Source organism: Bidens hawaiensis, unplaced genomic scaffold (genome assembly GCF_021521415.1).
Source record: "Bidens hawaiensis isolate Kalapana, Puna unplaced genomic scaffold, B.hawaiensis_p1.1 tig00009086_1, whole genome shotgun sequence".
Lineage (NCBI taxonomy): Eukaryota > Viridiplantae > Streptophyta > Magnoliopsida > Asterales > Asteraceae > Bidens > Bidens hawaiensis.
Genome location: NW_027491668.1, coordinates 414,174 through 486,262, shown reverse-complemented (window position 1 = coordinate 486,262; position 72,089 = coordinate 414,174). Strand labels below are relative to the sequence as shown.

General features: G+C 35.7%; 4 protein-coding genes and 1 pseudogene across 4 annotated transcripts; 3 read left to right on the top strand and 2 right to left on the bottom strand.

Moving 5' to 3' along the window:
* Positions 1 to 28,123: 28,123 nt before the first annotated feature.
* Positions 28,124 to 29,220, bottom strand: LOC143531172 (G-type lectin S-receptor-like serine/threonine-protein kinase At1g34300 pseudogene; annotated as a pseudogene).
* A 9,418-nt stretch (positions 29,221 to 38,638) lies between these two features.
* LOC143531194 (uncharacterized) lies at positions 38,639 to 42,513 on the top strand. The gene is made up of 10 exons (XM_077026542.1): positions 38,639 to 38,791; positions 38,873 to 39,097; positions 39,175 to 39,257; positions 39,403 to 39,503; positions 39,848 to 39,971; positions 40,093 to 40,384; positions 40,487 to 40,657; positions 41,461 to 41,685; positions 41,777 to 42,010; positions 42,193 to 42,513. Exons 1-10 carry the CDS (start codon positions 38,654 to 38,656, stop codon positions 42,328 to 42,330), a joined length of 1,731 nt encoding a protein of 576 aa, XP_076882657.1. The 5' UTR covers positions 38,639 to 38,653; the 3' UTR covers positions 42,331 to 42,513.
* A 2,297-nt stretch (positions 42,514 to 44,810) lies between these two features.
* Positions 44,811 to 48,351, bottom strand: LOC143531207 (calnexin homolog). The gene is made up of 6 exons (XM_077026553.1): positions 48,230 to 48,351; positions 48,100 to 48,169; positions 46,004 to 47,133; positions 45,839 to 45,910; positions 45,225 to 45,338; positions 44,811 to 45,122 (listed from the first exon to the last, which is right to left on the bottom strand). Exons 1-6 carry the CDS (start codon positions 48,326 to 48,328, stop codon positions 44,976 to 44,978), a joined length of 1,632 nt encoding a protein of 543 aa, XP_076882668.1. The 5' UTR covers positions 48,329 to 48,351; the 3' UTR covers positions 44,811 to 44,975.
* Positions 48,352 to 52,231: 3,880 nt separating this feature from the next.
* On the top strand, positions 52,232 to 54,478 carry LOC143531193 (chromophore lyase CRL, chloroplastic-like). Its single transcript, XM_077026541.1, has 7 exons — positions 52,232 to 52,336; positions 52,429 to 52,464; positions 52,783 to 52,833; positions 52,938 to 53,030; positions 53,345 to 53,449; positions 53,979 to 54,071; positions 54,226 to 54,478. Exons 1-7 carry the CDS (start codon positions 52,301 to 52,303, stop codon positions 54,376 to 54,378), a joined length of 567 nt encoding a protein of 188 aa, XP_076882656.1. The 5' UTR covers positions 52,232 to 52,300; the 3' UTR covers positions 54,379 to 54,478.
* A 7,573-nt stretch (positions 54,479 to 62,051) lies between these two features.
* LOC143531171 (protein BONZAI 1-like) lies at positions 62,052 to 69,029 on the top strand. Its single transcript, XM_077026521.1, has 17 exons — positions 62,052 to 62,136; positions 63,153 to 63,289; positions 65,065 to 65,112; positions 65,217 to 65,365; positions 65,453 to 65,501; positions 65,606 to 65,662; positions 66,078 to 66,266; positions 66,353 to 66,487; positions 66,576 to 66,637; positions 66,728 to 66,830; positions 66,923 to 67,034; positions 67,109 to 67,185; positions 67,250 to 67,390; positions 67,476 to 67,640; positions 67,914 to 68,027; positions 68,149 to 68,245; positions 68,801 to 69,029. The coding sequence occupies exons 1-17, from the start codon at positions 62,052 to 62,054 to the stop codon at positions 68,908 to 68,910; spliced, it is 1,830 nt and encodes a 609-aa protein (XP_076882636.1). The 3' UTR covers positions 68,911 to 69,029.
* Positions 69,030 to 72,089: the final 3,060 nt, after the last annotated feature.

Here is a 72,089-nt window from a genome sequence, read left to right as displayed (position 1 = left end):
TAGGCCTAGGAGAACTCACCCCCACCCGTACACCGTTGTCCTTAGCCGACCATTCGGTAAAGTACCGTAGGGGAATCATACAAACTTGCTCATTAAAGTTGATAATTTAGTTTTCCCCGTAGATTTTATGGTTCTAGATATGGAGGTCGACAAGAGAGTTCCTATTATTTTAGGTCGTCCATTCTTGCGTACTGCTAGGGCATTTCTAGATGTTTTTGAAGGTAAGATCACCCTTAGAGCCAGCGACGATAGTGTCACTTATGTTGCTAAATCCATAAGACATCCGAGTGGTTAAGACGGTCTTATTGATTCATGCCATCCCGTCTACTCGATTGATTCTTTTGTTCCGGGTATGGATCCGTGTCTTGAACAATTCCGTTCCATCAGAGTTTGTATGGAGGATGAGAGAGAGGTCGTGAGTTCTCGAGTGATGATGGAGTGCGATAGAGGGAGAAGTGGCGGCAAGCAGAAGTTTGTGGAGATTGGAGAGGCTGGTGATAAGAGAAACATGATTGGTGAATGGTCGGATCGTGATGCGATATCTTGGAGGGCACTGGAGTTTTACCAAGGTGGAGGAAGCTCCACTCGGACAGTCGAGTAGATCACATAGGAGAGTGGCTTGAGTGAATACTCAAGTGTAGAGTTTGTATATTTATCCAGTTTTTATTTTTGAGTCGTGTCGAGTCACTAACTTAGTTATTGTAGTTTTTCATTGTTATGTGTTTTTGGGTTCTTACATGATCCCCGATGAAGAGTAGAACGAAAAATTCAATTGTGGGGATGAAGCAGCGGAGCAATATACTTTTATGTTTATTAATTTGCAGCTTTTATTCATAATATTTATTGGTTAGGTTGGTTGGTCTGGTAAAATACTTTGAATGCTTAACATCTATCAAATTGATAAGATATATTTTTAGATATTGTTTGTTATGTTTTTGTCGTTTCCGTTCATGTGAGAGAGAAGAAGATGCGGGTTGCTGAGCACATTAGGATTTAGAGGGCATTCATGGAAAAAGACTTTGGTATCATATTTCATGCGCATATTATCAGCTAAATCTTTTCCATTATCTAGCTTATACTTTTTATTTCTTTTTCTTTTTAGGTTTTTAGTTTTTATAGTCCGAATTTATTTTTATTTTTCGTCATCATCCTTTAGACAATGCAAAATTTAAGTGTGTGGATAGGATATTGAGTCATAGTTAAATTTTAATTATACTTAAAATAAAAGTTTTGATAATTGTCCCTTGAAATTGTTTTTTGCATTTAAATGGGAGATGATGATACTTATCGGAAATTGGTTTTTCAAACTTTTAATATATATGAGATAATATAAAAGAAAGCGTACTAAGTTTGGGATGTGTCAGTAGGCTTAACTCGTCTTGAAAGGTTTTCCATTGCATATTCTTAATAAACCTAATTAATCTTAAATTTTGTGGGTTATCATCCTAAGTGGGGATAGTGAAGCTGAAATTCGATAAGGCATAGGGAGTATTACCATAAGATGACTACCCTAAGGTGGTGAGAATTGAATGTACTTTAAATTAGCACACCACTCCATTTTATTAAAATAAATAAAGAGTGGTGGTGCCCCGCCTTGTCCAAATTTTATATGAGCTTTAGAATTTAATTATATAGTTTTAAGTTATAGATGCCTAAGTGCACAATAAAGGAAAAATTAAATAAAAAAATTATATATAAATAAATAAGTATTCCAAAAGTTGATCTGAATAGAAAAAGTGAGAAAAGCTAAATAATGAAAAATGCCAAAGAAGCTTTCTCAAAAATAGGAAAGGAGGCCAAAGTGCACATACTAGACGAGACTGAGAGTTTACGTGTTATCAATGGGAGGACGACTCTGAGGATACACTATTGGGGCTCAAGGTTTTTAGTCGAGAAATATTTTCTTAGGGCAATAATATTTAGGACATGCTCGTACGACCTTACTTGACCTATCATCCATAATTCCATCTAAGTATATTTTCTTCTTACCATTAAGGGGTTCTTATCTTATGGTGATATGTTGAACTAGTTTGCTTTAACTCAATTTTTAATTGTCTTTATAATGCTTGAGATGGGGTAGGTGGATCTTAACTCTAAAGGTGTGAGGCCCATAGGTTTTTGATATCACTTAAACTTAATTGCTAAATATACTTGGAGGCTTGACAGGTTGGTGGCTGGGTTTGAGTGGACAACAATATCAGAAATCGCGGTTTTTGCGTTTATCTAAGCTTAAAAAATAACCTATATGTTTTTAAAACCGTATTTTCCGATTCTGATTCCACTGCAATTAGATTTTTTCATGGACGAAAAAAGATAAGTGTGGGGATATTTGATATAGTGCCAAATATATACAAATCCCTTGTATATTTTATATAATATTTTATTAGTTTTTGTTTGGTTTTTATTAGAATTTGTATATTACTAACATATTTATATATTATAGGTCACGGGTTTGTTCGTGGTTGAAAAGGGCAAAAAACGAGCTAAAGCAAGCCAAATCGGAGAACCGGAGGATCAGAAAATGAACCGGACTGAACCGGGATTGAACCGAACCGGACCAGCTAGCCCCCCCCCCCCCCCACCCTAGCACGCCATGCCGCACGGCCAGGAGGGAGAAAGGCCGCCACGCGGCGCATTTGATGTGTTTTCCAGAAACTTCTACGAATCTTAGGGTTTTGGGACCAGAATGCCTATATAAACACCCCTAAACTTAACCTTAAACATACCTTGCGAACCACAGCTGAATTTGGAGTTTTCCGGAGCTTAGGATTGCATATTTTGGCGGGTTTGAAGGCAAGTAATCGGCCAGTGAAGTGCTCCTCGATCAAGAACGAAGACTAGGGGTTTTATCACCTATTTTCTTCCATTTACATTATTCTTCACCATGATATCTGTCACACCCCAACCTAGGGCGAAAATGCCAGGGCGTGATCCGATTGCTCACAGCTCGAAGATACTATCATAATTATAAATGGCAATATCTAATTAATTATTTTATTCAAATAATACACACAATATTCGAATACAACAAAACCATTCAAATAAATAAGTACAATCATTTAAATTCAAGTTTGTCTTCAATATAACCCTAAGGTCTTTCTAAGTGTCCATCCTTCAACTCAGGCAACCTGCATATGCGTAGAAAATAGAGTTTGTCAACAACACATGTTGAGTGAGTTTATCACCAGTTTTACAATAAAATAAGGTAAATATAATAAATAAGCAAAACGTAATAAATGCGGTAATGAAATCAAATCATAAGAAAATAAGTTGTCGACTAAACCATTGCCAAGCGAATCGGGCGCCGGTAAATCAACCATGAGAAAATAAATGGAATAAGACCGTTGCCAAGCGAATCGGGTGGTGGTCAATAGAATGAGAACCCAATACATGGGGATATGCGGGACCAGTCCGAGCACGAATGCGCACATAAACAAGTAAGCACATAACAAGTAGATTTGATTAATCACACACAAATACACGTTTGCTATTTTTGATATGTATGTATATATAGATATGTATGTATAGTATGATATACGCATATGCCCCAAAAACGTTTTAGAAAACTGAGTAAAGTAGGGGAATAATAAAACTCACCTTTGTTTAAAGGCAAGTGAGTATAATTAAGAATAAACGAGTCAACGGATAAGCGAGTCGTCTGATACGCGTCAAACGAGATAACCGATCAGAACCTGAAACTTTGTGATATGAAACTATAAATAAAAACGAACTTAATGCCGCTAGAATCAATCCAAACGGATGTGTAGAACTCTAGTTATGTTGAATTAAACGTTTAAGCAAGCTGGTACTGACCAGATTCTGAAAAGCGAGTCGGAAGTCGGGTTTTGGAAAGTAGCCTTAAAATCACGTTACGAGAATAAAGGTATTCTAGACCGAACGTTGAATCCGACCAGAAGTATGAGAAAACGTAAAGTCAAACTTGTTGACTGTTTTGCCCTTTAACGGGTTTTAAGCGAATTGACCAGCCAACACCCTTCAATCACCGAAATTGATTGAAGTTTATTGACTAGGGAATGTATATGAATGATTCCTATGTTTACAACTTACCCGGAAAGTGAAATAATCAAGAGATATGATGAGTCAAAGGTCCATATGCATGCAAAGTCAAACGAATAAGCGTTGTATCTTCAACGAATAAGCAAAAACCGAAGGATTTGATGACGATCAGAGGTATGACGGCTGAGAAGGCTCCTCTAGGATTTGTGTAAAGTGTTATGGAAGGAGATTAGGGGTTGTTTATATAGGAATAGCAATAACGAATCATATTTGGAAGATTTACTCGTTTAAGTAACAAAATACGATTTTAATGAGAATATCGATGTAATAAATCAAATATTTTGTGATTTATCAGTAATTTAATAATATGGACTTGTATTTTAGCTATAATCATTTTCTTGGACCTTAATTTACTCGATTTATGCCAAAAACAATCGATTTGGGTGCTAAAAATAAATTAAGAAACAAAATAAGCTATTTAATGAGAAAATCTAGTACAATAACTAACAAAATTTGGCTTAGACACCAAGAAAACGAAATTGGACCAGCTATAACATTTCTTGGAGTTTAAGTTTTATTAATTTAATCAAAAATAGGAAAGAATTGGCAAAACTAGTCCATGTAGTTCCAAAAATGCGATTTTTAGTCGTTTAAAGCGATTTTAAAGGTTTCTAAGGGCTATTTGGCATAATTGAAAGTTATGAAATTATAAAATAAGTTAAATATCAATAAATACAAGTTTTAAATAGTTCAGAAAATCCAAATTACGTTCCCGAATCGGTTTAAACTTAAAACGAATACAAATACGAAAAATCCGAGATGTTACAATATCCTTTAAGTTTGTTTTATTTGATTTTATAATGATAGGCTAAGCATTATGGACTGCCTAGGCACGTGATGAACCTTTGTTGATGTTTGATTTTGACTTGGGATTTATTTATTGTTATGGGTTTACGAACTAGTAAAATGTTTAATTATATTGAGTTGATGCATATGGATACTTAGGGTTGTTTGTTGAGTTTTATTATTCCATAGTTGCCTTGATTATTGTTTGTCATATGATAGGTTGCTATTAGGTAATCTACTTTGTATTTTTGAGTATTTTATAATTGATATGCATTAAGATCATAGGAATAATATCATTTAATCAAATAAAACTAAGTGTGTTGCTAACCTAAATAGCTGTAAGGTGCTAGTTTATTGGTAGGTCTTTGTTGATCAGGATTGCTGATTTAGTTCTTCGTAAAGATTCCATCTAGGCTTGATTGATTAACTTTGTCTATCGGTTCAATTGAATATATTAGACTATCTTTGATTTCCACGCTGAAAGGTAGGATTTCGTATAAAAGAACTAGTTCATAAGTAATTAGGTGACCGTAAGGAAACTTGGTTTCTAAAACTGGTGTGCATTAAAATTTATTAGAAACCATAGGTAACTTTTTGAGAAGGGTCAGGGGTCCTATTCGGGTTTTCTTTTAAGCATCTACTTTACGATCCCAGTTCCATAACTAAATATTTTCCCAGTTAATTGACAACTGAAACTTAGGGGATTCTAGCCTAGGTAGTTTTCCATTATCATATGATTAAAATCAACTAAATTATCTTTCGTTTAAATTACTTGTTTTTATTATTCAGTTTTTAATAATATAAATTTAGTATTTTAACTAAACACCCCTTTTAAACAAACAAATAATAAGTCGTGTCTAGTTGAGTCTACTAGTTAACGTAATTTAAAGAGTCTCGTGGGTTCGATATCCGGACTGACTTAGCTGTACTATAGTCGACCGGTTCACTTGCCGGTTAATAGTTTTATTTAAGTTTAGAGTCTAGAATTTATTACTTAGTGTTTAGATTAGCGTGTTTTATGTAACTACTTTTAGCCTATGCAGTTAACTAGGCCGATATCTCGGTAATATATCACCGATATATCGGTTATCGGACCCATGGCAAGATATCGGTGTAAAATATCGGTCATAATATTGGTGACGATATTATCGGCGATAATGACCGATATATCGCCGATATTTTGCTTCAATGATATTGGTTGTATCACCGATTTTCTCGGCTTGGGCCATTTTTATGTTTTTACTTACATAATTCACGAAAATAGCTTCGATTTACACTACGAGGTGGTAGTTCGTGATAAGATATCTTCTTCTTGGAGATTTCCGACGTCAATTCCGGCGCCGGTGCTGCCAATTCCGCCTGAAAAGATGAACTATGATGTAACATCCCGAAATTTCCAAAATGATATTAATTATATTACTTAATAATAGAGGGAAAGTTGACTCGGGTTCGGGAAATAAATAATAGAGTAGGAGTTGGTATGAGTCGGGCTAGTGTTAGATTAATTGAGATGGGTTAAATGAGAATGGGCCTTAGGTCCATGGGCTTTAAGGGATATAAATATCCCCTAAACCACCATAAAACCCTAAACCTCATCTCTTTCCATTCTAATCTCTACACATTCAAAAACACACACACCATAAACGAGCAGGATCCGAGAGAGAGTAAACGTTAGTTGGTGCTAGATCGTCGTGACGAACCAAAGCAACAAGACCAGCTCGTGTTCGTAAGTTCGACTCGTTCTAGGTACGTTTATGGTTAGAAATCGTTCGTATAGGTTCGGTTTGATTTGAGAAATGGTAGATCTGAGTTTGTATGGTAAAAACGAATCCAACAAAGCTAAACTTACTGAAAATGGTTATGATTTGATGGGTTAATCGATTGATAAAAGGACCCGTAACCTATATGCCTAAATCGCACCCTCTAAACATCGATGTTAGGTCGATTTGATAGTTGGGGTTTGTAGGCGCTGGTCAGACGATTCCATGGGTACCTAAATCGAGTTATTTGGTTAAGGAACGAAGGATTTAAGAGCGAACAGAACCTGCAGACGACAACTTCGCCTGCAAGCTAAGTTCGCCTGATGAACTTCGCCTGCAAGCTAAGTTCGCCTGATGAACTTCGCCTGCAAGCTAAGTTCGCCTGATGAACTTCGCCTAAAGCTAAGTTCGCCTAAGGTTTAACTTCGCCTAAAGCTAAGTTCGCCTAAGGTTTAACTTCGCCTAAAGCTAAGTTCGCCTATGGTTTAACTTCGCCTAAAGCTAAGTTCGCCTAAGGTTTAACTTCGCCTAAAGCTAAGTTCGCTTAAGGTTTAACTTCGCCTAAAGTTAAGTTCGCTTAGAAAATAAATTAAAAACCTAATGGAAAATGTGTTAAGACAGTTAATGTAAATAAAATTTTTCCAAGCTGACCTGGCAGCTCGACCCTAGCCAGGGGCTCTGCCCCTTGGACCCTGCTAGGGGCTGCCGCCCCTAGACCCCGCTACCAGGGGCGCTGCCCCCGGACCCCCGTTCGTTGTGGGTAGTAGTTAAGACTGGAAAGATGATATGAGTAGTGATAGTTGTTTGATACGTGTACTTGTTATACAGTCAGCCGTGCACAGCTGAAGAAAGGGATTACGATTAACGGTGAACGTAACCGTGTTCAGGTGAGTTTCTAGCCCCATTCCTTGTTATGTTTTCGGGGCTGTGTGCATACTCGATGTGTTGTTAATACATTTATCCTAAGTGATAAGTGTATGTCATATGTGATATGTGTGATAGATATGAATGATTGTTTGTCGGTACGCGAACGATCTTCGGATATTACGCGTACTGTCAGGTTAAAAATAAAGGTACGAATATTATATATCGAAGATGTATGAATATTTCAAATGAATACTTGTCGGGGCGTGAACGATCTTCGGATATTGCACGTAACGTCAAGGGGTATGGTTGTTAAATGAATGAGGTAAGGAATGCCTAGAGTGTTCTTATGTTATAATGTAAGTATGTGTATATAGGTACACGAATGGCATGTGAGTTCTACGTTCGACATAGTAAGTTAGGATGGCAAATCCCTCTAGCTTCTGTCGGACATAGACTCGGCTGGTGATGGCGTAGTTAAGGACTGCGAGCCTTATACGTGAAGTAGATGATATATGTAAACGTAGATAAGGGCTGCGAACCTTATACGTAATGTAGATAGGCGTCAGCATAGGAAAGGACTGTGAACCTTATACGTGCTGATTTTGTAGCATAGGGGAGGACTGCGAACCTCGTACGTGCTATGAATTAGGTTGCAACATAGGGAAGGACTGCGAACCTTGTACGTGTTGTGGATGTATTTCAGCATAGGAAAGGACTGTGAACCTTATACGTGCTGATTTTGTAGCATAGGGGAGGACTGCGAACCTCGTACGTGCTATGAATTAGGTTGCAACATAGGGAAGGACTGCGAACCTTGTACGTGTTGTGGATGTATTTCAGCATAGGAAAGGACTGTGAACCTTATACGTGCTGATTTTGTAGCATAGGGGAGGACTGCGAACCTCGTACGTGCTATGAATTAGGTTGCAACATAGGGAAGGACTGCGAACCTTGTACGTGTTGTGGATGTACTATGGTATAGGGAAGGACCGCGATCCTTGTACGTACCATAAATGGTGAACATAGGTAAGGACTGCGAACCTTGTACGTGTTCACGACCTTGAGTACAGGTATAGATGGTGAACTATGAACGTACTCTCGGTAGACTGAGGTTAGTGATTGTAGATATGTATGTATGTATGGTAGCGAGTATGTATGTAGAACAGAAGGGTAACTAGTGAAGTATGGATATGTATCTACAGATATGTATGTATGTGTATGTATTGTATGGCGTTCGATTAACTAGAACTCACTCAGCGTAGCTGACTTTTAGTATGCACGCAGGTGAGCTGATTAAAGAGTTAGCATGAGGATGACACATGGCATGGATTGAACGGCTGGCATCTGAAGAAAGAAGTAAAGATGTTTTAAATATAAAGTTTTGTGTTATGGTATCAAAGAAAATATTTAATGTTTTGTAACAAATGATTGATGTTTTATATTCCGCGAAAAGTTTTAATAAACTCTGATTTGAAGAACTGTGTTTATGAGTAAATCCGACGCTAAAGTAGGGTCACCGGGTTCGGGGCCTTACATATGAAGGCCTAAAGGGAATGGTGCCATAATAAAGGTTGAAGAAGGAACAAGGAAGATACGGCTGTGACTTTTTAGTTTTTTAGGTTTAAACAAGTTAATTTTCACATTTTACTCCTCTTTCTTTCACTAGTTTACATAAAAGGTGTAAAATCAGTTTGTTTGTTATAACAATTAACCACTCTATCTTCACTAATTTACATTTTGGGCTTTAAACTTATTAAATTATGCATAAATGTTATAAAATTAACATTATATGCATATACAATATATGTACATATAAATTTATTCATGATATTGAATAACCGATATCTCACCGCAAAAAACGATATATCATTTATCGTTCCTTTACCGATATCCGATATTTTTCCGTATTAACTCCTTAGCTTTTAGCACATTAGCGTGTGTGATAGCAGTATTATTTTTTTAAGTTTTATTTGATACACTAATTACTTAGCAATTTTTTTGTACAAAAATATGTTTTAGATTGACTCGGTTTGTAAAAAAATTACTTGTTTGACACAATACTCAAGCTGTCCATTGAAGTATCCAAATCTAGCACAAGTGTGTTATCATGTAGTGCATTGAAATTTGTACATCTTTTTGGATTTACCGATCTTGTTGCTACAATGTATTCGTGATCGTGACATAATCGCAAAGAATCATAACCGGTAATTATTACGATTAGTAACATTAACATTAGATTTATCAGCGAACAAACGTAAGTAGTGATAAGTGGTCATGGGCGATAGTTGAGATTAACATTTAACCATAATAATTTTACCATCATGTTTGCTTTTCCATTTGGTGAGCAATTTACAAATTATATGTTTTGATGATGACATAATGAAGTGTATCATAAATATTTAAATTTTTTGCCTTTTCTTTTATTAAAATTTGTTAGTGATTAAAACTTAGTCAAGTATATGCTCACCTTGCAAATTGTCTTTTTAAAAGACACATCATCCTCTGTCTTATTAGCCTTGTTTTTACTCAACCCACACTAGCATATGTTGCATTAACCTACAGCAAAATGTGGTACTGTCACAAACCGTACCGATGCCATTGAATTTCCGTCGCGTCTGCGCCGCGAACCTTACTCATACCAAGCTAATCTTCATTGACTCCCCACCACAACGCACAGACACACATACTAGTAATTATAAAATGGAGGTAGCATAAACAAAAAATGAAGCATTGAAATTATAAATTAATCCACAGGATTGTGATTTGTGATTTATTAAATTTTTTACATAGTAGCTAGGGATGTGCAATGGGTTAAACCGAACCAACCGGAACCGTGAAAGAGCTAAACTCATACACGGAATCAGACCATCAATAAATGGGTCGGTTCGGGGTTTATACCTGGATGGCGACCCGTTTAGCAATTTTGTCACTGCGTAACTTAGTAACACATGGAACACATTTTGAATTGTACAACAGATTGCAAGAGTATTAAAATCATACATTGGTTACTTGATCATTAAAGTCATACATGGATTACAAAAGAAATGTTGTGTTTAATATGATAGGCTCATTTCCTTTCAAATAATTTTTAATGCACTTGAGGTGACTTTTGGCCCGTTTCCTATATAACTAAATATGCGCGACTCGTTTAATTAAGTTCGACCTGTTCAATAGTGAATATATAAATCACTTGATGTCATTTATGAGAACTTGGTTCTTAACAAAACTTTATTAAACGATAGGCCCGCTTCATGGGATACCATACGGGCTAAAGGACATCATCTCGGTTCCTGAAAATAAAACAACTTGGGGTTCGACTACATTCAAAGATTAGGTTCTCGACATCAAGGCTTGGGTTTACAAGAGTTATGAAAACATTTAAAACACTTTTCTAGATACTTCTATGTAAGGCCCCGAACCCCGGGAATCTTACAATTGGTAATCATATCCAAAATTCACAAAAATTTAAAACCAAACTAATTCATCTTATTAAAATCATTTCAGAGTACTAAATAGCGGAAAGTCAAAAACAGTTCATTCCATTAAAATAACCAATTCAGAGTATGATCCAGCGGAAAATCATAATTATTAAGACAAGTTCCCAAAACCCTGGAATTTTGCCCAAAACCAATTCTCAATGTATTTGATAAAACTTTGAAAGAAAAATTTTCATTATTAAAAACTTCCGACTGAGTATACCCTCCACCGTCCGAGTAGCTTCGAGCACGTCCAAGCGGTAAGCATCCTTCTCCCAACCTGAAACTCACACTATCATACACACAAAGTCAGCTTGAGCTGAGTGAGTTCAAGTTTTAATAATTGACATTTAAATAAATCATTCCAAGAGTTTTAAAATAAAACGAGATACAATAGTTAGGCCATCATCAACAATAAGTAGTCATACTTATATATGTATAAACATCCATATAATTATATCCCTATATCATCCAAGTATTAACATCAGGGTCGAGCACACGTACAACTCAAACATGTAATATCCAAGTAATAACATCAGGGTCGAGCACACGTACAACCCAAACACGTAATATCCAAGTAATAACATCAGGGTCGAGCACACGTACAACCCAAACACGTATCATCTCATCCGATGGTGATCATGCCACACGAGCCTCCCCCCTCACAGGCTTTTCAAGGCCCGCCACAGGATTTAAGAACCTGAGTAGTATAGTTTGGCCCGGCTAAGATCACCATCCATCCGTATGCAAACACGAAGTAGGCATACGCAACATCCTTAGTCGAAAACGACTAATTAACATCGCTAATTACTGGCCATACAATAACGCATGCATAAACACGCGTATATATATATATATATACACTTATACATATATAACATTCCAAACATACCATCATGAACGTAAGCCTAGGGTCATAAAGTAACACCCGCATACACATTCATAAATATCATCTCATGACATACTACAATACGAGTACGCCTACATCCTTGAGTCTAGACCATAAGTAATGTCTATAACATTATAAAATATATAACCATCAACCAGCCTTGAATATTTTAAGGCACCGAGTATAACTCACGTATACTTTCATGAATCCCACGAACCCAAGTAAAACCATATAAAACCATCTGATTAGTTTAAACGAGTATAGTCGGATAAAATTGTTAACATGGTGTGCATGCTAGCCCAAAACTTGAAAAGAGTAAAAAGGGGCATCGTGAACTCACCTGACACAAGGAACGAATTCACCCTCTAAAGAGTCCCTAAGTAATCCCAAAACTCAAACACCTGTCGGTTTACATTCAAACATTACTAACGACATCGAAAGAATTCGTTTATCCTACGAGACGTTCTAACATGGTTCGAGTTACTTAAACCCTCGACCTCATCAAACTAAATCATAACAGCCCTCGAGGCCTGACATTCACCAAAACAACCCATAGGTACTCCCGGGAATAAAGAATTCCCAAATTGCCCCCAGAAGCACTAAGTGGCACTAACACGCGCGTTTAAGAGTCGCTTAGGACGTTAACATCCAACTCAGCCCTGTGTGGACCCATTATGATAAAATCACAGCCAACAAGTCCACACGAGTCAAATGGGTCGGTAACCTGCAAGTACAATGCACCAACTATACAAAGAACGCAATTGTACGTTGTACCGACCCGTTGGAGTAACCGACAACCAATTCAGCCCCATAACTTATAAAAATGATTTTTCAACAGCCCGTACATCAAACCAAGTGCCCCCGAGCTGAATTGGTCATTAATCACTTCATCACTCACGTTAAACACATCAAACTACATTTCTAGTCAACCGAACACTAACAATCAAGCTACAACTAGTTGACCAACCTAACGAACACCAATGAACATAATTTTTAAGTATGATATACTAGACATACCTAGGAGGATTTTGGTGCAAAAACCTCACTCAAAACAGTCCCGGAAGTGCTCAATTGGACAGCCACCCGGTAAGCCTAAAAACAACCGTTTTTCGACGAATAAACGCACCATAAGGATGAATTAAGGTGAAAAAGAGTTGTATACATTTAATACCGACCTGGAATTGAACTTTGGATGGTTGGACGGTGGCTGATTGCACGCAAAACGAGGAGGGAAGGGGTGGGGGTGCGCCGATCGGACAAGGGGGTGGGTTAGGGTTTTTTATTATTTTTTTTGTATAATTTAATAACAATAATACATTCTAGTCCCTCTACTTTAACGATGGGTGAACTTGTAAGAAAAGTTAAGTATGACAAACTTACGAGGGTGGAAAGGGGCTCCCGGGAGAATGTCGGGTCAAGCCCGAAAGGAGCCCGCAACACTACAAGGTTAAACATTTTATCGGAAATTAACGAATGTTACAAAACCTCGTCAAATCTATGATTTAATCCAATTAAATATTCGTAATGCGTTTAGACTTAGATATCGACCCTAATCATCAACAAATAACGAGTCAATCACGATCTAAATCAACTCCGTACTCTCCGATACCGCCGGATTTGTTTCAAATCACAATTAAGATCAATAAACGAATAACGCTCCAATTACTAGTATAAATAGGTCCTAAAACATCTTCTCAACTCGCTCATAACCTTAATCTACAATAACAAACTCTCTATATCAAGAAATCAACCCGTCAATATTCGTTTTTTCGGCAACCCTCGTTCTCCGTCAATCTGAAACAGTTAGAGGTAATTTTATTATGCATTATGATCGTCTTTGTCAGCTTATCGAAACCCCTAACATCAAACAATCAAACAGTGAACGGCTTAGACGAATTGAAAACTAGGGTTTGATTGTAGGAGATGAGCATGAGTGTTTGTAAATGTGTTTTCTGTTTCCCATCTTTGACGCAAGCAAGCACTTAGTTCAGCTGGTTAAGGCATTCAGTTGTGGTCATAAAGACCCGGGTTCGAACCCGAGTCACGCCATCTTGTTTTATTTAATGTTTAAACCACTTTGCTTTTGTTTTTACTAACCAAAAGAAATTATTAAAAATTAATATAAATCAAATAAAATTATTTAAAGTTAAATGGAACTGATTATAAATTATTTTTATCACCTTTCACCCAAAAACCAAGTTTTTGTTTCCTTTAAGTTCGTGAAAACCCCGATTAATATTAAATCGTTTTTTTATTTACCTTTATACGCTAGCATAATCATACCCAGAAGTAAATTTATGTTTTAAACTGGTGATTCGTAAACATAATAAAATTTCTTTATTAAATAAAATATTTTTAGTTGAAATAATATTTAAATAATATTTCTTTAAACCAATAAAACTAAATTATATTTCCATTACGTTATTTACTTTAAATCATTAAAATTGAAAGTTATAAATTGTGTTACGTTATATTAATTCGTTAACTTTAAGATTCATTAACCTGTAATTTGTTACATTTCATTTGTTAAATTTTATTTCGTTAGCTTATATTTCGTAAACTTTTACTCACCAATCTTTATTTTGTTAGCTCCAACTCGTTAGCTTTAATTCAAAGGCTTAGTTATAACCTTTCAAGTTAAGTTCCCCATTTAAAATCCGTTCAATGTAAAACCATAACTTTCATATTAGTGTTTAAAATTATGATATTAAAATAATTCAAATCTTTAGATTCCGTTACGGTTAAAATAATATTATAAAATGCGTTTTGTTAATTACCGTTTCGTTAACTCAAAATATTATTATTATATAAAAATGCCATAAAATAATAAAAGCTACATTAAATAATGCTTAATTCCTAAAACCAAATCAATAATTAATTAACTTTAATAATCCCGTTAGTTTGGTCTTTAAATATTCGTATTTATTTTATTTATAGTTCGAGAAGTTCAATCGTTTCGGATTCTTTAAAAGTACTTTCGGTTTCTTCGGTTTCATTATTGTGCTTACGGTTTATATTTCAAGTTATCTTCGATTTCGAGGTGAATTTCTCACACCTCCTTTTTAACGTTTTTATTACTTTTGGGGGTAACATATGTATCCTACAAAACTTCAAGTATTTACGATATTGCTTACAAACTACAATTCATTACATGGACTTGTGTGTTTACTTGATTACTTGCTCAGAATTACTTGCTCAGTGGTTGCCTCAATAGGTATGATCATACGCCCCCCTTTGCACTCAGGTCCATTTGTATCGAGTGGAAAAGGGACCCCATATCCAAGTACGTTGGTAGCCCCAACTGGAAAGGACCTTCGTTTGTTCTTTACACTCAGGTCCATTGCATCGAGTGTAAAGAACCCTTATGTGCTCATTTCACAAGTCTCATGGAATTGTATGATTTTTACGTATTATATCAAACTGTGGGAATCTCACCAGCTATGTTTATAGCGGACTTTATTTTATACATATGTTACAGGTGTAAAGATACGAGGATGAAATTTATAAGAAACATAGCATGTCTATAGGATATACAAAGAACAACTTATTATTTGTTTATTTATTTGTTACAAATTGGATTATTTGATAAACTTGTGTTACATGAAGATTTAAATGAAATAATGTTATTATAGTCACCTAATAGTGTCACGTGTGTTTGAGCAATCTGTACGTCACACTCAGGAGTTTCCTCTTTAGCTGGGGAGTTACAAGGACTTCCACCATTCGTGGGATCCTCTACACGGGTAGACCCGGTTATTTCTAACAATGACATTTTTGCTTTGATGAAACAGGTCAAAACACACATGGAGCAGAAAGAAAAGACCAACTCAAGGCTATTTAAGGAGATTGAAGGGATCAAAAGGAGGCCAGGGCAGGAGGCTACTCCAATCGTGCCCAGGATTCTTGATTTTGGTTTTCCAGGATCATTCATCCTTCAGAATCCCTGATCCTTGGGGACACAATTAACAAGGACTCCGTCTCAGTAGCAATCAGGATACGGAGGAACTTATCTTCAGGTATCCTCGGAATTACCCAGAACAACGAGGCTAGAATCCAGCAACATGCACCCTCGTTCAACCATGCCAGCCGGCATATTCTCGTCAGGATCCCCCATGATGACCTCTGAAGTGCATGTCAGGGATGATATCCCTATGCAGACGTCACCTTATCCTGAGGATAACCTTAACGGAGGAACTGGTCGCCAAGGCTCAGGATACCAAAGGCCCAACCACGATCTCGGTAACAATTCTTTTAATGCAAATTTATACACTAATCGTGGATCTATGTAGGATAAGGGAATATCCCCCGAGATAGCTAGGGAACTGCAGAAAATGAAGGATATTATTTCCAGTATCCCAGAGATAATACGTCCCATAGCTGAAGTGCCCGCAGGTAGCCACAAGTTATCCAGGTTTACTTGGCCTATATGCGACGTAGAAATCCCCAAGAAGTTCCAAACTCCCAGCATGAAGCTATACGACGGCACTACGGATCCTGAGGAACACATAGATCAATATAGAGAGAGGATGGAGATCAACCCCATCCCCATTGACATTAAAGAAGTTGTCCTATGCAAGGGATTCGGTTCAACATTGACAGGGTCGGCCCTCAAATGGTTATTGAGTATTCCTTCCAACACTATTACCTCATTTTCTCATTTGATTAACTTGTTCAATAATCAATTTTCTTGTAGTAGATCTTTTGAGAAAATGACAGGTGACTTATATAGAATTGTTCAGCGTAATAATGAATCCTTGAGGAATTACATAACTAGATTTAGCAGGGAAGCTTTGGAAATCCCCAACCTTGACATGGCAGCTGCTGTTGAAGCTTTCAAAATGAGGTTAAGAAAGGATTCTCCTTTCTATGATGACCTTATCATGACTCCATGCAGGAATCTTGACGAAGTCAGAAACAGGGCTCTAAGATATATTCGGCTAGAATATGACAAGAAGGCTCATGGAAATCTGGTTATCCCGAAGTATGAGTCCACCAACAGAAAGTCAGAATCTCCACAGAAGTTCTCTAGGCCCAAGCCTTATTCCAAGCAGGATAATCCCAGGATAAATGTTGTGGAAGAAGATGAAGATGATGAAGAGTATCCTAAAATCTCTGAATATTGTTTTAATATTGATATTGGTGGTGTGATATGTGCCATGCAGGATTTAGGTGATAAGGCCAGATGGCCTAAGAAAAATGAAAAGCCTGGATCCATCAAAGACAAGTCCAAATGATGTGCATTCCATGAAGACTTTGGCCATCGCACTGAAAATTGCATAGCACTTCGGAAAGAAATAGGATACCTTCTTAGAAAAGGATACCTGAAAGAACTGTTTAGAAGAAACAAGAACAAGAGTCAGGATCCTGTCAAGATACCCGAAAGGGCACCTTCTCCTCCACCTGGAGCTAAGGTTGTATCCTTTATCTCAGGAGGATCAGACATCTGTGGAACCTCATATTCAGCAGCTAAGAGGCGTTCCAAAGAAATGAAGATAGACAATGGAGAAAGACCTCTCCGCACTTCCACTCTGACAACTCAAAGAATCCTATCCTTCGATGAGGAGGATCGATATGATCTTGTGGATCCCAACCATGATGGTTTGGTAATAACTTTATGTATAGCTAACTGTTTTATGCGCAAGATACTCGTTGATGGAGGAAGCTCTGTGAACATTATCCAAATGGATGCCTTGAAGAAGACGGATATCCCGGAAATGGAGATTATCCCAAAATCCTCAGTTCTCGCAGGATTCAGTGGCAAGACCAAGAACACTTTGGGAGAAATCACACTTTCAATATATATTGAGGGAACTAACTCTCTACAAAAATTTTGTGTTATTGACTCATCATCTTGTTGTAATGTGATATTAGGCAGGTCCTGGATCCACAGCATGAAGGCAGTACCCTCAACTTATCATCAATGTGTGAAACTCCCAAGTTCTTGGGGAATCATCAAAATTGAAAGTGATCAGCAAGATGCCAAGGAATGTTATGCTTCAATCAATGAAGTGGACTACAAAGCCTACTCAAGCATAGCAATTACAGAAACAACCAGGGAAGGTCCTGCAAGAAAGAGAGCATGATGTAAAGGAAGTATCTTTGGATCCTCAGGATACTGAGATCAAAGTATTATTAGGATCAAGTATTCCTGAGGATATTGAGGTGGAGTTGATATCCTTCCTAAAGAAAAGAGCTTCTACCTTCGCCTGGAAACATGAAGATATTACAGGTATCTCTAAATCTATAATTACTCATAAACTTGGTATAGATATATCTTTCGGGCCGGTACATCAAAAGCGAAGGAAGTTTGCTCCTGAGAGAAACGTTATCATACAAGAAGAAGTGCAGAAGCTACTCAAAACCAAGATGATAAAAGAGGTCCAATATCCTAGATGGTTGGCCAATCTTGTTGTTGTCTAGAAGAAAAATGGAAAGTGGAGAATGTGTGTGGATTTCACAGACCTGAATAAGGCCTATCCAAAAGATCCATTTCCACTCCCACACATTGACTCAATGGTGGATGCAACTGCTGGTCACGAACTGCTAACCTTCATGGATGCATCCTCAGGATTTCAACAAATTCAAATAGAACCTTCAGATCAAGAAGACACAGCCTTCATGACTCCCACAGGTATATACTATTATACTGCAATGCCTTTTGGACTAAAAAATGCAGGTGCAACATACTAGAGGCTAGTCAACATGATGTTCAAAGACCAACTGGGGGACACGATGGAAGTCTACATAGACGACATGGTGGTAAAGTCAAGAAAGGCTGAGGATCATCTCAAAGACTTGGCAACAGCATTTGACATCCTGGACAAGTATAACATGAAGCTGAATCCAGCCAAGTGTCATTTCGGTGTCAAAGCAGGAAAGTTCCTCGGATACATGGTCACCAAGAGAGGAATAGAGGCAAGCCCTGAACAGATCAAGGCCATCCTGTACATCAAATCACCAAGAAATGTTAAAGATGTCCAAAGATTGACCGGAAGAATAGCAGCTCTCAACAGATTCATCTCAAGATCTTCAGAGAAGTGAAAAGACTTCTATGATATCCTGAGGAAGAATCAGAAATTCGAATGGTGAGAAAAGAAAGAAGGGGCGTTGGTATCCCTGAAGGAATACTTATCCTTTGCACCACTCCTAATGAAGCCAGATGATGGTGAACCATTATCCTTGTACTTAGCCGTTTCGGGGAGTGCTATAAGTGCCGTCTTAGTCAAAGATCATGAAGGTCAACAACATCCAATATATTATGTAAGTAAAAGTCTACTAGATGCTGAATCCAGGTATTCTTATCTTGAAAAGTTGATTTTAGCACTTATAATGGCTTCTACTAAATTAAGACATTATTTTGAAACTCATGTTATTCATATAAAAACTAACTATCCTATTAAAGTTGTTTTAAGAAAACTAGAAATGTCAGGTAGGATAGCAAAGTGGGCTATGAAACTTAGTGCATACGATATCTTGTATGAACCAAGGACAGCCATCAAATCTCAGGCACTTGCCGACTTTGTGGCTGATTTTAGCCAGGATATACTTGAGGAAGTAGAAAAGGAAGTTCAACAATTGGAAATCAAGGAGAGTTGGACTTTGCATACTGATGGGGCCTCCGACATAAGAGGAACAGGTCTATGTATCTTGCTAAAATCGCCACAGGGGGACATAATACCTCTATCTATATCTTGTGAATTTCAGACTACTAATAATGAGGCTGAATACGAAGCCTTAATAGCTGGTTTACAACTAGCTAAGGACATAAAGTGTAAGGCCCCGTTCCCGGTAACCATACTTTCGCGTTGGATTTACTCATAAACACAGTTCTAAAATCAGAGTTAATTAAAACTTTCGCGGAATAATTAAAACTTCATACATTTCATTACAAAACATCAAATCATGTCTTAACATACAAGTTGTCTTTTAATAAACATTAACATAAAATAGTCATGACACTTCTTCATATATGCCAGTCTCTTTATCTCATGCCATGTGTCTCTCCTCAAGCCAGCTGCCTCAATCTATTTGCCTGTGTGCATACTAAAAGTCAGCTACGCTGAGTGAGTTCTAGTTAATCAATTAACATGTATTATACTCATATCCTTACTCATACGTGTCCAAAGATACGTATTCATACCTATTCATACCTTACCTGTTATTACCTCTTTCATACATACTTTATATACATGCATACGTACTTACATACTTTCTTTCATAAACCCTATGGTATACCATAAGCTATTCTATCCTAAACATCACAGATATTATAAGGGTCTGGTCCCTAACATCTCAGATAATGTAAGGGTCTGGTCCCTAACATCTCAGATAATATGAGGGTCTGGTCCATAACATCTCATATATTATAAGGGTCTGGTCCTTTCTGTCTCGAATAACCATACATTTATCATGCGTGCATACTTTACATATCTTCTAGTTATAAATACATACATACTCATTCATACAATTATTATATAATAATACATTCAATACACAACCATACACGTATCATACATTTGCCAATTAAGTAAGTGTATTATCTATCATATAGGAGTATGCACACAGCCCCGAAAACATAACAGATAAAGGGGGCTAGAACTCACCTGGAGTCGGTTTCTCTCGCCATTAATGGTAAGGCCCTTCCTTAGATGTGCACGGCTAACTGTACAATACATTACGCGTGTCAATTATCCATTACTACTACTTCCTATATCGAATTTAATGAAACCCTCCACTAACGGGGGTCGGGGGCAACGCCCCTAGTAGCGGGGTCTAGGGGCGGCAGCCCCTAGCAGGGTCCAAGGGGCAAAGCCCCTGGCTGAGGTTGAGCTGCCAGGTCAGCTCGGAAAAATTTTATTTTCATTAACAGTCATTTAATAAAAGTGCATCAGAAAATGAATGTCATGAAATTTCGCATGGAATTTGGCTTGGAATTTCGCATGGAATTTCGCTTCGCACGGGATTTCGCTTCGCATGGCCATTTCGTTTCGTATGGCCATTTCGCTTCACATGGACATTTCGCTTCGCATGCTTATTTCGCTTCGTATGGCGTGCGATGCGAAATTCTTGGATTTCGCATGGCATGCGATGCGAAGCCCTTTTTCATGCGAAAAACCCCTTTTTACTTTATTTTTACCATTTTAAGGCCATTTTCCTCCGAGACTCTTCCTTAGGACCCGATTCTACTCTTTTTATGGGTTTTGGGTCGTACCAACTTTGTATACCCGTGTTTTACTTAGTCCAAACCTCATCTTTTGTCATATAACGATCCCGTTAACACTCGACCCTACAAGTTTACATTTTTCTAGCCTCTCACAACCCGATCTATCGTTCTATCAGTTTGCATGTCAAACTCAACCACAAAACTTAACCTTTAAAACCCAAAACTCACCTTTTGCTTCGGGTTTGGTTCGGATCTAGGCTAACCCGAAGATTTGGTGGTGATTCTTGTTGCTTGATGGCGTTCACACACTAGGTTCTTCCTTCTTTTAGCTCGAGATTGGATTCGGGTGTTAGAGAGAACGTGTGTGTGTGTGTGTGTGTGTGCTTGAGGGTGTGTGTTGTGAAAGGGAGAAAATAGTGAAAGGGTGGAGGGGTTGGGTTATATATAGGGGGCTATGGGCCCCACAACCCACTCACACTTTCAAATCCAATTATTATCCAATATTTACACACACAATCAAATTAACGAAACATACGTAATAATAAATTTCCTTTTATTTATTACTCTAAAAAATACGGATGTTACATGAAGGTCAGGTATCTTCAAGTTTATGTTGATTCTTTGTTATTAGCTAACCATTTTAATGGCTCTTATGCTGTGAATGCAGAAAAATTAGCGAAATATTTAGAAATAGTTAAGCAATTAGCTATGTAGTTCGAAACATTTGATATAGTACTGGTACCAAGAGAAGAAAACACTGAAGCAGATGCTTTGGCAAATTTAGCATCAACTCTCAAGATACCTGATGACATCAAGATACCCATCATACATATCCTAGCAACAAAGGAGAGCCACGAAATCTTGGAGACTTAAAGCCTAAGGATAATCCAGTATCATGGATCCATCCCATAATGCGGTATCTTCAGGATAATGAGATCCCAGAAGGAGAAAATCCCAGAGCTTTTCGAATGAAGGTAAACCAGTATATTGTCCTAAATAATGTTTTGTATAGAAAATCACTTGCAGGTCCATACTTGAAATGCTTGGAATATCAAGAAGCACAAGAAGTTCTCAAGGACATACATGAAGGTGATTGTGGAAACTACACTGGGGGCAGAGCCTTAATATCCAAGATACTGAGGATAGGATACTTCTGGCCAACAATGAAGAGAGACGCAATGCATTTCTCCAAGAAGTGTGATGCTTGCCAAAGTCACAGCAACATCTTGCATCAACCAGCTGAACCATTATATCCTATCATATCCCTGACGCCATTTATGAAATGGAGAATGGATATTATGGGAAAGCTACCCAAGGCTCCTGGTGGAAAGGTGGCCATGACAGACTACTTCTCCAAGTGGATCGAAGCTGAGGCATTTGTCCAAGTTAAAGAAAAGGATGTGATCTCATTCATCAAACGCAATATCCTGACAAGATTTGGTATCCCGGCCGAAATTGTTTGTGACAATGGATCACAGTTCATCGGTAGTAGAACAACCAATTTTTGTGAAAGTTGGGAGATCAAGATGGTGACTTCAACTCTAATACATCCTCAAGCTAACGGTCAAGAAGAATCTAGTAACAAGATCATCATCAACAATTTGAAGAAGAAATTGGGATCCAAGAAGGGAAAATGGGCTGAAGAACTACCATTTGTTCTTTGGGCTGATAGAACCACTTCAAAAAATGCAACGGGACAAACACCTTTCTCGTTGGTGTTTGGGGCTGAAGCTGTTATCCCCACAGAGATGGTGATCCCCATGGCAAGAACCAGCATCCAAGATATTGAGTCCAACAACCAAAGCCTCACTGAAGACCTTGACACTGTTGATGAACTCAGAGGCCTTGCTAAGATCAGAATGGCAGCATACCAACAAAGAATAGCCAAGTCCTACAACAAGAATATCATAATTCGAAGATTCCAAGTAGGAGATATGGTGTTAAGAAAGGCATTTCAGAATACCACTAAGCCAGCAGATGGAAAGCTAGCTCCAAAGTGGGATGGTCCTTACTTGATTGATTCAGAAGCAAGAAAAGGGGCCTACAGGTTAATCACTATGGAAGGTGTTCCTATACCAAGAACTTGGAATTCTATCCACCTTAAGGCATATTTTTGTTAATATCCTTAACTGGTGTGTTCGTACCCTCAGGATAAAGGTATGTTCCCTCTTCTATTTTTACATTTTTAAACTTTATTATCTTTAAATCAAGTTTACTAACTTAAGCATCGGAGGGGTGTTAGCCAGGCTAACACCCACCCGTCATCAAGAGCTTAGTGTTTTGAAATTATCCCAAGGCTATGATATCTTCACAACAGTCAGAGGCTGATCACCTCACACACGAATATGATATCCCTGATATCCCCTAATGTTTAAAGGTCTTCACCTTTCCAACGAACGCCTGGAGCGCACGAATAAGATATCCTGGATATCTTCTATGGTTTAAAGGTCTTCACCTTTCCAACGAACGCCTGGAGCGCACGATGATTCGGATATAGTTCGAGGCAGGTGGACCAGACTAGCTGATAATCCGTTTGTTGTTGGCTATATACCGAATCCTTAAGATAAGTAGCAGACGTGTCACACATATAGTTTATAACATTTTCATGTAATCTAAGGTTTATAACATTTTCATGTTATCTCAAGTTTTGGCATTTACATGCCCATACGTTTGGGACTTTCCCTAGTGTTATCTCTAGCTTAGACATTTTCATGTCTCCCAAGTAAAGGCCTTGTCGCCGGTAAAAAGGCTTTATCGCCAGCAAAAAAGGCTTTATCGCCAGTAAATGGGCTTTATCGCCAGGATTATCTAACTTTGTTTTGACAGATCGAAGAACAAACAAATCGTTAAATGTAGAGATATTGCAAAGTTGTTTTTAACTTAGCAAAATTCCAGAAAGCATAATACCTAAAAAGATCAACAGTTGGGGACATCATATGTAAGCTAACTAGATTTATAAATGATCTCCATAAAGGTATTCATTACACTTAATTTTATCATACAATTTATATTTCAAGGTATGATCTTTTGGTTTGATTATGATAACTCACACAAGGCATAAGGATATATTATCGTTAAGATATTTTATAAGTCTTTGATTATGTTTTCTAAAAATATATAATCTTTAAAATATTTTATGTTCAAGATATATGATCCTCAGGATATTTTAATGAAAAGTCTTAAAGATATATTTTCTGGAACTTTAAATATTCAAGAAGCATGTTTTCATGATACATTATCCTCGAAATGACTTAATTCAGAAAAATTAAGGACATGTAATATTCCAATTAAAACTTACAAGTTACTGAACACAATATGAAAAGCCAAAAGATTATATTATTACTAATCATAAGTGCAAGAATTAAAAGGGCAACATCCAGGTTTCGTCTTGAAAAGCCAAGATCCCTCCACCCGAATATTGCCAGGTGTTCAAAAGTCAAAATAGCATGGGCTTCGTCTTGGAAAATCAAGATCCCTCCACCCATGTATCCTAAAATCCTAGGCATAATATTGTTCAAGACAGGAAAGTAAAAATTGTTCAACAACCATTACAACCCAACATCAGACCAACAAACAAAAACACATAAAAAATTGGGCTCAAGCTTTTTCTTTACCGCCATCACTGCCCAATTGCACCTCACCACCGACCGCCTTCACTGCGTCCTTGATTGCCTCCTCCGCAGCCTTATCCGCTCCACTCGGACCTGCCTCCTCCATAGTTTCCCCAATAAGCTCAGCCAAGACTCTCTCCCAGCCAGCCACATCCCAGAAAGAAGTGTCAACACCGGCATCTTTGGCCTCCTTAGGCATCTTGAGCCAAGACTAGAAGATGGAAATAGCAGCAGACCTCTTCGCCCCCTCAGTAACCTCTTGGATCTGCACCAAACGATCCGCTTCTTGGTGGACGAGCTCCTTCTTGGCCATCGAGAGTTCCTGCTTCAAATATTCAATTTCCTTAGTCTTCTTGTCAAGTAGATTGGTTTTGGTAGTGGCAATCTTCAGCATCTCGGCTATGCGTGTGTTGGCATCAAGAAGTTCATAATGCAGATCGTTGAAGCAAGAGGATAGCTGTTCCAGTCCCTGTGCAAAATAAACTTTCCTCAGCATATGTTATCTTCAAAATACGAGGATACTATCGGAAGGCATACCTTGTTGAACTCTAGGTTGCTGGTCGGAGAAGCGTCGGATACTTCCTGGGGGTCTTCCTCTTTTTGGAGCCCTTGGCACGACTGCTCTCAGGTTTTGGTAGGGAGGCAGGAGCGGCTTCTTTTTTCTTGGTGCTACGAGTAGAGACCATGCTGTCAATATCGTCCAAAGCAAAGACTGAGGTAGATTTACCTTCGAGTATACAGGTCAGTATCCCTAATCCTTAAAATATTTATACTAGCATTTCAAATATTCCTTACCAGACATAACGGAGCCTGCTGATGGCGATGGTTCTTGGAGGCTTGACTGAAAATGAAACGTCTTTTCATCCTCGTCAATGAGAAAGAAATAGCTAAGCTTGGTCTCAGTCTCTTTGGTGGGAGGGGCAATCTCGAAGAACTTCAAAGCTGCAAAAAACAAAAATATCAGTTACAAAGATGTTAACATGTATCTTCAAGATAAAGTATCCTACTTTTGGAAACCTAGAGATAAGGAAGAGTATCAGGCTGTGGGAGAGAATCTCTCCTAACAAAGAAAAATTGTCTCTTCCACTGGTCGTTATTCTGGGTGTTTCTCAAAACGAGCAGGGTTCAGCCGGATTTGGTTTTAAGAAGATATCTTGAAGATGGATGGCTGTGAAGTTCATATACATAAGCAATCTCTGAAAGGGTAAAATCGAGGGCATGGTCAGCAATTAACCTCTCCAAAACAAACAAGGTCCTCCAAACCATAGGCATGGGTTGGGCAAAACTGAGACCAGTTCTGATAAAGAACTCGGTAGTAAAAGCAGGAAATGGATAAGAAAAGTCGATTTTAAACGGCAAAAACGGAAAACAAACCCAGGTCTTAAAGACAAGGTCAGATAAGACGGCCGGATCGAAGGGCCGGAAAACGGCTCCCGGAGGGAAGCAGCCTCGGGACTGTAAGCTCGCAATATCATTGTTGTTGAACGTGCATATCTCGTTCACGGGGTTGGCAAGAAGGTTTTGGGAAACGAAATCTTCAATACCAGAATCACGGAGCTTCGAACTCATAGTTTCCAAAAGATAAAGGAAAGAAAGTAAGAAGACATTACCTGGATAGAAGAACGAGTGAATGAAAATGTTATTTATCCAAGTAATTATAAGGTCGGCCTAGGGTTTACTCAAAGGGCGGACGACTGACACGTGCATCGAAGATCCACCACGTATGCGAAGATTCAAAATTCAAATTTCAAAAATTTTACAGCTTTAAACCATATCTACAGCTGTTAAATTTCTACAGCTGTTAAATTTGGGGACAATTGTTAGGGCTCGGATTTTCAGTATCCTCAGCAATATTATAATTAGAACAACTTCAGGATACGATATCCTCCAAAGTAACAGGTATCCTAAAAATGTTATATAACTAACAATTTTTTCACAGACTTTCCTTGTTTACCAGGTCAAAGACCGTTGCTATGATCTCCCGAAGACTCGCACTTGCCGTTATTAGAACGTGGCCGATAAGGAAAACGTGTTAGATTGAATGATTAACGGCTAATTGGATTCGGTCTCTTGTTTCCTAATTTATAGGCCATATTGTTATCTTTTTTTTGTATAAATAGAGTTCTATTCGGATCAAACCGCACACACTTTTTAGCACTCGAGACTTACTAGTACTCGCTCTCATTGTAATCACGATCCGATTAAGCTCCACCACTTGTAATCACTTTATTATTAATAAATCAGTGGTGATAGTTTTCACCACCCGGGGTTTTTTTCTTGTTATCCTAAGGATAGTAGGTTTTTTCCTCGCAACAAATCTCTGTGTTCAAACCATATTTACAAGCACCTAGTCTCATTTTACTAATTTAGTTGTAAAATCACACCTGTCAGTTTTTGACCAAAACAATATCCTTACAAGCTTTAAAAATATTATAAATACCCAACCAAAATAAATATATCATATATACCAAATTTTAATGAATTTTTATTTAATGACCATTCTACTCTTATGATATTATGTAATTTATATATATATATATATATATATATATATATATATTATTTTGATCTGAGTAATTAAAAACTTAAAATATGAAATTAACCAGCTAATCTCCTCTCCGTAAGTCCACTCCAACCCCTCCCTCACCACCACTACCGCCTAGGAGGTGGTGGCTGAAAATAATGGCGGTTTCAAATCTGAGAAGTTTTAAAGCTTGATTATTATCAGGCTTGGGCTCGGCTAGGCTCGGTTGCACCCTACTTGCTATACCGAGAATATATCGTGCTCAGATCATGCATAACTTACATTTGAAAGTTTAATCTGATACAACCAATGAGAGTTCCCATTTTGTGATATTTGACACGTGTACCGAACAATTTCGGTCTTTCATCTGACACATACATGTATTTCTTTTACAATTACTTAGTTAAGCGTTCACTTGAGTATGACTTTTGTATGGCATGTTTTAGTTTTTTATTTTATACAAGCAGGCCCGTTTTATGTTAAATTTCGCAATGACGTATTAATTTAGAGCTTTTCTAGTTTGCATTAGTAAAAACAAGTGTTTATTTTTCAAACGGTTTATGAACCACATTATTTTTTAAAGTGGTTTATGAACCACTTTAAATGTATATTTTACAAACTGTCGTAAATTTAAAAAACTAAATTGTTGTAAACAAATTTCTTTTTATTAATGTTGAGATTTTGAGAGTACAAAAGTCAAAAGTTTGTTGTAATTAAACCTTAGGAAACTCTTTTTTTTTCCAAGATTAACAATATTACAATCTGTAAGGCATAAAATATACTAGATCTATGCAGAGGAATCTTCAATCTTTAATGTGAAAAAGTATTACATCATAGTAAAAAAAATTCAAAAAGAAAAAAAACTGAAATTCATGCATAACAGAAGATGTAAATGGAATAGAAGCTCGATCCAAAAATATCATTATGACTTAGCCATAAGTGGCATTTATTTTCAAAATGTTTCTCACGTTTATTCGGATGCCATTGTAATCTCATATTTTCTCATAAGTGGTGCCCCTGTGACTACAACTAATCTTGTTATAACTTCGGACGAAGACCAATCTGAACAACCAACATTCCACGTCATTTGAGCCAAAGAATCATTGGGCTCGTCAGTCCCGGCAAACAAATGTGTGAATGGATTTGAAGGCTCAGGGACCTCTAACACACCCTCCAACATTTTAACAATGAGGCTCATCATTGGCCTAGTCTCGGGCTTATATTGAACACAACAAAGAGCTACTTTTAGCATCCTATCCACCACTTGCTGATCATTCTCTTCAATACCGCAAACTATCATCAAATCTTTTAATTGCTTTCTTTCATATTTGCCCCACGCCCAAATTGGGAACCATTGTTGGCTATCACCGAGAGTCACGTCCATGTTCCTCCTTCTGCCAATGATCTCAAAAAGGAGTATTCCAAAACTATAAACATCACATTTGTGTGTAACTTGAAGAGGCATCCACAGCTCGGGAGCAGCATAACCTGGGGTGCCCCGTCCCCCTGTCATGGTTATATGGGTGTTATCCCTATTGCACAGTTTGGCCAAACCGAAATCGGCTACTTTTGCACAAAATTTGAATCCAGTAATATGTTTCCTGGTTTAATATCATAGTGAACTTTTCTTTGAGCACAATCTTCATGCATGTACGTGATGCCTCTTGCGGTTCCCACAGCAATCTTGTGAAGTTTGTCAAACCCTAGCATATCTCCTTTGTTCACTTTAAACAGATGATTATCCAGCGAGCCATTAACCATGAACTTGTATACAAGAGCTATTAAACTTGATTCAAAGCAAAATCCAAAAGGCCTAACAAGATTAAAGTGATGCGTTCTTGCCATAGTACTCACCTCTGCCATGAATTGTTCCTCTATTCGCTTGTTTGAGGTCCCATTTAGTACTTTCACTGCTACCAGTTTGTTGTTGCTAATGATTCCCTTGTAAACAATCCCGAACCCGCCTGAAACCAACCTAATGCTGAAGTTATCTGTGGCTATTCTTATTTGTTGAGAGGTGAACCGGATAGGCTTTTCCCTTTCTATGTCATCAAGGAATTGGGCCATGGCGATGGTAATAAAACGAGAATCGTCATTCCCTAATGCTTTTATTAGGTTAATCTTGATGGTTCGGGTCGAGTATGGTTCACTGGTCAGTGGGTCTGCAGGTGAACAAGTCATGGTTTAGAGTTGTGGATCAGTTCACATATTAAGCAGACTGTATTCACTAATTCACTTGTTTTGTAAAAGTTATAGTTGGTCAAAAGTCATTGGTTTGTTCATGTGTTTTAGGAAGTTCACATTCAGTAAGTTCCTTCCTTTTCTTTAGGATTAATTTTGTTTATTGGGTAATGCAAAACGAACCTCTCTCCATTTCATTTTTACTAAATGTATCTTCTCTCTCAATTTTTATATTAATATAATTTAGACCTTTTTATTTTTTTTCTCCAGTATTATGTTGTCTTTTAACAATATTATTATTTTTTAAAACAGATTTTTTTCTATTAATAAATCATTTTACTAATTTTCTTTTATACATATTATAAAATGTTGTATTTTTTAAAATAACCAAATAGATTTTTTTTATTAAAAAATCATTTTCTTTTTCTTATTTAAAAAATGCTTTTTTCTATAAATGTTTTAATTTATTTGGAGAGTGTTTTTTTAAAGATAATATATAGTAATAGTTTACATTTTTTATAAACAATCGTATTATTTTTTAATAAATAAAAAATATTATATAACATAGGACTTGATCAACAATTTTATTTTTTCTCAGATGTCATTAATCTTATACGCCTAAATCTAACAAAAAAATTTAGTTTTATCATTTTATAAAGACGTAATATCATTATTCTTTCAAACAACTTTCAAGTTCTATCTTCCTTGGATATTCATATTACATGTTACCTGAGTTTAGTGTGTATTTTGGGCCTGAACCAACAGCCTTTGCTGTTGCCTTCGCCTTCTTGTCACATATTGGTTTTACTAACCAGTTACACATTGCTGTACAAATTGAAAGACGAATCATTGATATATATATATAATCAACTAGAATTTAATTTATAAATGAGTATGGTTCACTCAGGTTACTTTTACTTTATGGTAAAATTGAACTTACCAAGTATAAAACTAATGCCACCACCCACACCAATTACGATACCAAGAATATGGCCAGGTGAGGGAGGAGACGGAGAATTATCAGGGATAAAATCCCCAGCAAAATCAGGATAAGGACCGGGAGAATTAGAATCATCAAGATTAGAATAAGGAGAAGGAAGAATAGCCGGAGAAGGAGGAGAAGAGGATGGGGGAGGCATAATAGTAAGAACTTGGAACATTTTAATATCAAATATAATTACACTAGCTATGGTTTATATAAAGTTTCTAAGATGACATTTAAATCTATGACGAGACTTTTGGTGAAGTTATCACTAAATTGAAAACCATATATTCATTCCTAGTGGGCCAAGAAAGATATACGTATTGGTTTAGTTTATTTTTCATTCATTTATGAAGACACGTTTGATTTGGTCATTGTAGGACATTGGTTTTAGGTCACCATTTAGGTAGAATAATTCAAATGGGGGAGTAATGGGGGCAAGGGACACAATTGCGCAACTTGGTGAGGGTGTTGTGTCCCGCAACTTGAGGAGGGTGCACTGACCCTCCAATCAACGGAATGTATCAGTTTTTAGTTATATGATTAATTTCATATATATCCTTATAAACTTTAAAAATATTATAAATACCCACCCAAAATAAATATATCATATATACCTAATTTTAATGAATTTTAATTTAATGATTCTACTCTTATGATAATATGTAATATATATATATATATTATTTTGATCTGAGTAATTTAAAACTTAAAATGTGAAATTAACCAGCTAATTTCCTCTCTGTAAGTGACAGAAGGTGACAAAGATAAGAGAGAATATTTTGATTGTCAAATTCTTGTTTCATTCCATTCTCGTTTCCATGATGCCCGAGTCTTTTATAACAAAGGTCATGGGATAAAGCAGCAAAGGTGGTTAGATTGGTGAACTTGGTGTCGGTGGAGAAGTTGAGTGGGTAGAGATCGCCAGTACTATTGCTGCGAAGGATAGGAATCCGCGTTTGGTAATCCTTCACAAGAAAACTAAATAGGTCAAATTCAATAGATATTAAATTACCAACAGTAAGACGACAAACATATAACAAGATTTTGATAAGGTTCGGTGCATAGAGTATATTATTGGCATGTATGGGTTTATAAGTGGTGTTGAATTTGGTATGTCCGGTCCCTAGAATGGGAATTTGAAAACCATTGCCAAAAATAATATTATTCGAAATGCGATTATTAAAATAAGACGAAAGAGTACATGAGTTGTTGGCTATGTGATTTGTGGCACCGGTGTCGAGATTCCATTGTAGGTCCGGTTGAGGGTCATCGTGCGTAGGGCTTGCTCGATGTTGGTTGGAACATGCTGGTTAAGGTAGTGTATAATGAGCTTGGGGTGTTGGGGTTGGGCCAAGAATTTCAGCCTGTGGGTGTAGTCCATGGTGGTAGTGGGTTCGGTTTGGTGTAGCAGAAGGATGAGGTGTGGGTGGGGTATGTGGATATGTGTATGGTGTAGTAGGAGGAGGACCCCACTGATTATTGATTGGATATGGTGCACCCCATTGATTAAGTTGGGTTTGTTGAGTAGGGTGTCCATTCTGGTTATTATACCTCCTGCCACAAGTCCTTCTGCGACCTCGACCACGGGATCCATAATTAGTGCCACGATTATCCCCAGAGGAGTGTGACGAGCCATGACCAAATGGTTCATGAGTGTATTGTTCACGACCACTCTGGATTGTGTTGGGGCATGGCGGTGAGCAATGCTGTGCCGGGGATCGTGGTGGAGGCATGACCGGCCCTCCTGGATTCTTCCTGAGTTAAACGAGACCGTGCTTCAAAGAAATCTGGAAGTGGTTTGCTTTGGCTTATTAACATACCCATCGCATTATACTCAGTGTGTGCTAATCCGGTGACAAGTTGTAACACCAAATCTTGATCCGAAAGTGGTGCATTTACGTTTGCCAGTTGATCTGAGATTACCTTTGGTTCTTGGCAGTAGGCTGAGATATTGGGAAATGCCTCCAGTTTGGTGTTAGTAAACCGGTTTTTCAAGGAGACCATGCGAAATGCCTGATTATCTTGAAAAAGATGGGCGATGGCGTTCCAGGATTCTTGTGCGGTGGCTTTCGGCTTGATAATTGTCATCATGAGGTCATTCGATATTGTGTTGTATATCCATTGCTTGACTATAGCGTCAAGTCAATCCCACGATATGGTTTCATGTCTGCTTCTTTGCCTTTCTCTGCAGTTGAAGAGGATGAAGACTGTTGAGGAAAAATATGGTCTAAGACTTCGAAAACGATACAATGGATCGTAAAGAGTTCGATCCATGTTATGTATTGGCCGTTTTCCAGTTCAAGGGTTAGAGGGATGAAGTTTTGGATATTTGTGACGGAAAGGGCAGGATGAACAACCATTGTAAGTGAGGGAGATGAAGATGTGGTGGTTATTGAGAGGGAGGATCGAAAAAAAACTGCCGATAGTGTTGATGTCGGCGGCTAGGGTTTAGCAAAAAAAGCTCTGATACCATGAAAGAAGGTGATTAAGATAAGAGAGAATATTTTGATTGTCAAATTCTTGTTTCATTCCATTCACACAATATGTCAATAAATAATACAGAGGACCGTCATATTCTCCTTATATTAAGGATATAAGTTACGTAAGTATACAATATTGACTCTATACAATATTGACTAATAATATGTATGCTAATAGTAAGTCCACTCCAGCCCCTCCCTCACCACCACTACCGCCTAGGAGGTGGTGACCGAAAATAATGGCAGTTTCAAATCTGATATGTGCCAAAGATGGTAAAACCTCCCTAACACCCCAATCTTTCCGGCCACTCCTTGGTGTTACCCACCACCGTCGTATAAGCCCCAACTTTATCGTCTAAAATAATCATCACCTCCCTTGTTTGATTCGTTTTAGATTTTCTACATGGATTGATGTTGTCTAAATTTTCTACATGGATTGAGTAATTCCCTTGCAATTTACTCAGTTAAGGTCCAAAGTCATACCCAAATTTTCAAAATGAAAGAAATCATGTGATGTTACACATTTTGAAAACAAGAAATAGTTTAACTAGACCTGACAAGCATTTAATTGCAATTCATGCATACCCCTACAAGTCTCAATTTTTTTACTCCACTCGGTTTAATATTTGTGAAACTAATGATGCATCCGTATATATATCTGAGCTCTCATCCAACAATGAAATAAAGTTAAATATGCTTGCAAGTCATTTGTATCTCCACCTATGAATACCCAAACTGTGCACAAGAAGGGTTATAAAGGTTGTACCGTGGCCTGATGTATGGTGTCGGACAGGAATTTTTAAGTGGCGAAGGTGAGTGAATTCTAACATCTTCAACACACGAATGCAAATATAAACGTTTATAGAACATTGCGTTTCAAATATTTATGACGTCTTTAACACATGAATAATTTATAGAACATTGTGTTCTAACGATTTTATTTTTACTTGAGTCCTTTTTTGGTAAACTATATGAGTAACTTTCCACAATTTGATGAAGCGTCATTTAGAGTTTTACACAGCTAAACATGAACTTCCAATAGCAAACTTTTATTTTACTAGAATTCAACTCACGGGTGATCTGACGAGGCTTAAGGGCTTATGGCTTGTAATGTAGGGTGTCTAAATGAAAGTGACTAGGCTCAAACTAGCATCTAAAGGATAATGTAAAGGTAGGAATATTTTAGTAGACGGTTAAAGAGTGGGTTTATCCTAATCCCTTTATTCCCATGCACAGCCCAAGTTTAGATCTCAACACGTATAACAAGCAAGTTTTAAAACAGTGAAACATTATGGAAAACGCACAAGTAATCCTAGAGATGCTCTAATTTTTTGAGTGAAGGTTAACTCTCATGGAAACGGAAGGAAAGGGTATAGAATATAAATCATGCACGAACGTCTATCATTTGCTTGTCACCCCTGGTTAAACCCTTCTACCCATAATTTTGCTAAAGCTATCACACCCCAATCTGCGGCGGAATGCTGGGGTGCGAACCGTTGGTTCACAGCTCACAAGGCATGCAATTTAATATGACAATATCTAATTTATTCATTTATTTCAAAATTCAACCAAGTACACCATGTTCAAACAATTACAAAACAAACCCAAAATAAAACAAATATCCCAAAATAATAAAACCAAACACAATAGTCTTATTATTAAATTAACTTAGGGTCTAACAAAACCGTATTGAATTCTTAATCACTAATTATACAAGAATGGTTTCTATCCATGGATCATCTACTAGAAAGTGACTAATTGAAGGTCGCGATGTTGAGTGTTTGATTGAAGGTGGGATTATTGAAGTAATATAGTAAAGAACAAAAGAAAACAAGAAAGAAAAAAAATAAAATAAAAGCTACTGTGATTCATCAAATAAAGAAGGAAGCAAGCAAGCTGTTTGAAGAATTAATTGTGGGTCTATTGAAAGAAACAAAAGCAAGCTAAAAGGCATCTCAACCTAATGTATTAGTTGAAGCAAGTTGTCGTGATAAATAATAAAGACCTCATATTTCCAATGGCCAATGCTTATCATCCCTAGAAAAACTAGGTACAAAATCTTATTTAATGGGTACACGGGTTTCTAAAGGATTCCGCTGGGTATACCTGGAACCGGACCGGAGCCGTTTGAAAAGAAAGTTAGGAATCATGACCTGTTTTATTTAAAATTCGCGAGTAGGTTCATGGGTTTCGTGGTGGTTTCATGGGTCAGGCCTATTTTATGCATACCCCTAATAGTAGTTGCTGGGGGTTATGAGTTATGATTTATTTATTATTCTTTTTAATAAAGTAATCGTGTATGTGTGTGACATTGTGTGTTATAAATTGTTGGAACCTTTATTCATTTTTTTAATTATTATTTTCTTTAATAATAAATAAATAATAAAAAATTGAATAAAATGTCTTATTTTCTTGGTCTGTTCAGGGTTGCAGTGAAGGAATTTTTTTTTTTTTGAATTGCCTCTACATTAATGGAGCTTTGGAGCCTAATGTATATGCTCTAAATAAGGTGTTTAAATAGAAGGTATTTGGGAAGATTAGAAAGGAAACCAAGAAAAAAAAAGTAACGTTTTGTCATAAAACCAAACATTTTTGTATTGGGTGTCGTATGATCCGGCCCATATAGTATCAAATTTAGTACATACTTTCACTTTCATAACACTGTTCACATAAGGATAGAAACACAAAAGGTAAATTTTCAACTTAAAAAAGTTTTAAGACTATGTGTAGTGCAGGGCTACAAAATGGAAGCGATTTTCGATACGTGAAGTCAACGCCAACATAGAGAAGATTTTCATTTTAGGGGTATAGTAGTATTGTAGCCCAACATATACACACACGCGCACACACACACGCATGCACACATAATAATAAAATAATAACATTTCCAAACAATATTCAGACGACAAATCCATGTCCCCCCCAATCACCCCACATATCGGGCCTGGGGGGGGGGGGGTTGCCGCCAAATATAGCCCAAAATGTTAACATTTGTCGCCCCACTACGGTTGGCCTAATAATACCTTCGTCTTATCAACACTAGTTATTATAGGTTTTTTGTTTTTTATAGACACCTTTTATAGTATAGTTTCATACAAAAAAAAATTTATGGGATAGTGACTAGAATGGCTCTTTTTATTGACAACATTTTTTTGACTAATCCTTAAATCAAAAATCTCTAAAATTGTCACTTTATCAACTGTCGGATCCAACACATTAGAACTGACATATGACGGATCTATCTGACAACCTTTTATTTTAAACCAAACACATCTAGACACGTGGACGGTCATGGATCTATTCCTTTGGACTTCATATCTATCATGTTGGATCTCATATCTATTCTCTCGAGCTTCATTTTCGTATGCAATATTATTCAGTCGGTCCCGACAGAATAGATACGAAGCCCGAGAGAATAGATATGAGGACCAACGTAATAGATATGAAGCCTGACGAAATAGATTCATGGCCGACCGTTTAATTGTATACGTGTCTAGATGTGGTTGGCTCAAAAACAAAACCGTGTCAGATAGATCCAACAGATGTTAGTTCTAATATGTTAGATCGGCCGTTTAAAAAACGATCAAGTATTTTTAATTTAAAAATTAATCAAGAAATGTTGTTAAATATAAAGGTCATTTGATCATTATCCCATAAATTTTTTTGTTACTCACCTATCACCTTTGAAATCAGCCTTTTCAAATATTTAATTCTTTCTAGTTATTTTATAAAAAACTAAACCGTGTTACACACGAGTGGAAAACATATCAACAAACAATATAAAATATAAACTACGCATTCAGTCAACACAAATATTTGACATAAGTTTTTTACCCTCAGATGTTACAAAAGATGTTAAACTATGTCTATAACATAAAAAGAAAATACTTTATAAATAAACAATGCAATGAATAAGAAATAATATAACATAAATGAACCATTAGTCCTGAAAAAAAAATTAAAAACACATATTAGTAAAAGATTTTGTAATATGAATTGAAAACTAAGTTTACAAATACATACCAGCTTTAAACTGTATCACATTAAGTTTTCGAAAATCTCTTTGTAAACAGCTTTATTTAATTTTTTTAAATGTTCCTAATTGTTCTAAAGAACATTTTTTTTCTTTTTTATTTTAGAGTGTTTTTTATAAATAATTTTCAGAGATATATATATATTTATAGCATTTTTCATGTCATTTCTTAATAAATAAATAAATAAATAAAACTTAAAGAACATTCGGTATGATCATCATTTGCCGGCTCTTCTTCTTCCTCAAGAGTAAATTAAATCATTGACAATGTGGTTATTAATTGGAATAAATAAACTTAATCATGGAGTTAATTGCATTAATTTGAATAAATAGATTTAATTGTAGAATTAATTGAATTAAATTAGAATGCTGATTTTAATTTAGTGGATTAAAAATAATTATTAATATATGGAAATTAGTGATATGAAAATGTGATTAAATGGAATCCTATGTAAATAAGCTACAGTAAAAACATGAGGAAATGTGATTAAATGGAATCATCTTGCTTTGATATATTAATAAGATTTGAAAAAACAAATTAAGAGTCAAAAGTTGACATGATAAACTCATAAAAGTCAACAAATTAAATTGACTATTAATATTAATAATTAATAAATATTAATATAGCATTATTATAATTTATAACCATTACTGCAAAACAAGGGAGTCACCAGATTGGTGTAGCATCCCACCGGCAGCCATGTGGCCTGAAAACATAACCAGCAGGTGTCTTCTCAGGCCACCACGTGTCATACTCCTCATCATCATCACTCTCATTCATTCTTCAACTTTGTTCTTTTGTTGCATATTATTATGTCCTCCAGCTTCCATTGATGCATGTGTAAGTAGCCAGTTATGGTACTCTTATTATTATTAATATTCATATCAACTTATTAATGTTTAGATTGATTTTAATTGTTTTTAGTTTAAAGTTTGTAAACATGTTTGACTTTGTTAGTCAATGGTTGACTTGGTGGTAGGGGTGTTTAATAATTAATATTTGAATTGTACTTGAAAAACTTGAAATTTGAATTTCTGTTTGGAATTCGGTTTTCGAAGTTTCGGATCGGTTAGTGGCCAGTTTTTTTTTGGATTTTGAACTTTGGATCGGATTCGAGTTTGTGAGTTTCGTTTGGAATTCGGAAACTATGTGTAGTTTAATATTATTTTTACTAGAGCCAACCGAATTCGGAAACTATGTATTAAAATTTCAAATTGTTGAACACCCCTACGGCCCTACTTGACGGTCACCTGGTTGCAGGGCCGTCTCTAGGGGCCCTAAACTCAAGCTAGGGATTTAGGCCTTCAAAAGGGTTGGGCCGGGCCTGCCCGGTTGGCTCGCTTATTTTTATTATTTAGAAAAGATGTTGTGTCATAACTTAAATTTATATGGTATTTTATGAATGAACGAAAACCAGACGAAGCCTTGTTCATGTTTGTCCATTTAGCATTAAACTTGTTCATAAATGAACACATTATCAAACGTTCACAAACACAAATGAACGGACGCAGCCCTTGTTCATTCGGTTCATTTACAGCCCTATGTGTCACTAATATCACATTATTAGCAACCACATTTGTGTCGCTGCATTGGAATTGACCGGTTTTTAATTCGAACATATAACAAGATGCATATTTCTAGTTTTAATAACATTTGCAAAGCAGGTGAGTACATGTAATAAAATCACAAAAATGTTGTTCCAGAATGTTCCAAGTCTTTCTAGAAGCATTTGTTTCAGGTAAAATACGCATTTGATAGGCTGCACAAACGTTGACCGCAGCCCATCACTCTTATATCAAGTTTTTATGTTGTTTGACTAAATGTGCTCATTTTTCGATCAGGACAATGCGAGCCCTGAGTTTTCTAGACGTGTAAAACGTTCAAATAATATAGATGATGCTTCGGGCCTTGAGCGTGGTTTTAGTATGCTTGATGCAGAGTTCTTTAATGACAGTAAGGTACATTGTAATATGATAATATAAATTGCTTAGAAACTTATACTTTTATAATCTGCACATTTACTATTATTTAAAATTTAGATGCTCGAGATCGAGAAGGGTGCGAAAGAGCTTACTATTCCTATAATTAGAGACAATAGGAAAATAGTAGCTACTAAAAATGGTGGATTAAAGTACCCGTCTCCGTTAGTTTTTAATTCCGAGTGGAAACGCGAAGAAGTGCACGATGATGCCAAAACATTTAGCTATCCTTCTGTTTCGGGCGTTACAAGGCCCGAAAATGAAGAAGATATTGCCTTCATGACCGTAAGCTAACCTGTCACTAAACGAAATCCCAACCATTGCTAAATATTGCACTAACTAAGCTTGGTTCTTATTGATAGCTTCTTGAACTCGGTCATCTTATAAGAACGAAACAAATTTCATCCGAGGAGCTTGTCGGGGTCTTTCTAAAGCGGCTAAAAAGGTAATTTTGCTTTCTTACAAATTTGAAATATATATTTTTCTTATTCTTTTATTTATTATTATTATTATTATTATTATTATTATTATTATTATTATTATTATTATTATTATTATTACAATAACAGGGTGCTTTAATGATATTATAGATACAATCCGGTGTTGGAAGCGGTGATCACCATTACCGAGGATCTTGCCTACAAACAGGCAAAACGGGCCGATCAATTACTCGCACAAGGAGTCGACTTAGGTATTACGACATAGCTTTTGGTCTAAACTCTAAACGGGTTCCAGTCAAACGAGTAGCGTTGAACAGGTTAAAATGGGCGGGTTGGTGACTCGCAACATTTTGTTTTTTTTGTCATCTCTTTTTTTTTTTTGTTAACTTTTCACAAAAGAAATATTGCATTTAATATGATAGGCCCATTTCCTTTCAACTAAGTTAAAATGCACTTTAGGTGACTTTTGGCCCGTTTCCTATATAGCTAAAAATGCGCGACTCGTGTAATTAAGGCCGGCCCGTTCATGAATATATAAATCACTTGATGTCATTTATGAGAACTTGGTTATTAACAAAACTTTATTAAACGATAGGCCCACTTCATGGGATACCATACGGGCTAAAGGACATCATCGCGGTTCCTGAATATAAAACTACTTGGGGTTCGACTACATTCAAAGATCAGGTTCTCAACATCGAGGCTTGGGTTTACAAGAGGTATGAAAACATTTAAAACACTTTTCTAGATACTTCAACCCGTTTGACCCGTTTCCTTTTAAATTATCTCACTTGGCCCGTTAAGATAGACATGACCCAAATCAAGATTTTGCGAATGCAGGTTGAAGTCTGCTGGGGCGGTTCTTGTTGGAAAACTGGTTACGGGATCTCTAGCATATGATGATATTTGGTTTGGTGGTCGAACCAGAAACCCATGGAACATTGAGGAGTTCACCACGGGCTCGTCAGCCGGGCCAGCTGCGTGTACTTCAGCAGGTATGGTTCCTTTTGCAATTGGGTCCGAGACAGCGGGTTCGATAACTTACCCTGCTGCTCGGTGCGGTGTGACTGCATTGAGGCCCACTTTTGGTGCGGTTGGTCGAACCGGTGTGCTGAGTTTGTCTGAGAGCTTGGTAATGATAATAATCCAGTTTTCGGTTATGGTCTTATGACTTATTGCCTTGTGTTTATGACTTTATGCTATTTTATTAATAAATGTTTTTATTATGTATAAGGACAAACTTGGTCCTTTTTGTAGAAGTGCGATTGACTGCGCGATTGTTCTCGATGTTATTCGGGGTAAAGATCCCGATGACTTTTCTTCAAGAAAAATTTTTCTTGATGACCCGTTTTCGGTAGACATCACAAAGCTTACGGTTGGATATATTGAGGATGCAGAGATGGAGGCGAGTATTTTAGTTTATGGTTTATTAATTATTTAATGTGACAAATACTTGAGGAGGTGGCAAAATGGCGGGTTGGATAACGGGTCAAAATGAAAGAAGACCAAATTGATCGGGCTGGGATGGGTCGGCCCAAGGCATTTTTTTTCCTTTTTTATATCTTTTTCTATAAATACTTTAGTAAAAGTTAAGAACTTTAAGGAACTCTTAACAACCAAACATTTTTTTTTAAAAATTTTTTTTTATATATTAACATTATTTGAAAGTAGTTTTATCATATTTTATATTTAAATTTTTTATTACACGTATAAATCACAAGTTCACATATGTTTAAAATATATGTAATAATAAAATTTACATATATGTAAAAAAAACATAGATATGTGTCAACACTAATTTTCATAATAGTAATCTTAAATATAAATATAAAAAAAAGATAAATCTACACTCAAATAACATTAACATACAAAAAATTTAATAAAGGCATTAGTTATTAGGAGTTCCTTAAAGTTCTTAAAATAATTTAAAATTTAAGAGTTATGTCATGATACTCATCCTAGTTTGTTAAATATAAATATAATTAATAAAACTATATTATTACAATTATAATACCAGTTTAGGACTTTGTATGCATTAAGGGCATTCTTTGGGTCATTGTGGCCCGTTCGGCCGTAAGAGCTCTTGACAGAAAGAAAACAAAAAAATAACTGGATCAAAACTGTCACCTCTAATAATTTTTACTTTGATGTTAAAAACTTAAAATGAGTTATAAATGATGGATTTACAGGTTATTATCATTTTGGTAGGTTGTTGATGTGCTTAGATCAAAGGGTGTTAAAATGGTACCGTTTAAGCTCAATTACACCGTCGACTCGGTTCAAGGGATCTTAAACTTCACCATGGATGTTGATATGCTAGCTCACTTCGACACTTGGCAACGAACCGGGCAAGATGACGAGTTCGAGGCGCAAGATCAATGGCCCACTGAACTTCGCCGGGCCCGCGTAATACCAGCTGTAGATTACATACAGGTTCATCATTTATTTACTAAAATGGTTGATTTGTTGAAGTGATCATTTATATTAATCGTGTTGCATGTTTAATCTCAAAATGTCTTAACAGTCACAACGAGCACGTGGAAAGCTAATACGAGAAGTAAAGGAGAGTTTTATGGTCGATGCGTTTGTCGGGAATGCTACTGATTGGGAAAAAGTTTGTGTGGGTAATTTAGTTGGGATGCCGGTTGTTATTGTTCCGGTTGGTTTTGAGAAAATTAAGGATATACCCACTAATGGAACTCGAAGAAGAAGTACAGTGACAACTGGCATTTACGCTCCTCCGGATCATGATCACATTGTAAGTCGTTAATTTTTTCATATAGTTTTTGAATCCTCGCTTTCTCAAACCTTAGAACCTTGGTTTTCGTTATGAAAACGAGTTCGTAGTGTTTTGCAGTCCCGACAATTCGACCAAAAACATTGCATCTTAAAATCCAAATAGACCGTTTGTAAAATATTAACTGCATGGTTAATGTGTAGGCACTGGCATTGACGATGGCGTACCAAAGTGTAACCGATCATCACAAACGACGACCGCCTATAGACAATCTTGGCCCGAATGATACTATCCCAAACCCACCCAAAGTGATTATTCCTCCTAGGATTCTTAAAGGTTGAAGTGTCATAGTTTACATGCACGTGCGTCGGGAAAGCAATGCGCTTGGGTTGATTCTTTCGTGCTATGGCGAGTGTAATACTTTGAATCTTTTCCATGTTCTGGTTATCTGGTTTCTGTAAATGTGAACTTGTTGCTCTGTGAATTCAGGAAATACCTGCTGGATGTTTCTCCTATGCTATTAAAATGACATATGTTAGACCTGACTTTTTAATATGTGAGTTATAATATAAGGGGAAGGTTCATGTACATTTTAATCTTAACATGAGAATGTATGAAATAATATCAATTTATAAAAAAATGGGAACGTAAGAAACAATATCAACTACAATACCAATGTACATAACCAATGATTTATAATAATAAAGAAAAAAACCTAAAAATTACAACAAAAGAATCAAAATCAACCAATCTACGTAACCAATGATTTATAATAATAAAGAAAAAAACCTAAAAATTACAACAAAATAATCAAAATCAAGAACAAAATAATAACACCAAATAATTATAACAGCAAAAGAAAAATTCTAATAATAACAAAATATAAATCAGCAAATACTTATAACGTCTCATAATCAAAAATTAGCAATGCGAACATAATATAGCAGCAAACACCTATAAAAATATACATAATAATAACAGCAAATTGGTTCTCACTGTTTTCATGTTAAGAATAAAATATATTTGATCGGAGTTTGGTTTACTAGCTTGAAATCAAATGGTTGTAAGCTCTAGTCTCATTTGATACATAGAGAGAAAAAAAAACTTTAGTTGTTCAAAAAAATAATAATAATATAAAAGTATAGGGTTTGGATCAAATACAAATGAAATGAAAATGCTAATTGTTAGAATCAAGTAGAGTAATTATGTATACAAGTAAAGTAATTATGTAATTACATATTTACATCATAGAATAATTATATTAATTACTCTACTTGTATATATATTATACTAGATTTTATCTCCCGTATTACGGGGGTTGCTTTACATTATTCTTTTATAATATATTTATATATGTATATTTGGATTTTAATTTTATTTATTGTAAGAAAGTTAATAATTAACATACTTGAGGTTTGATGATAAAATGGTTTCACAAATAAATGATATGTTATAATCCGGTTTAAAAGCTATCTGGGTTTGGTGATACCCATTACCCGTTTATTTTCTTTATTATAAAATTGTTTCTTAATTATAAATAATATATTTTTTTTAATAAAATAGGATATTAATTTTTAGTATATCCCTATTTTATAGGATTTTCATATCAAATATTTTATGAGATTAATTTTTAATATAATGAAATATAACCCGTTTAAGAGCTATCTGGGTTTGGTGAGTCCTTTACCCGTGAATTCGGGTCAAATGCATGAGAAACATTCATTTACAAATAAAGCAATCTGATGGCTTGAGAGAATGGTTGTTTTACATTTTTCGTTTTTTAATATTTATTGTTTGGATTTTAATTTTCTTTATTGTAAGAAAGTTAATAATATACTTAGGGGTTGATAATGAAAAGGTTTAATAAATAAATGATATGTTATAACCCGTTTAAAAGCTATCTGGATTTGGTGACCCATGACCCGCTTATGTGTTTTTACTATAAAATTATTTATTAATTATAAATAATATCTTTTTCATTTTAAATTGGATATTAAATTTTAGTATATCTCTATTTTATAGGATTTTCATATCAAATAATTGGTAAGATTAATTTTTAATTTAATGAGATGTTATAACCCGTTTAAGAGCTATATGGTTTTTGTAAGACCCATACCCATGAATTTGGGTTAAATCAATGAGAGACATCCATTTAAAAATCAAGCAAATCTGGTGACTTCCATAAAAGGGGAGAGCGACTACATCGCGACACATAAGATTTTAGGGGTTTCGTTTATATATATTATAGATAATTACTCTATTAATTTTGACCCAATATACTTGGTCTTTGTGAGAACCGCGTGAATCACTATACTACTTGATTCACATATGAGACAAGATATTTTATATACACCGTATTGTATTATGTTTGTATTCGTAATAACTTTCTTTTAATTTACCTAGAGGTTAATATAAATGAACCATAACTATGTAACCCTATTCACAATTAATATGTTAAATTAATTTGTGTGTTAAGTCATTCCTCAATATTTCTAGGAATTATTGATATTTCAGTTATCGAAAAAGATGGTATGGTATTTGTTGAGGTGCATAGCCAAATCGGTTACAACCGACTGAAATCCTAACCGATTAGTAAACGGTCCACCACCAATCAGTTTATGCCTGGTTCAAACCGCCGGTCAGTCTCTGGACACATTTGACTCGTCCTAAGAAAGGTACATGGTGTCACCCTCATCTATGTAAACTGTTTACTACAATGGCTAATTTTGAGTTTTATAGATAAATAAACTTGAGTTCCCGAGTGAAGAAAATGAAATGAAAGCTTGTGTGTTGCAATTTAATGTTAACAAAATCAAATCACTTGCTACAACTACTACAAGCTTTGATTCTAGATATAACAAATCTCTCATTTACACCTCACTCATACAATCTTTTCTCTCTTTCCCTTCCCTTCTAAACCACAAAAAACAGCATCCAATCTCAAAAACCAAAAATAAAAAACATCATCTAACCTCCTCACCAACACTCAGTTGTCGCGTCTATTCTTCCTACGAGGGCCGGCTCCTCCTGCTGCTGCATCCTCGCTCTTCTCTTCCTCTTTCTCTTCACCTTCCACGGGCTTTGAATCCTCTGGTTCTTCCTTCTTCGCCGGTGCCACATTCACCTTCTTTGCCTGTAAACATCAAATTCAGTAAGTCAAATGATTGACCAGATAACCGACCCACCCGGCCTAATGAATTATTATATTCAAAGGCTAAGTTAAGTTGCTACTTACCGCTTTCTTCCCTCCAAACAACAGCTTCAACAACGCGCTAAAGATCACCACCACAATCGAAACTATCACACCAATTGTGATTTTTGGTTGTTTCTCAGCCTTCTCAATAACTTCCTGCAATATCACCAAAAACCATATTTTAGTTTATAATCTTAAAGTTAACCGCTAGCTTGAACAGGCTCACGGGCTTATTATTTATATGAATAAAATAACTTTTATTTAACGTATAACTATTAAATCCGCTATACAAACAAAATTATAACTATAAATAGATATAAAGATAATTATATACACATAAATATATAAAAACAATAATAGAAATAATAATATATGAATACATACAAATTTAATCTTTAGCTTTAGAATTAACAGCTAACGTGAACAGGTTCACAAGCTTATTATTTATACGAATACAATAACTTTTATTTAGCATAACTATTAAATCCGCCATACATAAAAAATTTTAAGTATAAAAAGATAATAAAAATAATTGTATAATAAAAATAATTATGTATAAGTAATTATATATGTATATGAATAAATAAAACTTTAATTTTAACCTTAAGCACTAAGAAATGGGGCTTAAACGAGCCGGAATGACATTAAGAACTTACCAAAACCTTGTCCTTGTGGTCACCCAAGAAAGGCAGGTCAGCCAACTTGTAAAGAACATCAAACACAGTTTTCTGAAATGAAATTGAAGTGAAACATTCAGATTAAGAAAACCTGTAAAATAAAAACATAATATTTTTTTAGTCTTTTATAATTTGATTATATACCTGGATTCCCATGAGACCATCAGACCCTGCTGCTGCTTTTTCTTCAGCCTTCTGTTTCTCTTCTTCAACCTTAAACTTCAACTTCCATGTCGTATCCCTAATTTCCGTTGCAGACTTTTCATCGCCCGCTATCAAAATGTTGTCAAACAAGATTCCATCTTGCATGGTCCAGATCTCGATACCGATCGCAGCGATCGGCTCAAATTCGGGCTTTTCAAGCTCAAAGTAATCCGGGTTAGGAATCTCACGAGGCTTCCAGATACCCTTGTAAGCCGGGTTATCAATAAGTGGAGCGTGCCATTTACCCTTGTAAGCTGGGTTCCTCTTTAACGGCCTCCTCCATTCACCACACCCTGGTGCAGATTCACATTTCGGGTTGTCGATTTTGGGTGCTTCCCATTCGCCATCTTCCTCATCATCCCAATCCTCGGGTTTAACAGCTTCCGGGTCATCAATTTCCTCAGGCTCGTCTTCTAACCACCCTTCGGGCTTCTCAGCTTCTTCATCCAGGATCTCCATTGGTGCATCCTCGTCCCAGTCCTCAGGCTTTGTGGCTTCCGGGTCGGGGATTTGGGCCCGCTCATCCCAATCTTCAGGCTTTTTGTCATCCGGGTCGGGGATGGTTTTAGCTGGGATTAAAGCGGGCTCAAAGTCCTCAGACGAGAGGAAATTTGCCTTCTTTTTCTCTTCTCCATCAACCAAGATTACAAGCTCGTTGTCGGGCTTTATAACAGCGGTGTACACGTGGGTCAATTTGTCAGATGGGACGGTTGGTGGGAATTTGAGATGGTGTTCAACATACTCTCCGGTTTTAGGGTTTTTGTGTTTTAAGATAAAGTGGACTTTGTTTGTGGCCCCACATTTGTCTGGGCCAAACATGATTGAGTAAGGTGACTCGTTATCAAAGCCCTTGGCGGTCCAGCCGGCCTCTTGTGGTCGGAGATACTTTAAATATGCACCACCACACTCGAGCCCATTTTGAAGACGAACTTCAAATTGGAGAACGGTTGTGCCGTCCTTGAGCTCAACGGGTTTTTCTAGCTCCTTGACGATTGCGTACTTTCTAGCTTGCTCGCTCACGAGAAGCCCGTAATCTTCATGTCCCTCACTCTTCGAGTGCTTCCATACACCTATGGACCATAAAATGGTGTTAAGTTTGTAACAGGTTCATATCTTAACATCAACATGAATACAATGATGATGGTACATGATCACTGGTCTTATAAATTACTTGTTACTTAAAATATAAAAATAAATATCAATAAATTCTGTTCAGCTTTTTTCTGTCTTCATTGCATACAAAATCAAAACCGAACCGTAAGTTTGATTTTACAAAAACATAAAACCAAACGGTTCTTTTTCGGTTTGGTAAACCCCAACCAAATGTCATTTAACTTAATGTCATTTAACTTCTTAAAAAACCAATGCAATAATCAAGCATAAAACCTAAAATGCTTCTCAAACTCAATTTTCCTAATCAAACCAACAGAAAACCTACAAAGCTTCATGAATTCAATATTCCAAATCAAATCATTAACCACGCCATAATTAATCATCCGAACACTCATTTAGCTTCAAAGCTCAACCAGCAGAAAACCTTAAAAGCTTCTTAACTTCGGTTTTTCTTAACATCAATTTTCTAAATCAAACCATTAACCAAGCCCTAATTAATCAATCAAACACACATTCAGCTTCAAACATCAATCAAGTCACCAAATTATTATCATTAACAACACTAATAACAAACCAAATCATCCGTTTTCTTCAGTTTCATGCACACCAGTTAACCTAAAAGCTTCTTACAATCAATATTCTTAATTAACCATGCCCTAATTAATCACATTCAGCTTCAAACTTCAATCAATTATTCAATTCACCATATTATTAGCATCAACAAAACACACATTTAGCTTCAAAATTCAATCAGCAGTAAACCTAAAAACCTTCTTAAATTCAATATTCCAAATCAAATCATTAACCAAACCCTAATTAATCAATCAAACACACATTCAGCTTCAAACCTCAATCAATTATTCAATTCACCATAACAATATCATCAACAAATGTAATTACAATCCGATTCAACCAAATCTTACCGGAATATTCCTCCTTCTCAGACACAATCCAGCTTCCTTCATACGATTCATCAAACGACTCATAAAACACCTACACAAATCAATTATTAGCTACAGATCCATAACACATGTATCGAATTAGGTGACTTACAGCGTCAGATGAAGCGTAGATCTGTGAAACCAAACAGCAACCGATTAAAATCAAATAACACAGCTGTAACGAATTCATCTTCATTACTGGATTTGGCATACAGAGTGTGTGTGTTTGTGTATGTGTTGTTGGTGGTGTTCAATTGTAGAAGTTTTAATGTGATATTAATAGATCTGAGAGAGTGGTTTTGTCGAGTGGATCCATCCGGCCAATGATAACACATACCACGTCGAACTGGCCAATGAGGGGCTGACACGTTGGATGGGAATGCATGGCGTTGTTTGCTTGCAGGAGGGGTGAGATCAACGGCTGGGATTTGTGGATTATGTTTTGGGTTAAGAGCATGTTTAGGTCTTTAGAATTGAGTTTCAAAAATGATTTTTTTTTGTCTTTTTGGCTTTTTCAAAAGTCATTTTTAAAAATCAGATTTGAGGCTTTTAGAAAACTGTTTTTCAACTATTTCAGAAAAACATATTTTAATTTATTAGCTTTTTAAAAACATCAATAAGCCAATAAGTATTTTTCAAACACGCTCTAAGATTTAGAAAAAAATATAATCTACCTATTCTACTAAAGTAAATAACTGGAGACACTTGGCATTTGATGATTCATTCCTAGCCAAAAATTTCTGCTAAATCTATTTTCCTATTTTAATAAATTTCTGCTCAAACTATTTTCCTATTTTAATGAAAGTTATTTGTGTTAGCGTAATCAAAACGTATCAATCCATCATTTTATCAAAACTAATTATTTAAATTATAGAGATTAAAAATATGCGGATATTTATGTCAATATATTAAAAATATTTATATCTTTAATGAAACCATATCTATATTTTTTTTATTAAATCAATTTATAAACACTTTTCAATATAATATATGAATGTGGTAAAAATTAATGAACGATATTTATAGGTATAAAAAGATAAAAGCAATAATAAATTATGAATGAATAACAGTTTTATTCTCATATGTTCATTCAACCTCCATGAATCCATGGAATTCTCATCCTTCTTTTTTCAAATCTCTAATTTAATATAAAAGCGTGTTTTAGTCATGCTAATTTTATATATGATGCTCTCTTTTAATGTCATTTATAATTAAACATATTATCATATTTTCTTATAATTCGATATTCCATTAAAAATATAATTACAACTTATAAAATCACTATGTGCATTTTTTTCGTTATATTGAAATTGCGCGAGAATGTACCACGTATTCGTATGAATATTCCAGTAGAAATATAATTTGAACTTATTAAACTATTTAATTTGATAAAATATAATTTTTTTAATTTAATCATTTAATTTCTATAATTTAATTGTATTTCTTTTGAGATTCCCATGCATCACACGGGTTTTAAAGCTAGTACTATAATATTTTAGTTACAAATATAAATTATTCTTAAAATAAAACAATGATAACTAACTTGTTGTTATTATTATGTTTGTGTTTATAAGTGTTTGCTATTGTTTTCTGGTAGTATTTGCTAATTTTTTATTATGAGAAGTTATAAGTATTTGTTGATTTACATTTTGTTCTTATTATTAAGTTTTTTTCTTATGTTGTTATAGGTATTTACTGTTATTATTTTGTAGCTAATTTTGATTATTTTATTGTTATTATTTGGGCTTTTTTGTTATTATAAAACATTGCTTGTAGATTGGTATTGCAGTTATTGTTTCCTGCGTTCTCAATTTTGATAGATTGGTATTATTTCTTACGTTCTCATGTTAAAATTATTTTGTACATGAGCCGTCCCCTAATATTATATTATATTATATTATATTATATTATAATTAGTTTAGGGGTGAGATCTGGTATAAATAAAATTAGCATACTAAGCGTTATAGTGTGTTAATAATTAATCCAGTTATTTGTGCACTTCTCACTATAAAAATTATTTGTATTTGATCCAAATCCTATTGATTTAGTTGTAGTATAAGTAAAAAGGTATCGAAACATGTTTGTTTCGTTGTTTTTTTTTTAATTAAGTAGCGTCCAAGTTAGCATGCTTAAATGGGTACCAAACTGAATAAACTAAAAATATAAAATATGTTCGATTAATTTGTTGATTAAATATGTAAGTTAAATAAACGAAGAATTTGGAAAAATAAGAAGCAGGACAAATAAGTTTTAAAAGTAATAAAAATGTATTTTAAAAAGGAAAAAAGAAAAATGGTATAAAATTAGTTATACATATATAGTTACAGGAATATTTGACAGTTATATTTTCTTGTATATACAAAGGTTCTTTTTGGTTTATTAGACGTTATCAGCCCAAATTCGCTCTCTATATGGATTCGTTGTTTGTTCATCACATCCGGAATTTGAACTGGATACGGATAGTACGAGCACCGAAAACGGTAAAGTCGGCGACGGTTATGAATAAGTGGAAATCGCGCTTTTCATATAAACTATAGTTGTTTCGCATGTCGTTGATGGTTGGATACTTGGATGTGCACAAAGTTGCAAGCTTCTGATACTTGTGAAAAGTTAATAGTATGTGTTAAAATTGGTTTTAACTGATCCCCTCACATAACTCCTGATGTATGGCTCGGTAAAGCTGACTCGTGGCTCGTAACTCATTTGTAATTGGCTCGGTAAAACTCACTCGTAATTCAGCTCGAGCTAGTTGGCTCATATAAACATTCAAGTCGAGCTCCAACCGAAGGTAGCTCATAGTTTAATTCTATGTTATTTGAGACTTATACAACTTGATATTATTGTTAGGTATCGAAATAAAGAAAAAACGAGCCAACTTATCAAGTCACGAATAGGCTTGAACTGAATACGAGCTCAACTTCTAGCTCGGGTTAAAACATTACGAGTCCGACCAAATTGACGCCAACTTGTATTCATATAAAAATATTTAGAAAATTATAATTATTAAGTGGACATAAATCTTAACACTGACCCAAGCCATGATCAATTAACCTTAATGAAAAGTTCAGATTTTTTGTTTAACTTAAGATTTTCAAATCTTTTAAACTTGACTTTTAGATTTATAAATCGTTATTTGACTTTAGATTTACATATATTTTAAGTTCCTATTTATTGAATATCAATGTGATGTCCATTTAGCTTTCGTTTATAACAAATATAACCATAATACAATCACCAACACATTGGCAGTAAAAAACAAAAGAAATAAGCAGACCCACCCTAACCCAATTACAATCGTCACACCCGAAATCAACACCAATCCTCCCATGTGAGCCCTATTTTTGACCAATAGAAAGCCCAACACCTTGCTTTACTCAACACATGAATCGGGTCCCAGCTATGAAACATAAAGAGTTACGCGTTTGATTTTGCTATTATAAACCAATTTCAAGTAAAAGAATTCAAAAAAACGCATAAAATCAATAAGTTTATTTGGTTAGTTTATTGTTTTTTCAGGTAATTGGGTTGGTTTATTTGGTTAGTTTGTCGGTTTTTGGTCAATAACTAAACCAAGCTGGGGTAAAATCTTTTCTTAGAAACACATTAAATGGAGGTAAAAGTACATGTAATTGAGGTATATATACATGAAGTGGAGCTATAAGTACATGAAATGAAATGGAGGTATAAAACATGAAATGGAGATTTAAATACATGAAATGGAGGTATGATTACATATGAAATGGAGGTGTAAAAGCTAGTAGTATATGAAAATATTAACGGTTCAGTTAATTTCGGTTAACCGTGAGTACCCAAAAGAAAAAAAATAATACACCCCGATAACCGATTTTCAGTTAGACGGTTAGTTGGTTAGTTTGGTTTTCGGTTAATTTTGGTTCGGTTTCGTCGTTTTTGGTTTTGGTTAACGGGTTGGTTATTGCTCACTCCTACCTTGTTTAGGGCTGTAGTTGCATTATGTTGTGTTAATTGTTAAGTTTATTGGGAAATGTAAGATTAATATTTGTTTAGACACTTCGAATACCTAATTGAAATTGTATAACATATTTTGCTTATTGAATCATTGAAGGCTCAGTTTAGTTGTAAATTTGAGCTGAGGAAAAGTTATTGATAAGGTGGGACTTGTTTTTTGGATTTTGTTAGATGGCTTTGCTGTCCAGCTGCCGATATGGTGGACGGATCTAAGGTTCTATATTTTGAGCAGGTTAGTATACCAAAACTACAGCAAGTGTATTTCACAATCTTTCCATTTGTATTGTTATGCAATGTTTAAGTGTTCACTTTTGTATTTTTCAGGCATTTTGGAGAACTCCTCATAAGCCGTTTAGACAGGTATACTAAAGTTTTGTTTTTTCATTGATTAAATTCCTGTTAGAATCTGATTTGATTGTGCTATATCTCCCTTCCTTTTGGCATGCTTATTAATGTATTAACAAATGCTTTAAAGTTGAATTTGTGATCTTTTGGTTCCACTTTCCTTGTTCAATTCTTTATTTTATCATGAAGTATACTAGCACATAAATGATTCCCAAATCCCAATTGAATGGAAGAAGATAGCCTATATTGATTGTGTTCTCTGGCCATGATACCATTGTTTTCGTCTGCAAAAGATCTCGCTGTTAATTATTTCTGACAGTTGACTCATTGCAGAGATTTTGTATGGTGAAGCCTTGCCCAAAAGAGATGAAATGTGATGTTGAGGTATGCATAAATACAACAGTATCCGTTTCAAGAACGATTATCATGATTAAAACAATAAAACTATATCAATACTAACAGCCATCAACTATTTGTAACAATTCCAGTTGAGTACATATGCCATCAGAGACGCAGAGGAGTACAAGAACTTTTGTGACCGCTCAAGGGACCAGCGTCCATTGCCTGAAGAAGTTATCGGGGTAAGAATCACTTCACACATTTTGTATTCTTAATTTAATCAAACACGCACACTTCTATGTTGGATCTTATTGGTGCAAAACCCTATAATTTATACTTCTTTTTCAGTAGTTATCCTGGTATTAAAACCAGTTATCCGTGTTACTTAACTACTTCTTTGGTCTGTAACTCTGTTTTGCGCTTCTTGAAAATTTTATACAGTTTTTGAAATTACTATCATTAATAGTTACTAAAATAACCTGCCTTGTGAAATACTGAGTTATGAAATCAATAGACATATGTTTTTAATAACCTTACAATATTATTCAACATGCAGGATGTAGCAGAACATCTAACAACCATATATCTTAACCGTTGTGAACGAGGGAAGAGATGCTTATATGAGGGCTCAACTCCACCCGATGGCTTCCCCAATTCATGGGTATTAAACCATACACCCGTTTTGTTTTATTTTCAAAAACATTCATCATCATCATCATCATCATCATCGTACTCAGTATATCCCACCAATAGCAAAGCTATAGTAGGGTCTGAGGAGGGTAAGATGTAGACAGCCTTACCTCTACCCCATAAGGATAGAGAGGCTGCTTCCGGTGAGACCCCCGGCTCGATAGTAGTTTTGCATCAAGCCTTGGACATAAGGCACATAGCACTCAATCATCGGGACACCGGCTGATCGGTGCATGTACCCTTGTCTTTCGGCTATCAACGCCACTACATGATGCCTGATTAACCGTCCGTCACTTTTAACGTTATTTTCACGAGATTAGTAAAATAACGTCAAAATTAGTGCAATTTCACTTTTGCCCACCCGAGGGTTCACACATATATACATCATATGTGCGCACCGCAAGCAGGGCTATATTTTCAAAAACATTCTTTCTCAAAATAGCAAATTGGGCGGGTCAAGGAACGGTTCAAAAGCTAAAACGAGTATTTTTTCCTTGCAGAATGGAGCTTCATATTGTACCTCGGAACTGGCGGTTTTGAAGAACAACGAGATCCATACATGGGATAGGGGTTATGATGACGAAGGGAAACAAGTTAGTTTGCTTTTACAGTTTCATTATCGCACTCAATATACAACTTTATGTTTGAACAAGTTATATGACTCTATTCATCATATAGTGGCAACCCGTTTTGACTGTTTTGTTTAATACAATACAATCCAAATTGACCCGTTTAATCATATTGCAGGTTTGGGGTGTGAAAAATGGGCCTTATGAATTCAAGCCTGCACCAGGACCTGCAACTGGACCTGCGTATACTTCTGTTGATATGTTATCCACTTTAAATTTCCCTCTTTCAATTGGTAAGAGGATTGAAGGTTCCTTTGTTCTGCAAGAGTAATTGCGTGTTACTATGTCTTTACTATATAGCTACCCAATGAACCTTCTATTTTGTTTTTAAAATATACAAAAGTTAGTTTCTTTCAACCGTTGTAGTTAAGGCCGCAAATGAGTTGAGGTGATGAATTCTTCTTGAAATTTATATGGCTTGTTAGGTTGGTGGTTTAGCGGTTTGGTTGACGGTTTTGAGGTCGTTTAACCTGAATGACTGCTACCTCTTTATTTTGATATGCGAACTAGCGAGTTGATAGGAAAAAAGAAATCTGTTTAAAACGTCAAATTGTTAAAGCTGGTTTAGGCAGGGCCGGCTCCGAGAAAGCAAAAGAATTTTGGGCCTTAAGTAAAAGAAGTATTTTGTTGGGTTTAAACATTCTAATTTTTATATCTTACTTGGTTATAATTTGGGTTGGGTAAAAAACTTTTGTATAAAAAAAAGGATTAAACATGTCTTTAAGCGAGGGTAGAATCCACAACCTCCCGATTGTGACTAGACCAAGCAAGTGGTTATGTAATTATGTTTAAACATTAAACATATGTATTGTTTTTAATAAAAATATATATAATTTTTTCAAAAAAAAAAATTTCGGGCCTAGCGGGGTGTCGGGCCTGTGTCCGTCAACCACCCAGCCACACCCATGGGCCGGCCCTGGATTTAGGTCAGTGAAATGGATATCTGAGCTCGACGTCGATGCCCGACAAAACACAACTAATACATCACATGGATCAGCGAGAGACATATTGGGCGGGTCTCTTGCTACACTACACCTAATTTAAAGTATATGAATAAAGTTATTCAAGGTCAGTATCCTTCTATAATTATTGAATTTCTATTCTTTTAATTAGAAAAAAAGAAGAAATAAAACTTTACCAATCTACCATGGTTACTTGGTTAGGATCTGCTAGCTTTGTTTGACAAAATTGATATTTGATTAAACTATATATTGCTTTTATTGAGTTTTTTTAAAAAAGAAAAAGAAAAACTCATACCTTGTGCAAAATGACGGCCAACTTCACTAACACATCTAAAACTGTATTTAATCAAAAGCTTATTACTCTATCTAACATTAACAAGTGTGTGATCGTTAACACTTAAAAGATTTAATTGGGCATGTGGTTACACATTAGTGGTCCAAGACTCCACGTGACACTAACTAATTCCTTTTACTTTACAAATAGTTTTAGTTTTACTTGTATACTTTAAGTAACATACGATTTTAAGCTATCGATTTTCAATATTATGCGTTTTTAATCTATTTTAAATTAGCTTACGATTTTATCCTTATAATTCAAGTAGTATACACTTTTAGCATGTTTTGTTTTAACTCGTTTGATTTTTATTTGACAGATTACGCTCGTTAGCTTTAAAAGAAAAGTCATGATAACTTTACTTTTATTATGCTCTCTCTTTCATTTGCTATAGCAAGATCCGCCGCCTTAACGAAGAGAACCGATACTTGCCTCATTATAGCGAATATGTCAAAGCCGAAAAGTTTCACATCCACAAAAATGCGTGCTTCTATCATGCTCATTAAATAATAAATATACATATATAAGTTAGAAAAATGACCAAAATGTCTATTTGACTGGTTAATGCCAATAAAATGTCTATTTGATCAATCAATCCCATAATGTCCACCCTTAAAAGTCGTTGACCTGATCACTTTTAGATCATTACTCAATGATATTTTTGACCAACCAAATTCTGTCACTTGTGCAAAATAATCCCGTCAGAAGCCAAAATATATCTCGTTGAAAGCCAAAATAAAATATCGTCGAACGCCTAAAAAACTCTGTCGGCTCCGACGCTTTAGAAAAAAATTAGCGACCCGACATTTGTATGATGCGTGGGAGAATCTAGTTGGTTAAAAGTTTCGTCTAAGCAATGATTAAAAAGTGACCGGGTCAAATGAGTTCTAAGATGAACAATCTGAAAATTGGTTGGTCAACATTCTATCGAAATTGACACATTTTGTTCTTTATCTCGTCTCGTATAGGGTTGTAAACGAGCCGAGATCAAATCATGAAAAAGCCCAATCGAGCTGAGCTTAAACGATCCTAAGCCCGAGTTCGAGCCTAAAAGTAAGCTCGTTCACTTAACGAGCCAGAGCTTCACTTATTGAGTTCGAGCCGGCTCATAAGCCTAACGAGCCTGTTATTAATATCATTTTCATTAATATATATATATATATATATACACATATTTATATTTAATACTTAGTAATTAATCTATAAAGTGTTATGAAAAAAACAGCTAAACAGTATATTTATGTTATATATAAACTTATACCTGAAAAAAATTATATAAAAATAATTTTAAATATATAAAAATTAATTAAGAAATAGTAAACGAGCCGAGCTCGTGTTATGAAAATAGAGATCGAAATGAGACGAACTCCAGCTTTATGTAAGTTAAACGAGTCAGGCTCGAGCCTAGTTGAGCTCAGGCTCGGCTGGAATAACTGCAAAAGTTCTTTGAAGACACGTGTAGTCATGCCCAAACACATCTGCCGATAAATATATACAAAACCGTTATTTCCCGCCACGAGTAGAATTTGAATTAGAATTAGACATGACGTACAGTCGTTCTAGGGCACGAAATGCTGCAACTCCATCAATGTCGAAGCTTCAATTCAAGCTCGCACGCATTGTTTCAAGTCACGATCAGCTCAAACTCTCCTTCAATCACCTCAAATCTCATGTCAAAACCGGTTTACTCGAGGTAACTCATTTTAATTTCAAATAATTGGACAAATTAAACGGTGATTTCGTTAATTATGTTCGGATTTGTAGGCTGAAGATGTGTTCAGTTCGCTAGCGGTTCCACTTATGAAGCTCGTCGGTTTGAAGAGCGATGAAATGGCGGGAGAAGGAAGATCAAACACGTTTTCTATTAACTTCTGTGCTAATGATCAGGTATATGCTTCGGTTTAGTGCGTTTATGTTTCGACATTCGATTCGTGATGTTTAAACTAATTTCATTGAGGTGCTGTGGTTAGGATTAATAGAAATTTGTAATTTAGGTTTTTTAGGAATATGTGCACATGAAACATGTATTTGAGGTGCTGCGACTAGGCTCGAGCTCGGTTTGTTTCGCTTACAAGAGCTCGAACTCGAGCTCGGCTTGTTTCGAGCTCTTTTTTACCTAAAACTCAAGCTCGTGAGTTGTTTTTTCAAGCTCGGGTTCGTCCTGGCTTGTTTATTATTTATTGATTAGTTTATATAGGTTTTTAGTTATTTTTATATATTTTGAGAGAAACCTTAAACGAGGCTAGGCTTGGCTTGAGTTGGTGTAGTACCTTAAACGAGCCAAAGTTCGGCCTGAGCTCGGCTGTGTAGTGTGAAATTAATGCATAGAAGTCCGAAAGAGGTAAAACATAAAAATACAAGGCTCGTTAGGGCTTGATGAGGCTAAATGAGCTTCCCTCACGAGGCTCGAGCTCGGGCTCGATAACTGTATGAGGTTTATTTGAGGCTTGGGCTCGAGCTCGAAAAAGCTCGGATTGTTTCAAGCTTTTTATTGGTCCGAGCTTGAGTAGTTCAGGACTGGCTAGGTTTGTTTGTTTGCATCCTTAATCTGTGAGGCTTGGGCTCGGCTCGAGCTCGAAAAACCTTGGTTCGTTTTGAGCTTTTTATCGATCCGAGCTTGAGTAGCTCAGGACTGGCTCGGCTTGTTTGTTTGCACCCTTAATCTGTGAGGCTTGGGCTCTGCTCGAGCTCGAACAACCTCGGTTCGTTTCGAGTTTTTATAATCGATCCGAGCTTGAGTAGCTCAGGATTGGCTCGACTTGTTTGTTTGCACCCCTAATCTGTGAATAGAAGAATTATCTGTTAATTTCTGGTTTATTATTATTGTTTTTATTGTGTTTTTTTCCCGAACGGCTTTAATTTCTGGCTTATTACCTGTGGCATTATACAGTATGAATTTGAAGACATGATTAGAGAGAATACACATAAGTCAATGTCAACTGGCAAGAGAGGATGTGATTTGCAGAAGCTGGAGGTACCTTTGTTCTTATTGTTAATTCAAATAGGATCACAGTTGTGCTAGATTTGGAACAATATCTCTATGCTGATGCAAGAAATTCTCATTTGTCACTTTGTGTTTTAAACTATTGGACTAATTGCTCATGTAGATAAGTAGGAGAGACTGATTTTCATCAGGCTTTATTGTTATTGTTATTAGAATTAGCAGTGGATAATATTAGATGCTCAACTGGTTCGTTTGTTCTCATTGTATGCCTTGTCTATATATTAATGATGATGTAGCGACACGTTCAACACCGAATCAGTTAGAGTTGTAAGAACCACATAAGCACTTGTACATAGTGCTACACAGATATAATGGAAGAGAGAAGGATACGTGTCACAGTTAAAGCAATAGGCACATGTGTTTATGCGATTCTCACAGTTCTCTACTTAAAATTGGTTTTATATCGACCCTTTACTATATCTAAAGATAAAAGAGAGATCATCTTAGTTTATCTATCATTTAAAAATTTATGTATATGGTTTTTGTGCTTGGGAAACTGCAGGAAGAGGCCACAAATAATGCAGTCATGGCAGGCAATGAGGTTATTCATAAACAAAAACAACTTATACAACTAGTGAAGCTTCTCAAACAAGTTGAAAATTGTGTTAAATCTAGCCGGAAAAACATGTTTCAAACAATTGATGACCACAAAGACAGCATCCACATGTTCTTGCAAAAAGCTGTCACTTACATATCTGTTATTCAACAATCAACCCATGACAGTCAAGCCTCCGTGATCACACTCAAACTTCTGAAAGCTTTATATGATCTTGTGACTGAAGTCCTAAGTTCAGTTGAGGGTGGGGTGGATAATCTCACCAATGAATTAAATGATGAAATGTGTAAGCCGATGATTGAGTATGTCAAAAGTTGTAAAGCTGAAATGACAACCGGCACATGCTCTCGTCTGTTGGTTGCATTGGAGGACATGAAAGAGGTGGCAAGAGACGGAAGGGTAGAATTGGAAGATGCGAGAAAAATGGTGAGAGTGGCTGAAGAAAGGAAGATTGAAGCTTTGAGCATGTTGAGAGAATCAGAAGAAAAAATAAAGAAAATGAGCCGATACTTGTAGTTATCTAATGACAAGAAGGAAGCTACTGGTCAGTCTGGTCGTTATGCGAAGAACAAAGTAAGTCCTATATTTAGTTATTTAAAGATCATGAGGTTATTTGCTCTTTTATAGTTTTATTGGTAAACTAAATGAACGCATGATTTGTTTTTTGATTTAGCTTAATCCAATTCTTAATGATGCAAGTATCTGCTTATCAATCAACATTAGAAATATAAGTAAAATAAGAAGCCAAATTGAAGCAAACTGTATTTGGCGAAATTGGTGGCTTTGTGGGTTGGGAATGGGTCAAAACTGGTTGAATCGGGTATTCAGATTGACCCACCAACTATGACTGGTTAACAAGAATATGTGTCGAGTCAGCTTGGCTTGACCATTAACCCAGGGTGTCAGCCATGTTGGGTGGGTGCGTTGACGGGCTGAAATGTTCAATCTGAACACGACCATATTTATATTTGTGTCAAAAACATTAAACATCAACCCTAACTCACACTTAAAATCGTGTAACCCGAACACGACCTGTTTAAACATTAACCCATTTATCTGAGTGTCTCAAAAGGGCTGGTGGGTAATAATTAAGTTGTAAACGTGTTAATCTGTTTGGTGGGTTATAAACTACGAGCTAGATGGGTTAACTAAACGGGTTAAATAGGTTGCCATGTCGTGTTGTGTTGCGTCATGTCGGATATTGCCACCCCTATGCTAACCTTCCAACAATTTAAAAACAAATCTTTTCATAGTTTTATAAATAATCAATGTATTAATAGTGATGACAATTGACTGACAAATCATTACTTAAAAAGTAATTAACTATCTTTTTTTCTGGATAAAGCGATTTAGGAGGCTGTAAGAATGTAAATTAATTTTTAGTTCTTTTGATCCATTTGACCCAGCTAAGTTTTCCATTATTACGTTTTGACCCGTTTGTGATAAAATAAAGCCCAAATCAAACTGTCATTTAAGTAAACGGGCTGAAACTAAACCGCCACCTTTAAATTATAATTTGATTGTTAAACTTTTGTTAATCTTTCTCCAGTTATTAGCACCAGCACCACAAGAGGATCAAACTAAAGATGACAAGTTACTCTGGGAACTACTGAAAAAGAATTAAACCGGCAAACAGCCCCAGAGCCCATTCGGGCCCAGAGAGCTTTTTCATGCCGGAACCAGCACCAAAAACCCTAGCCCAACAACTAGAAAACCACCCATCACTCACAGTCATAGACCAACAACACGGGCCTACAGCAAACTGAAAACACACTCATCGGGCTCCTTGCTCGCATTGGGCTTATCGCCTGCATTACCAAGAAAATGAAGTCTTATCAAAGGTATAAATCTCTTTTCTCACGTTCGAATGCTCGATCACACGTCATTAGAGTAAATGAATAAGTGGATTTCGTGCTTTTCCTATAAACTATAGTTGTTTCGCATGCCATTGATGGTTAGATGTGCACAAAGTTGCAAGCTGCTGATACTTGTGAAAAGTTAATAGTATGTGTTGAAATTGGTTTTAACCGATACCCTCACAAAACTATGGCTCGGTAAAGCTGACTCGTGGCTCGTAACTCGTTTGTAATCGGCTCGAGAAAACTGACTCACAATTCAAATCGAGCTAGTTGGCTCATATAACATTCAAGCCGAGTTCCAACCGAAGGTAGCTCATAGTTTTATCCTATGCTATTTGAGACTTATATAACTTGATATTATTGTTAGTTATCAAAATAAAGAAAAAACGAGCCAACTTATCGAGTCACGAATAGGCTTGAACTGAATACGGCCTCAACTTCCAGCTCGGGTTAAAACATTACGAGCCCGACCAAGTTGACACCAACTTGTATTCATATAAAAATACTTAGAAAATTATAATTATTATGTGGACATAAATCTTAACATTGGCCCAAGCCATGATCAATTAACCTTAATGAAAAGTTCAGATTTTATGTTTAAACTTTAGATTTTCAAATCTTTTAAACTTGACTTTTAGATTTATAAGTCGTTATTGACTTAAGATTTACAAAAATTTCAAAGTTTCTATTTATTGAATATCAATGTGATGTCCATTTAGCTTCTGTTTATAACAAATATAACCACCAATACAATCACCAACACAGTGGCACTAAAACAACAAAGAAATAAAAAGACCCACCCTAACCCAATTTCAACCGTCACACCCGAAAGGCTGAAACCGACACCGATCCTCCCATGTGAGCCCTCCTTTTTCCTCTATTTTTGACTAATAAAAAGCCCAACACCTTGATTTCCTTCACCAAACTCAACACATGAATCGGGTCCCAGCTATGAAACAGAAAGAGTTACGCGTTTGATTTAGCTAGTATAAAACCAATTTCAAGTAAAAGAATTCAAAAAAACGCATAAAAATAAATTACTTTATTAATTTAAAATGTAGTGTGTGAGAGAATGAGAGTGTTATGTATTGATCTATTTATATATCAAACGTGTCTATCTTAAATATATTGTAAAATCAACATCGAATTGGTGTCATAACTACAATTTTTTTAACCGTATTTGTAACCATCCCTAATACACGAGTCAGCCTTCATGAGACAGGAACATAATGATTTTGATGTTCATGTCTAACTCACCCAAGGACACCATTAAGGAGAAAACCCACTATTATGAGAAAAACCCTATTAAGTCCGGTTTGTAACTACAATTTTTTTAACCGTGTTTGTAACCACCCCTAATACACGAGTTAGCCTTCATGAGACAGGAACATAATGATTTTGATGTTCATGTCTAACTCACCCAAGGACACCATTAAGAAGAAAACCCACTATTATGGGAAAAACCCTATTAAGTCCGCTTTCAAGCTTAAGCCCCAATATCCCAAACAATTAACAACACATAACAGTAGAGGTTCACAAAAAACCCGAATTCGGAACCGGGCCTGAAAAAACCAGGAACCGTTTTTTTATACCTGGATTTTACTACCCGAACACGTACCCAACCCTATCCGTAAGGTACGGATAGGGTATGCATTTCAGTACCAAAACCCCTAACCAAAACCGGACCTGATTTGTACCTGGTAATACCCGAAAACCGGAACCAGGTTTTTCAAATACCCGAAAGTGGGTTCTTCAAATACCCGAAACTGGGTTTTTCAAATATCCGAAAAATACACAAAAAAAGTGCAACCCGTTAAAAAACTCAATCTATACTCGGGAAAAAGCCCAGAAAAAAACCCCGAAAATATGGTTTTTCAATACTCAAAAATAGGATATTCAAATACCTGATGCATAAAGTATGACTTTTTAGAGACAATCAGACAATTCCTATACCTGAACTTCCTATACTATTAAAGCAAAACCATTTTTTTATATGTCATTCAAGACCCTTTACATGGGCTAAAGTGTACAAGTTTCTATTTTTACAACTTATCTTTTCATGAATAATAAAATTACAAGTTTTTATTTTTATAATTTATTTTTTTATGAATAATAAAATAAAAAATATATTGTTGATGAAGATCGAACACATCGCCTTGCTTTTAAAATGCTTGAGACTTACCGACTCAACTAAGATTTATTCTAGTTTCCACAATATTTCTAGACCACTTAATGAATTAATAATTTCCTTGTAAGCAAGTGGGGCCCTTATTTGCATAACTGTAAGATTCCCCTTTCTTCTCTCACACAATTTCCAACTCAATTTCCAGTTCCGTCAACCACCGGCGACGGTCAAGGCAAGTTCGCCGTCGGCGGCACCTCTTCTGCTTCTGCTCCCGGTCCAAACGACGCCGTCGATACTTTCTTCCTTTCTCGAGACCGCAACCGCCTCTTCTCACAGATCGAGGTATTAATATTATTCAATTCTCTCACCAGAACTATAGATGCATGTGTATATGTATCTATTCATTCATCGACTGTAACGGTCAACGGAATTGTACTTGCTATTATTATTATTATTATTCAGATTTTGGATGCTTATTTACATTACTTTGGAGTTTTATAAACTTATTAACACCCACACGTGCGTGTCAACTGTTAGAATTATAGCCTTTTCAGAAACTTTCGATTCACTGTAAATTTTACACCACTAGATATCGCTGATATATCGGTTATCGGTCCCTTGATAAAATATCAGTCAGAATACTTCCGATATAAGTGTTTTAAGTCTTAATTATCAGTTTTTAGTGCTCAATGTTAGTGTTTTAAGTCCTAATCAGTTCCTACTTGCAACACGATTGTTAGTGTTTTGCAAGTTGCAAAAGGATAATTTGTAAACGGTAGGAGAGTATACTGAATTATCAGTGTTAAATTTCTATATATATGAATTTTACATGATATTAAAATTACCGATATTCCATCGACATCCGCGATAACCGATATGATATCTCTGATATTTTTCTGCATCAACTGCTTAGGCTCAAAACAAGCTGAGCCTTTTCAAGCTCCAAATGAGCCTCAAATAAAACTCGTTTGAGCCTTAACGCCTTAACGAGCCTTGTGTATTTTTAAGTATTCCCTCTTTTGGACTTCTATCATTCTATGTATTCATTTTATACTACACAACTGAGCTTGAGCTGAGCTTTGGCTTGTTTAATGGACTACATGAGCTTGAGCTGAGCTTAGGCTCGTTAAAGATTTTTTATGAAGTATATAAAATTAATTAAAAACTTATATGAATTAATTAATAAATAACTCACGAGCCAAGCTCGAGATTTAACAAAATAGCTTGAAACGAGCTGAGCTCAAGCTTTCGTAAGTCAAAACGAGTCTGGCACGGATTGTTTACGCCCCTGGGTGTGCATGAAACCGAAAAAACCTATCAGAAATAGGAAAAAATGAAAAAACCAAACCGTATAAAAAGCCGATGGTTTGATTTATTTTTTCGGAAAAAACTGAACTTACAGTTCAGCTTTGCGTTTGCATGTAATAAAAACTTAAAAAACGGAACTGAACCGAATATATAGATTTTCATTTTTTGTTTTAACTAATTTGTAAGAATTTAATAAATATGTAACTAAATATTTTAGCTCAAATGTATAATAGTCAATTAGTTATTAATTAAGAAAATGATTTAGGCCCAAATTAACTTTTTTGGGCCCTTTTTTTGCCAAAATTTTTAAACTCAACTGCAAAATCGAAAAAACCGAAACCAAAAGGTTTTCAAAAATTAAATAACCGAAGTTTCGGTTGTTGGTTCAGTTTTAGACCAAAACTGAAAGGTGCACACCCCTACCACTAATATAGAAGTAAGATAAATTGGCCTGATTCACATTGAGTTTGAATTAGTAGGGTGTACATCCTTTATTCAAAAGAGACATCAATTTTGATTATATTTTCAATCAGTTTGTTTTTGCTTAAATTAAATGTGGATCTTGAAAAATTTCTTCAAAGAAGATTACAATTGCTAAAAGTCTGCATGAGTATTATAATTTCAGCTTTTTCTGTCATTATAGCTCTTTTGATTGTTGCTTCAAAGGTTAATTTGTGAGTATGACATTTTAGTTTCTGAGGCTCATTTCCATGTTAATTTTGTAGTATCTCATTTTTTAGATTGAGGGTTACCTTTGAATTAGATGTTGTAATCAAATTAACTTGATGTTTTTAACTAACTTTTTGCAGCTATCTTTATCTGCAACAAACTTGCGTGACAGAGATGTGCTTTCCAAGGTAAGTTTATCTATCTTTACAGAGAAAATAAAACGATATTATAGACTTATTAAAATGTAGTTCTTTAAGCCTTTTGATTTCTCACATGTATGTTCTGTTTATAGAGTGATCCTATGGCGGTTGTTTATATCAAAGGAAACGACGGTTCGCTGCAGGAGCTTGGCCGTACAGAAGTTGTTTTAAATTCATTAAATCCACAGTGGATCACAAAAATAAAAGTCACTTATTGTTTTGAGACAGTTCAAACACTCATGTAAGTGATAACAGATTATATTGTTTTTGTACTGATACACGTCTTTATATCAGTATTATTTACACCAGTGGTTATTATACATCACAGGTTCCGTGTGTATGATGTTGATACCCAGTTTCAAGGCCCAGAAGGAAAGGTATATCACTTGATTTTTTAGTAAAGTTACTTTATTAAATTTCAGTCACTAATGATTTAAACTAGATTTATATCATTCAATACTTTAATGGTATTCCTATGCAGACACTTAAGCTGGATGATCAACAATATTTGGGCGAGTGTACTTGCAAGTTGTCTCAGGTATTGAATCTTTATCTATTTGTTTTGTCATAACTTAAACTTAATGATGAAGTTTAAATAGCTAAGTATATCAGTTTACAATCTGTCTCCATTTTGTGGTTTGGAATTTGGATAAATTACTGAACCCATAGATATAAATAGATGTGATAGTTTTGGCCCATTTTCCTCTGAATATGTCGATTTGCGTTGTGTTTAACCCATTTTGGGTCGAACGGGTCAATCAAGTTCAAAGTTGTCAGCAGTCTATCTTTATCGCGAGCAACGTTCTAAATCATTTAACTGTTATCAAAAGCTCATATTTTTAAAAATCTTTTTTTGGGTTACCTTGATCTGACCCATTTCAATCTGAACCCGTTTTGCTGGTTGACTTGTTTTGGCCCATTTAATCGTGGACGGTTTTTTTATTTATATGTAGATAGTTGCTGATTCAAAGCACTCCTGGAATGCAGATCTTGTAACCATAGCAGATTCAACCGAGTCAACTCGGCCAAAAAAACTAGGACGACTTACTGTCCATGCAGAAGAACAACTTGTCTCCAAGACCACTGCAGAGTTGACATTTAAATGCACGGATTTAGAAAATAAAGATTTTTTCTCGAAAAGTGTAAGCACCTTGTGATCAGTTATTATGTTACTAAATAATGATAAAACACATTTTCTGATTTTCCCATTTTATTTTGTTTCTTACAGGACTGTTTTCTAGTAATTTCAAAATCTTCGGAGAGTGGGGCTACTATTCCAATTTGCAGAACCGAAGTTCTGAAAAACAATCTTAACCCTGTATGGAAACCTGTTTTTTTAAACTTGTCACAAGTTGGAGACAAGGTATAAACATTATATTAAATATTAATCCCGTGGTCTAATAAAAAGTATCAAAATATAGAAATCATGATTTTTAATTAAACTTATGCAGGCCAAACCACTGATTATTGAGTGCTTTAACTTTAATAGTAACGGAAAGCATGATCTGCTTGGGTAAGACACCACCGTTATCTTTGATCCCCTTTTTTTTTATATTAATTACCGGTTTTGCTTATTATTTTTCTAATATTTTGACCCGTTTAGCAAATCTCAAAAGTCACTTGCTGAGTTGGAAAAGTTATGTTCTAGTAAGCAAGGGGAGAACTTATTTTTACCTATTAATATCAGGAAAGATCATCAGTCAAAGGTCTTAACAACACATTTGTATCTGTATTCGTATGGATCCATACATTATATTATTGTGCTTTAGGCTTACTTACGATTGTAAATTTGATATAGGTGTTGAAAAGCCAACTTTTTGTGCAAAATTATGCCGAAAGTGTTCATCATACCTTTGTGGATTACTTAGGTGGATGTGAAATGAATTTCATGGTTGCCATCGATTTCACAGGTATCGGGATTCTTATTTGCTTATTAGTTAATTAATAATAATTATGCTGCTTACCTTGTAAATTCAATTGCCAGCTTCAAATGGAAATCCCCGACTGCCCGACTCGTTACATTATTTTGACCATTCTGGCCGTCAGAATGAATATCAGAAAGTGAGCAGTTGTTTTTTATATTTTACAATAATAAGACATGCTAATCATGTTACACCTATTTTAGGCTATACTAGAAGTTGGAAATGTACTGCAGTTTTATGATTATGATAAGCAGTTTCCTGCATGGGGATTTGGAGGACGCCCGATTGATGGTCCCGTTAGTCATTGTTTTAACCTAAATGGAAGCCATGAAAAGAACCCAACTGTGAGTTTTAAACTTTTAATTTGCAATGCCTTTTTGAACTGTATATTCTTTCGTATTTAATTATGTTAAACTCTTTTATTATCAGGTCTCGGGGATTGATGGAATTATGGCAGCATACAGACAGGCCCTTTGTAACGTTTCACTTGCGGGGCCCACCCTATTTGGACCTGTAATAACCTCTGCAGCGACAATAGCCAGCCAATCAGTGGCGGCTAATGAAGACAAGTATTTTGTATTATTAATCATCACAGTATGCATCATTTTTCACCACTTTTCATAAAATTGTCATTTTTATATATATAAAATATGATACAACGAGGTGGTGATTTCGACCTATTTACATATGACCATCAAATGGGTTGAAAGTTGCACAAAGCGTGTTAGTTAACGCGTTAAACATTCTAAATCGTGTTATTTAAAACTTATTCATATTTGACATGCTAATTATTCATTAAATGTTTGGACAAAAATGGCTTCTTGTCAACCTGACCCATACCAAATTTATCCGTTCCTTATTTCACAGGACGGAGTGATCACGGATCATCAGGAAACAATTGATGCCATTGTGATGGCATCTGATCTGCCACTGTCCATCCTCATTGTCGGTGTTGGTGGGGCCGATTTTAAAGAGATGGAGGTACTGAAATTACTTCCATGCCCTTGTTCTATGGCATAGGCTGTCAGCCTGTCATTAATATTGTATTAAACCTTCCGGAGCAAAGTCTATAAATGGGTGTTTATTTTTTTTATGTGTGCAGATGTTGGATGCAGATAAAGGAGAGAAACTTCATAGTTCAACAGGGCGTGTTGCATCTCGTGATATCGTCCAGTTTGTTCCTTTCAGGGATGTACAAGGTAATATGTCACCTTTTCCATGTCGTGCAAATATATCAAATTGGGCCGGGCCGGGCTCGGTTTGGTTGGGCTGCTCAGGCTGGGTTAGGTTTGGTTGGGCCGGGCTGGGTTTAGTTAGGTGAGGCCATGCTGGAATACATTAGGTTTGGCTGGGCTGGGTTGGATTGGGTTTGACTCGGTTAGGTTGGGCCGGGCCGGGTTAGGTCAGGTTAGGTTAGGCCGGGTTTGGTTGGGTTAGGTTGGGCCTGGTCAGCTTGACCTGAAATAGTTTTATCAATATTTTTGTAAATAGTTTGTGTTAAAGTACATCTACAATATATTACATTACATTATTACTACAATAATAACTTATATTCTACATAAACGATTTAGGAGCTTGTATGCGTTAAAAATACACTTTAAAGCGACTTTCCACCCATTTGACTAGTTTCCTTTTCAGTTTATTTTATTTACATTTTTACATATTTGACCGTGTTAGGATGTCTTCTCTTTAAACGCTATATTAATGTAGCATATTCATAATAAACGCTAAATGTTGAGTTTCCCCATTTGCAGGCACAGATATATCGGTTGTTCAATCGCTTCTGGCAGAACTACCTTCACAATTCTTAACCTACATGAGAAAAAATGGCATTGAACCAAAACGAAAATTTCCTATACTATAGTAAAACCTATGCTTTCGGTCATATTCTTTGTACAATATTTCATTTCACTATCACGCCCCATGGTTCCAAACCCGACCATGCATCTCTCGTTTCGTCTTTTGTTTTTGTAACCCATGATCTGATCGAGCTTGATGAGCCATAAAATAGCCCGCCAAGCTAGAGCAGACCATGGTCCATACAAAATGGAACAAACATTGATTTTGATGTTTGTTTTTTTGTATGACCTAGGTTACTAGGGTTCTGTGTTTGTTGATAACTAATTCATGTGGTACTTAAAGTTCACACCAAAATTACTTTGAATGTACATAAATTCATGTTTTTGATATGAATTACTTTGAATGTATACAAGTTCATATGTTTGATATGAAATTACTTTGAATGTACATATATTCATGTGTGATATGTTGTGTTTTATTTAAACTATGCATAACATACTTCAATCTTGTAAGGCAACATTAACATAATATTTCCATTAAGAAATGCATCATAAACAAGAAACTGTTCACCCTAGGGTTGAGCACGGTTCGGTTCGGTTCGGTTAGTAGATGAAACCAAAACCGAAGTCATTGGTTTTTGTTTTTTGGTTATTTTAGGTTTCAGTTTTTCGGTTTCGATTCAAATATAGTAGGTTTTTTTCCCCAATTTGTGTAGACATTGCAAAATAAATTTTAAAAATGAAAATGATGATTTTAAGCTTGTAATAGCATATTAGAGTACCATATATATATATTGGATTAAAAAAACAAAAATATTCGCAAGTTATGTGGAACTATACGAATACAAAGTTGCTAGAGTGGTAGAGTTAAAAATTCAACAAAGTTCTTAATAAAAAAACACTAAAAGTTTAGTCCCAATCTTCATTCATCTTCAAAGTTTAGTCATAATATTCATCATCTCCATAACTCGAGCTGGGGGTCTCACCGAAAGCAGCCTCTTTATTCCTACGAGGTAGAGGTAAGACTTTCTACATCTTATCTTTCTCAAACCATACCATAGCTTTGTTATTGATGGGATTTTACTAAGTACGGGGATGATGAATCATCATTTTCATAATATTCATCACCATCGATCGTTCGGTTCGTTTTTTTAATGGGGATAGAGCTTACCCTAGTTCACCCCTAACCCCCACACCATAAAAAATAAATAAATATTTTTTTGACACGTCCTGCTTGCGGTGCACCCATATAATGTATGTATGTGTGAACCCTCGGGTGGGCAAAGGTGAAATTGCACTAATTTTGACGTTATTTTACTAATCTAGTGAAAATAACGTTAAAAGTGGCTGAAGGTTAATCAGGCATCATGTGGTGGCGTTGATAGCCGAAAGACAAGGTTACACGCACCAATCGGCCGGTGTCCCGGTGGTTGAGTGTTATGTGCCTTATGTCCAAGGCTTGATGCAAAACTACTATCGAGCCGGGGGTCTCACCGGAAGCAACCTCTCTGTTCCTACGGGGTAGAGGTAAGGCTGTCTACATCTTACCCTTCTCAGATCCTATCATAGCGTTGCTATTGGTGGGATTTACTGAGATTTTTTTTTTTTGACATGGATGGGGGGTTGTCGTGTGATTTATTTTTAAGCAAATTAGTTGGTGGGGATAGTGGTAGGCGGTGGGTTGAGAGGAGAGGAAAAGAATTTCATTTTCACTAACATGTTTATCAACCGGACATATTATAAAATTTTCAAATATTTTATTACATTTTCAATTCAAATTTCAATTCCTTTAAAAAATTATGCGAACTGAAACACCCTCCTAAGAATTGGTATCTTGCGGGTTAAACAAGTTTAGATAGATGGTCGATAAAAACTTCAAAACAAATGGTTATATAACAATAAATGTGGTTAGGCTACACATCAAAAATTTTCTTTAACCTAGATAGGGTGTACCAATTTAATTCAAGTGGCCACCTTCTATAAAGTATTAAAAACGTACAATGTTTGGCAGGATTAGACTTCCCACATTTTAGGGTTCATGTCTTCTTACTTTAGTTATTACACACACAAAAGGTATCAATAGTCTCATATGCTAGCTCTTGTTAGGTTTTACTCCATGTTAAACCAACAAGCTTTTCCATTTCATTTTCTTTTTTTCTTTTAATCATCATTAAAGTTTTTAACATGATTTTGTTGTAATATATGTCTATTTACAGTAATTAGCAGTTAAATTCAAAATTAATTGGCTATTCATTGCTAGAAGTAGCTTTCTACTTTTAGACTCTTTCCCAGGGCCACAAGCAGTGTTGTAAAAATCATTAGTCGCTAGTCGGACGGTGCGGTGGGAACTAACGATTAATCAGTAATCGAGATCAATCGGGATTAATCGAATCGGACTTTAAATATATACGCGCACACATTTTTATATGTAATTATCAGTTTTTACATACACAAGCATATTTTGACCGGTAATGTGCCAGAATCTCGTTGGAAACAGCTAATTTTTGCTGGTGATTGGGTTCGTAAATTCAGATTCATGGCTGTTTACGACAGGGCCGGCTTCGAGAATTGAAAAAAATTTTTGGGCCGAAGGCCAAAAATATTTTGGGCCTTAATTAAAAAGAGTATTTTGTTAGGTTTAAACAATTTAATTTTTAAATTGGCTTCCTTAGTTATAATTTGGGTTGTGTAAAAAAGTAATGTATAAAAATAGGTTTAAACATGTCATGAATGAGACTAAAACCCAAAACCTTTTGTTTTGGTTAAGAGTTATACTCATTTACCACTAGACCAAGTTAGTTGTTATATAATTGAGTTTAAACATTAAGTATACATATAGTTTTTCATAAAAATACATATAATTTTTTAAAGAAAAAACTTCGGGCCTAACGGGTAGTCGGGCCTATGGCCGTCGACCACTCTGCCATAGGCCATGGCCGGCCCTGGATTACGAGCTGCAAATCGCCAGATCTAGCTCGTTTACGGTTGTATGAAGAAGGCAAAGGGTTATACTGATGAGGTTGAGGGCGGAAATGCTGCTGCTAGTGGTGGCGTGCGGGGGGGGGGGGTTGTCAACCCTGACCTTGACCTCCTTGGGATGGTACTATCAGCTCAACGAACTCGGAGAACAGATCCACAATTTCCAGCATCAGCTACAGCTATAGGGAGGAATGGAGAATGTTGACCAAATCAACAACCTGCTTGAAGCTGTGCAACAACTTCAACACACCTTTCAAGGACTGGG

Bases quoted from the DNA above. Each gene is read 5' to 3' on its own strand.
- LOC143531171 (XM_077026521.1), top strand. From the start codon at position 62,052: ATGATTTTGATGTTCATGTCTAACTCACCCAAGGACACCATTAAGGAG. The intron at 65,113-65,216 runs GTAAGTTTATCT...TTCTGTTTATAG, and splicing joins ACAGAGATGTGCTTTCCAAG to AGTGATCCTATGGCGGTTGT. The intron at 67,186-67,249 runs GTGAGCAGTTGT...CACCTATTTTAG, and splicing joins GTCAGAATGAATATCAGAAA to GCTATACTAGAAGTTGGAAA.
- LOC143531207 (XM_077026553.1), bottom strand. From the start codon at position 48,328: ATGCCAAATCCAGTAATGAAGATGAATTCGTTACAGCTGTGTTATTTG. The intron at 45,911-46,003 runs GTATATAATCAA...ATTTCATTTCAG, and splicing joins ATGGTCTCATGGGAATCCAG to AAAACTGTGTTTGATGTTCT. The intron at 45,123-45,224 runs GTAAGTAGCAAC...TGATGTTTACAG, and splicing joins TGTTTGGAGGGAAGAAAGCG to GCAAAGAAGGTGAATGTGGC.
- LOC143531194 (XM_077026542.1), top strand. From the start codon at position 38,654: ATGTGCTCATTTTTCGATCAGGACAATGCGAGCCCTGAGTTTTCTAGA. The intron at 39,972-40,092 runs GTATGAAAACAT...TTGCGAATGCAG, and splicing joins GAGGCTTGGGTTTACAAGAG to GTTGAAGTCTGCTGGGGCGG. The intron at 40,658-41,460 runs GCGAGTATTTTA...TCATTTTGGTAG, and splicing joins TTGAGGATGCAGAGATGGAG to GTTGTTGATGTGCTTAGATC.
- LOC143531193 (XM_077026541.1), top strand. From the start codon at position 52,301: ATGGTGGACGGATCTAAGGTTCTATATTTTGAGCAG. The intron at 52,337-52,428 runs GTTAGTATACCA...TGTATTTTTCAG, and splicing joins AGGTTCTATATTTTGAGCAG to GCATTTTGGAGAACTCCTCA. The intron at 52,834-52,937 runs GTATGCATAAAT...TAACAATTCCAG, and splicing joins AGATGAAATGTGATGTTGAG to TTGAGTACATATGCCATCAG.